Here is a 72,089-nt window from a genome sequence, read left to right as displayed (position 1 = left end):
CCAGCTTTAAAGTCTTTATTGAATTTGTTGCAATATTGCTTCTGTTTTATGTTTTAGTTTTTTGGCTGCGAGGCACGTGGGATCTTAGCTCCCTGACCAGGGATCAAACCCACACCCGCTGCATTGGAAGGCGAAGTCAACCACTGGACCGCCATGGAAGTCCCTAAAGTTCATGTTCTCAACCACCATGCCATAGCTACCTCAAATAACACACCTAAGCAGACAATTTCCAAATCTAGTATCTAGTGCTTTGGATCAAAATTTTAAAACAAGGCTGAAGCCAGGAGGGTGTCAGAACCAGCCAATGGAATTTCTGTCCCTGTGGGTTGGGTCCTATGGGTTGGGTCCCTATGGTCAAATTTGTAAAGACAATTTACAAAATACCGTTTTTATAAAATCAGTTGAGAAATTGAGTTATTTGTAGTGAGGTGGATGGACCTAGAGTCTCTCATACAGAGTGAAGTAAGTCAGAAAGAGAAAAACAAATACCATATGCTAACACATATATATGGAGTCTAAAAAAAAAGGTTCTGAAGAACCTAGTGGCAGGACAGGAATAAAGATGCAGACATAGAGGATGGACTTGAGGACACGGGGAGGGGGAAGGGTAAGCTGGGACGAAGTGAGAGAGTGGCATGGACATATATACGCTACCATAGGTAAAATAGCTAGTAGGAGGCAGCCACATAGCACAGGGAGATCAGCTCGGGGCTTTGTGACCACCTAGAGGGGTGGGATAGGGAGAGTGGGAGGGAGACGCAAGAGGGAGGGGATATGGGGATATACGTATGCATATAGCTGATTCACTTTGTTAAACAGTAGAAACTAACACACCATTGTAAAGCAATTATACTCCAATAAAGATGTTAAAAAAATCAGTCGATAGTAAAATAAATAAATAAATAAATCAGTTGATAGTGATATAGTAAGGATCCAGCTAAGCAGCACTCAAAGGAGAATCCTACAACACGCTGATGGCACAGCTCAAACGCCAATGCCGTACATCCTTCCCATGGCAGAAGATGTCTTCTATAACTGCTTAGCCTTGTTCCCATTCTCTGATGGATAGCTAACATTTATTGAATCGTTACCACTGTTTGAAATTGAGTCTAGGAAAAGATAATTACCGCACCAAGGTAACAAAGTATTCAGAATATAGGGCACGGGTCTAATGTTTTCAAAGTCTGCTTTTTACTGAGTACTTTGTACCTGGTATCAGAATATATGCTTTATAAATATTATTTCATTCACTCCCCATCTCAGTAATTGGCACACCATTCAACCCATTCAACCAAAAAGCCATGGAATCATCTTTGACTTCCTTTTTGCTTTCATAACAAACACGAGATCCATTACCATACCCTGTCATCTCTACCTTCAAAATGTATATCAAATGCAATCATTTCTCATTACTTTCATCACAACCACTCTCATCCAAGCTACTATAACCTCTTTCCTGAATGAATGCAGTAGTCTCTTAGTAGGGTTTTCTTCTATCTTGCCACCTCTACAGTCTATTCTTCACAGAGCAACCAGAAGTGATTGATCCTCTATGGTCTCACTCACAGTAAAATCCTGACGTCCTTGCCCCAGCCTGCAAGGTCCTCCATGCTCTGGTATCTGCCTACTTCATCTGCTAAACGTCCCCACCCTTGCTTGTCCACTCCAGCCACAGTGGCCTGACCTTTACTGTTCCTCAAAAGCACCAATCATTCTCCATCTCCAGGTAATTTATATTTATTATTCCTTCTGACTTAAATGCTCTTCTTCTTTATTGCATTCAGGACTCTACTAAGAGAGGACTCGCCCTTATCTCCATAAATATCAGACTCCATTCCTCTCTATCCCCTTAGGCTGTTTTATTTTTCTTCATAAAAGAAGATAATCAGAAATAACTGTTGCTCCTGTCTTGTAAAAATCTAAGTGAGACCATGCTCAGAGCTTTTAACGAGAACAAGAGAAACTGAGCAACTTCTCAAAACAGAAAAAAAGGTCAGTAGAGAGAGGAAAAAGACAAAAGTCTAGTTAAGAGAACTGAATACTACATTCACATGCAGCATCTCTAAGAAAGAATTAGGCCTCAGAAATGATGGTTCTATGGTACACCAAAAGGAGTACCAGGATTCTCAGCCTCCACAGATTCCTGAACCCCAATGTGGCACACAAGCAGAAAACTGTCATCTTTTAAGGAAACACTGTGGATGTCAACAAACATCCATATACTATCAGCAATGACCAGGACAAAGTCAAAGCTGGAAGGCTTCCTTCTATTTTCTGTGGACCTTGTTAGGCTGCTACACTCTGATGGGAACTTTGCAAAGAACAGAACTCCCATAGTGACTGACAGTAAATTTCTCACCAGCACAGGAAAGAGGCTGTAAATCATATTTAATTTGAATTAATGAAAATTTTCAGCATATGCTATTTCTTGCTTACCAGGCTTTAGATTCAGACTTACTACACATAATTTGGATCAAGTTTCTTCTCTTGTTCAAATATTTAAATATTTTGGATAAAATACAAATTCCTGATCATAGTCTTCAAGATTCTATATGAGCTTGCTCTTTTTTAGCACTCTAACCTCATCTGCCCCCACAGTCTTCTGGCTCCCTATGTACCAGCCCTCTTTTTCAGTTATTCAAAACGTCAAGCTCTCTTACAACTCAGAATCTGTTCCCTTTACCTACAATGCTATTTCCCTTCCTTTCTTTACACTCTGATTCCTTCTAATCTTTAGGTCTAGTTTATATATCACCTTCACAAAGAGGTCTTCCCTGAACATCCTATCTGAAATCCTCCTGCCTGAAGATTCTCCATCACTTTTGATTTCCCTTAGCAAAAGACAGAGTTTTCCAGTTTGAGTAAATAAAACAAGCTCTAAATACATACTACATACAAAAACACACTTTAAATTAAAATAATCTAAGAAAATTGGAAAGTAAAGGGAGGTAAAAGATATACCATGCAAACAGCAACGATATTGATAGAACAATTACACAAAAAATCAGGAGGAATACAGAAGACTTGAATAATATTATTGGAGTGGCAGAATATGGCACCCTAATATGGCACCCTTATGTTATTTTGGCATAAGAATTATTTTGAGCTAAAGACACTAGAAAAACAGCAAGTGCAAGTAGGGCACTCTGACCTCCTCTTTTCTCCTGGAAAGCAGGAGATAAAACTTAATGTGAAAGATGTCCTCTGAATACCAGGATGAAAGCAACATTCTAATCCCCAGAGATTGGGAGTAGAGGCCAAGAGAAATCTGTACAAACAGACCTTGTTAAAATAACGCAACTTCTTTTAGTATCCCCATGTATTTTAGTCAGTTTTCCACATTTGCTACTCTTTGTTCAACCTAGTATATAAGCACTTCGGCCTATCCATTTTAGGAATTTTCATTTTCCTATGGGGACTCTCATGTACATTTTAAATTCTACATGTTTTTCTCCTGTTAATCTGTCATATCAATTTTGTTCTCAGGCCCAGACCTAGGCCCTAAGAGAGTAGATATAAAGTTTTGCTTCCCCTGCAATATCAACCAACTTGACCTGACATCTATAGAATACTCCACCAAATAACATCAGATACACATAACTTTTAAGTTCACACAAAACATTCTCCAGGACAGATCATATGCTAGGTCATAAAATAAGTTTCAATGAATTTTTAAAGATTTAAATCATACATTCTCCAATCACATGGAATAAAATCAAAAATAAAAAACTGCAAGAAATCCTAGACATCCTCAAATATTTGGAAATTGAACAACATACTTCTCAATAACCCATAGGTCAAAGAAAAATTTGCAGTGGAAATTAGAAAACATTTTGAACTGAGTAAAAACAAAACTACAATATGTAAAAATCTATGGGCGCAGCTTAAAGCAATATTTAGAAGGAAATGTATAGCTTTAAATGCCTATATCAGAAAACAAAGGTCTCAAATCAATAACCTAAGTTTCCACCTTAAGAAACTTGCTTTGATTAAACTAATCAAAGCAAGTAGAGGAATTAAATAATAAGGATAAGAACAGAAATGAATGAAATAAAAAACATAAAAACAATAGAGAAAATAAAGGAAGCCAAATACTGTTTATTTGAAAAGATGAACAAAATTAACAAACTTTTAGTTCAAGTGACAAGGAAAAAAGAGAAAATAAACAAATAAATAAAGGAATAAAGTAATGAAACAGAGAACAGCAGTATCAACCCTACAGAAACTTAAGAAATTATAAGGGAATATTATAAACATCTTTATGCTAACAAAGCAAACAACTTAGATGAAAGAGAAAAATTCCCAGAAAGGTACAAGTACCAAGACAAACTCAAGAAGGTACAGAAAATCTAAATAGATCTATAGCAACTAAAGATATTGAATTAGTAATTTAAAATATTACCATAGAGAAATATCCAGGCCCAGATGGTGAATGCTGGTGAATTCTATCAAACACTTAACTAAAAAATAATACTAATCCTTCACAAGCCCTCTCAGAAAACAGAGAGCACTTCCCAGCTAAATATATAATGTCAATATTATCTAGATACCAAAGCCAGACAAAGACATCATATGAAAAGAAAACTACAGAAGCCTCATGGAAATCCTAAACTATTAGCAAACCAAATCCAGCAATATGTAGAAAGGATTTAAACACCATGATTAAGTGAGATTTATCTTATTTAATATAAGAATATAATATATAAGAATATAAGGTTGGTTTAACATTCAACTAATGTACGATACTATCTAAAATAAAGGACAAAAAACACGATCACCTCAACAGATGCAGAAAGAGCATTTGACATAATTTAACACTCATTCATGACTTAGAAAAAAAAACCCTCACCAAAACATAAATAGAAAAGAACTTCCTTAACCTGATAAAGACATGTGTGAAACTCTCATAGCTAACATCATATTTAATGGTGAAAGACCAAATGCTTTCCTGCTAAGAACGGGGACAAAGTAAGGTTGTCTACTCTTGCCACTTCTGTTCGACACTGTACTAGAAGTTCTAGCCAGAGCAATAAGATAATTTTTTAAAATTAGAAAAGAAGACATGAAACCATCATTTACAGACTACAGGTAGAAAATCCAAGGAATTCACAAGAAAACTACTAGAACTAATGGAAAAATTCAGCAAGATGACAGGGTATAAAATCAACATATCAAAATCAATTACATTTATATATCTTAACAAGGAACATAAAAAAATGGAATTAAGAAAATTCCATTAACAACAGCTTCAAGAATAATATACTATATAGAATCAAATTTAACAAAAAGTATAAGACTTATACATTGCAAACTACAAAACACTGCTGAGAGAAATTTTTAAAACTTTAAATATATGAAAAAAATTCCATGCTTGTGGACTGGAAGACTTAACATTAAGTTGGCAAAATGCTCCCCAAATTGATTCAAAGATTCAATACAATTCCTACTGAAATCTCAGCTGGCATTTTTGCAGAAATTGCCAAGGTGATTCTAAAATTCATATGGAAATGCAAGGCACCCAGTGTCAACCCAAACAAACCTAGGAGGCAATAATCAAGCAAAAAGCATTTATTTGGGATCAAAGAATTGAAATATGGGGCACACAGATTTGGGTAGCAACCCAGTGCCCCACTAGGGAGTAAAAGTCAGGGGCTTTTAAAGGCAGAGAAAGAAGGTTTGCATTACAAACAAATGTAATTGGAGTTGGAGGCAGAAGTTAGTCTTGGCTAAATATGATTGAGTGCTAAGGCTATCACTAGAAGCAAGTAAAAGTTCGTTACTGTGACAAGCTGCAGGTGTTCTTGCAGAGTCCTTGGAATATTTGTGGTTTGGCCCAGTTCAAAAGTTCGGTTCCACCTGGTTTACCTCCTTAATGACCTCCTTTCTCCATTAAAAATTTCTTTGACATAAGTGACTCCAGTTTATTTCACACTTCACACCAGAATAACCAAAAATTAGAAAAATTTTGAGAAATCTTGAAAAAGAATGAAGTTGAAAGGCTTATATCACCTGAAAGACAAGGGACGTCTCCCCTAAAGGACATTTATGCTTAGCCCCCTGAAATAAATGGGAAGACCACTCATTTCCCTATTAGTAACTTGAGGTCAGGCTCATGACTGCATCCTCACCTGCCCCCATCCCCGAGAAATACTTCAGGAAGAACATCTAACCAGGGGGTAAGTGGCTGTCTCTTTGAGGTATGCTATAATTTCATCTAGAACTCTATAATCCTTATAACTCTCCCCCTTAAGCTGACCAATTAGGAAAACTAAATCATCTGTTTAGTCCTTTTGTTCATAAATTCTCTCAATTGTTCTACCTAAACAATAGACTACTTGCTGTAACAACAAAGTTATGGAATTGATATGTTATCCAACTTTCATAGCTAAGGAAATTAATGCACAGCATCATTAAGTTAACTTGCCTTAGGTCACAGAGTTAAGGGGTGGACTCAGGTATCTTACTGTCTAACCAGGATATGAAGAGCTTAAAAAGTGAATAATCATGTTCTAAGTATTAGTTAGTACTGATATAGCATCCCACAAACTCTATAAAGTAGATAAGACAAGATCTTTCCCACTGTTTGGAAGAACCCAATGCTCTAAACATTTAAGTGGTATGTCCATGTATTGACAATTGTTGACGATTTACTGGTGGCTATCTCCAAACTTGGAACACAATATAAGAGAACAGAGAAGGTTTAACTAATTTTTACACTGACCATGATTTATAGAAATATTTTTCTTTTTAGATTATATTAAAGTGATTATAAACTGTAGAACTGAGGAACTAAACTCACTTAAACTGAAAGCAGTTTCTCATTGTCATTTTACTGTTGCTGAATGATTTTAGGAAGAAACATTGGTATTTCTCTTCCAAAAAAACAAAAAGGTCACCATTGAGAGAGAGAGAAAAAGCAAGCCACTAAAGCCAAAGAATATTTTTGCAACATAGACTACCAATAAAAACCTTGTATCCAGAATATATAAAGTATTCCTACAAATGAGTAAGAAAAACTACTCAATGTTAAGTTGGGCTAGAGACTCAAAAAGAACTCATAAAAGGAGATATCCATATGGCCAATAAAAATATGAAAAGTGTTCAGTACCATTCATAATCAGAGAAATGCAAAATAAAACTACACAATACAACTACACACCACTAGAAGGTCTGAAATTTAAGAGTCTTACAAATACAAAATATTGGTAAGGATTGCCGTGCAATCACATGGCTGGTGAAGTGAAAATACAACTGTTCTGAGAAAGTGGCATAATCTAACAAATTTCAATGACCCAGTAATTCCATTTCCATGAAATAAATAGTAATTTCATTCCCATGAACTGAATAGGAATATGTGTACAAGAAACAAGTACAAGAATATTCACCAGAGTCAAAGCAATCCTGAGAAAGAAAAATGGAGCTGGAGGAATCAGGCTCCCTGACTTCAGACTACACTACAAAGCTACAGTCATCAAAACAGTATGGTACTGGCACAGAGACAGAAATACAGATCAATGGAACAGGATAGAAAGCCCAGAAATAAACCCACACACATACGGTCACCTAATTTATGACAAAGGAGGCAAGACTATACAATGGAGAAAAGACAGTCTCTTCAATAAGTGGTGCTTGGAAAACCAAACAGCTACATGTAAAAGAATGAAATTAGAACATTCTCTAACACCATACACAAAAATAAACTCAAAATGGATCAAGGACCTAAATGTAAGGCCGGATACTATAAAACTCTTAGAGGAAAACATAGGCAGAACACTCTCTGACCTAAATCGCAGCAATATCTTTTTTGATCCACCTCCTAGAGTAATGAAAACAAAAATAAACAAATGGGACCTAATTAAACTTAAAAGCTTTTACACAGCAAAGGAAACCATAAACAAAAGGAAAGACAACCCACAGAATGGGACAAAATATTTGCAAATGAAGTGACTGACAAGGGAGTAATCTCCAAAATATAGAGACAGCTCATAAAGCTCAATATCAAAAAAACAAAAAACCCAATCAAAAAAAGGGCAGAAGACCTAAAGAGACATTTCTCCAAAGAAGACATACAGGTGGCCAAAAAGCACATGAGAAGATGCTCAATATCGCTAATTATTAGAGAAATGCAAATCAAAACTACAATGAGGTATCACCTCACACTGGTTAGAATGGCCACCATCAAAAAGTCTATAAACAGCTACCAAATGTAAAATGGATGGCTAGTGGGAACCTACTGCATAGCACAAGGAGATCAATTTGATGCTTTGTGATGACCTAGAGGGATGGAACAGGGAGGTTGGGAGGGAGGCTCAACAGGGAGGGGATGTGGGGATATATGTATATATATAACTGATTTCACTTTGTTGTACACCAGAAACTAACACAACATTATAAAGCATTTATACTCCAATAAAGATGTGAAAAAAAAACCCTACAATCAATAAATGCTGGACAGGGTGTGGAGAAAAGGGAACCCTCCTACACTGTTGGTGGGAATGTAAATTGGTACAGCCACTATGGAGAACAGCATGGAGGTTCCTTAAAAAACTAAAAATAGAGGGACTTCCCTGCAGTCCAGTGGTTAATACTCCACACTTCCACTGCAGGGGGCACTGGTCCAATCCCTGGTCAGGGAACTAGGATTCTGCATGCCGTGCAGTGCAGCCATAAATAAATAAATAATAAATAAATAAATAAAGTGTTCCCATATGATCCAGCAATCCCACTCCTGGGCATCTACCCAGGAAAAAATATATAATTCAAAAAGATACATGCAGGACTTCCCAGGTGTCCCAGTGGATAAGACTCCACGCTCCCAATGCAGGGGGCCCAGGTTCAATCCCTGGTCAGGAAACTAGATCCCACATACATGCCGCAACTAACAGTTTGCATGCCACAACTAAGGAGCCCACGTGCCACAACTAAGGAGGCCGCCTGCCTCAACTAAGACCTGGTGCAACCAAATAAATAAATAAATAAATTTAAGACAAAACAAAAAAAACATACACACACCCCAATGTTCATTGCAGCACTATGTACAACAGCCAAGAAATGGAAGCAACCTAAATGTCCATTGACAGAGAAATGGATAAAGATGTGGCATATATATATGTAGAGAGAGACAGAGAGAGAATGGAATGTTGCTCATCCATAAAAATAAACAATAAAATAATGCTATTTGCAACAACATGGACAGACCTAGAGACTATCATACTAAGTGAAGTCAGACAATGACAAATAACATATGATATCACTTATATGTGGAATCTGAAAAATGATATAAATGAACTTCTTTACAAAATAGAAACAGACTCACAGACGTCGAAAACAAACTTATGGTTACCAAAGGGGAAAGGTGGGGGGGAGGGATAAATTAGGAGTTTGGGATTAACATATATGCACTACTATATATAAAAGAGATAATCAACAAGGACATACTGTTTAGCAAAGGAAACTCTACTCAATATTCTGTAATAACCTATATGTGAAATGAATCTGAGAAAGAATGGGTATATGTATATGTATAACAGAATCACTTTGCTGTACACCTGAAACTAACACAACACTGTAAATCAACTATACTCCAATATAAAGTAAAAATTAAATTAAAAATAAAAAAGAACTTCATTTAAAAAAAAAAGAACATTCATACCAGAGTTCATCATATCCCTAAAGTAGAAGAAACTCAAATGTCCATCAATAGTAGCACAGATAAAGAAAGTATGGTATACCATAGTTTCTATCCAATTGAATACCACAGAGTACTTAAAAGGAATGAACTACACATATTACACAAGATACACAAAAATAACATGGATATATCTTAAAAATGTAACACTGAATAAAATAAACTAAACCTAATAGAACAGTGTATGAGTTCATGAACGTAAACTTTTAAAAAGGTAAAATTATATTGCTAAATTATAAAATTGAATTATCTCACAAGACCATTACATTTAAATATTTAGTTGTATATACAAAGAACAGAAAAATCTTGGATTTCCCTGGTGGTGCAGTGGTTAAGAATCCACCTGCCAATGCAGGGGACACGGGTTGGAGCCCTGGTCCGGGAAGATCCCACAAGCCGTGGAGCAACTAAGCCTGTGTGCCACAACTACTGAGCCTGTGTTCTAGAGCCCACGAGCCACAACTACTGAGCCCACGGGCCACAACTACTGAAGCACACATGCCTAGAGCCTATGCTCCGCAACAAGAGAAGCCACCGCAATGAGAAGCCCACACACCACAATGAAAAGTAACCCCCACTCGCTGCAACTAGAGGAAGCCCATGCGCAGCAACAAATACCCAACGCAGCCATAAATAAATAGATAAATAAAAATCTTCAAGACATATTACTAACAAAAGTAAACTGCAGAACAATATGTTTAATATGATTCTATTTATATAAAACATAATTTATTTGCATGATATATACCTGAGGCATTGTTCAATAAAACTTACTGCAATAATGGAAATGTTCTATAATCTACTGTTCAATTCAGTAGCCACATGTGGCTGTTGAACACTTAAAATGTAGCTAATACAACTGAGGAACTGAAGTTTTAATTTAATTTGAACTACTTTCAATTTAAACAGCCTCATGTGGCTAGTGTCTACAGTTTGGACAGTGTAGTTATAGATATATATATAATGATTACCTCTAGAACAGTGTCTCTCAACCTCGGCACCATTGACATTTGGGACCCAATAATTCTTTACTGTTAGAGTTACACAATGCAGATATTTAGAAGCATCCCTAGCTTTTATCCTCTAGATGCCGACAGTATCCTCTCAGTAATGATAATCAAAATTATCTTCAGACCTTGCCAAATGTTCCCTGTGGGGCAAATAGTGTCCAACTGAAAGAGAACCCTTTTGCATTGTTAGTGGGAATGTAAATTGATACAGCCACTATGGAGAACAGTATGGAGGTTCCTTAAAAAACTAAAAACAGAACTACCATATGACCCAGCAATCCCACTACTGGGCAAATACCCTGAGAAAACCATAATTCAAAATGACACATGTACCCCAATGTTCATTGCAGCACTATTTACAATAGCCAGGACATGGAAACAACCTAAATGTCCAACAGATGAATGGATAAAAAAGATGTGGTATATATATACAATGGAATATTACTCAACCATAAAAAGGAATGAAATTGGGTCATTTGTAGAGATGTGGATGGACCTAGAGTCTACCATACAGAGTGAAGTAAGCCAGAAAGAGAAAAACAAATATCGTATATTAATGCATATACGTGGAATCTAGAAAAATGGTACAGATGAACCTATTTGCAGGACAGGAATAGAGACGTAGATGTAGAGAAAGGATATGCGGACACAGGGGGGAAGGGGAGGGTAGGATGAATTGGGAGATTAGATTTGACATAAATACACTACCATGTGTAAAATAGAAAGCTACTGAGAACCTGCTTTATAGCACAGGGAGCTCAGCTCGGTGCTCTGTGCTGACCAAGATGCGTGGGATGGGGGTGGAGGTGGGAGGGAGGTCCAAGAGGGAGGGGATATAGGTATACATATAGCTGATTCACTTCATTGTACAGCAGAAACTAACACAACATTGTAAGGCAATTATACTCCAATAAAATAAAAAAATAAAATAACTGTAAAAAAAAAAAAGAAAAAGAAAAACAAGTTACTGTGGACCACACTGTAAGAACCCTGGGAGAGACTTCAGAGTGATCAATAGAATAAGCCAATAAATACTAAAAAAAAAACCCACTGCATTAAAGATAGGAGGAAAATGGGGGGAGGAAACACTGTAACATTTTGCTCTATTTCTGTTTTGCCTAAATTGTTTAGCAGTAATATATACATACATGTTCTTTATGTAATTAATAATCTAAAAACTAAGGCTATTTTCCCATGGGTAAAAATGGAAAGTACATACCTAAACTCCAAGGTTACTGTAAATACTAAATACAAAATGGAAACAAATCATCAATTTCCTGGTGCAGTAAAAAAAAAAAAAAAAGTAAGTTAGAAAGTTCACATGATTAGTTATGAAGAGCAGTGGAGAAAGAACATGGAATCTGGGATCTCACAGGAGTTTGTAGCTAGAGAAGCGATCAGTTATTTTTGCCATTCACAGAGACAGGCAAAACAGAAATAGGAACCACTTAAGGGAAGTATAATGAATCTGGTTTGGGATATATTAACATGGAAGAACTTGTGGGCCCTTTAAGCAGAGCTATAGCTGCTAGCTGGAAAGCAATAAAAGCTACAATTAAAGATTCAAGAGTTGTCAATACATAGGCAGTATTTGGATATCATGAGCCTTCAGGGGAAAGCAAAAGGGGCATAAAGAAACTCTGGGCCATAACTAAGGATTGACAAGGAAGGGCCAGGGGAGAGTCGAGTAGTTGTAGTCAAAGAGATAGAAGAAAAAGCAGAAGACAACTGGTTTGGCTTCCCATGGAAGCCAAGAGAACGTTTTTGTTTTTGTTTTAAAGTGGCTAATGTTTCCTTAGATCTCATCTCTATTAAAAAAAAAACATATTCCGTAGACTATTGGCACAAGAGCAAAAGAGATGAAATAGATTTAATTCAGGAGAGAGTGGGGTCAGTATCAAAGTAGCACTCACTGACCATCAAGGGAATAACTCTGGAACTGAGAAACCACTTATCACTAGCCCTATGAATCATCAAAGGAAGGTTCTGCTAAAACAACAACAAACCTGAACTCTCATGCACCTCTATCATTCTTGCCTCCTTACTCAAGGGCTTTTGCCAAGCACCAGGCCTCAGACCTGTACTCAGAGGAGAGGAGCAGGCTACACTCTCACTAGCAAGCACTTTCTGAAAGGTCTGCAGCAGACCCTGATCTCTGACCAGGCTAAGGTAGATCCCATTTGGACTGTGATACACAAAATCTACATAATTAATCAGAAATACTCTTCTTTGGGCTCCTGGCTTTTCATTCTTGATTCTACTTCTAAAGACCAAGTTTCTATAAATAAGTCTGATGGATTAATTTGAGTTATTGGTCAATGGAGAATGGAATACAATGTATTCTCATGGAAAAGCTCTAAATCCGATGTATATCTATGAAAACACACTTTCTCATTTTATCATCACTTGAGGAAACCCTAACTCAAAATCTGAGTTCTGGAACTGTAGCAGGTCTGGCAAGTTCTGAAGCCACAGGCAAAAATTAGTGTGCACCTTTTTAGGGAGAAAGTCCTCAATTTCATAATATTCGCAAGAGGGTCTGTCACCCCAAAAGTTAATAGTCACTATAACTGTATTTTTTTTCCACCTTAGGCCCTATTTATGATGATTCACTGCATAATTTGTGACATCCATTCCAGACTTATGTGCGAGGTCCAGGTAGATATGTCCACTAGGAAGCTGGACATAAGGGTCTAGAACAGAATTCAAGAGAAAGATTTGAGAGCAGTTTAATATGTCATAAGCACATAAACGACTGTTACAGCACTGAGAGTAAATAAGATCCCTCCTCCTACAGAATAGTATTGCGAAAGGAAACATGGACTGTGGAACATACACAGGAGAAATGTGGCCCAATGAAGAGAAGCGAGCAAGGGAGGCTGGGAGAGAAAGAAAAATCAAGAATCATGAAGCTATTTTTCCTTCACTTAAAAAAAGTCCAAAGTGTCTACTGAGTTTGGCCACTAGGAGGACCCTGAATACTTCAACAGACAATTTCAGGGAATTAGTTGTGGTAGATTTACTATGCCAAAAAATAAAGAATGGGAGGTGAAAAGACAGTATACTATATAGTTTTAAGTAGCTTGCCAATGAATCAAGAAGACAGACAAGAGGACATCTGTGATCCCATCAGAGGTTTTGGTTATGATTTCAGCGAGGCTCAGTGGCTGCAAATTCATGAAACAAGGGAAAGAAAGAGGCTGACTTTTCAGAGAAGAGAGTATTGTCAGGGACAAGAGACCACCTGGGGGTTTGCTGATCCCCTATATTATAAAAGCACTTTCAGAAACACACCGAAAAGTTACTTTAAAACACGAAGCTTCGGGTTTGCCAAATACCCGTGGCCTTTTCCTTCCACTTATTCTCTTAATTCCCAAACACTTCACACACAAAAAAATTTCCCCGAGTTTAGAGGAATAAAAAAATCTTCACAAAAGTTTAAAAAACCTCTTCAAAGTGGCCTCAGCCTCGTAAATGATGTCTCATAGAGCGCTGGGCACTCCCCAGCCCTCCCTCAGGGCGCGCACTCCACGCCACCTGCACTGTGAGCGCCCCCTCACAGGGACACAGCCCCACAGGCCCACTCAGGACCAACCTGGCCCTAAGAGCCTGCTCCGACAGGACTGGCCTGAACAGACGGGCGGGCCAGAAGCCCTAAAACAGAGTGGCTACACAGGCTGCCTTACCCTCGAGGCCCGCAGAACCAGCTCGCACCGCCTCACCTCTGGGATCACGCGCCACACGCCCAAATCCTTTCGGGAAACCCCTAGCCCCGCCCTTCCTGCAGACTGCCACAACAAGCCCCACCCCTTCCCAAGGCTGCTCACAGGCCCCTCCCCATCCAGGTACTTAGCCTCATCCGGGTACTTATTTCCCTCCGGATGGCCGCGCTTTATCGACTCTTGAGGGAGGGCTGCAGGTAGTCAAGCGCCGTTTGGGGCGCTGGCGATAGAGAAGTGGGAAGACAAAGCTCCTTCCCTTAGGGGGTTCCTATTCGAGTTGGGTTAAAACCTAATGCACAAATAAGTTTGTCATTTAACGGTGGCGGTGTGTGCTATGAAGAAAGCAGAGCGGGATAGGGAAATGACGCAGATCTTCACGGAAGTCTTGAAAGGCCTGTCTGATGAGATGCCTGAGAAGGTGGAACTTGGTCAGTCGGAAGGGAATGAGGACAGAAACTCTCTGACTACCTGCGGGAAGAACATTCCAGGCAGAGGGACCAGCAAGCACAAAGGCCTGAGGAGGCCAGTGTGCTGGAGCGCAGGCATAGGGGAGGGAGGGTGGTGGGAACGGAAGGTGCTCTCCGCCTTCGCCAGCCGCTCGCCCTCCGTGAGGGTGAGGGCGCGGGGGTCCCCCTACCTGGAAGGATTGGACGTGCCTATAGGCCGCTCAGCGTGACTCGAAGCCAGGCAACTGCCCCTACGAGCCCCAGTCACCTCTGCATAACCAGCGGTCAGGGTGACGAGGCGGCCATGGTGGACCCAGAAACAGGCAGGCAGCTTTCTCGCCCATGTAGAATAATGATGTTTAGGGTGGGAAGATAATATACAGGATGCCCAATTAAATTTGAAGTTCGGATACGCAACGAATAATTTTTTAATACCTCTCATGCAAAATTATTCGTTGTTTATCTGAAATTAAAGTTTAACTGGGTGCCCTGTATTTTTGTTTGTTAAACCTGGCAATCCTAATGTTGAAGTTCAGATGCTAGGTTTGGAAACTTAAGCACGGTGCTATGCCAAGCCATATTAGAACCTGAGACAGAAGAAATCGCGTGCCCCTCATATACATGTTTTTGTGTAGTTTTGTTAGTGTTCCCAACGTAGGAAATTAGTTGAAAATATTGAAAAATTGGTATATTAAAATTCACATTATTTTTAAGTATTTTATTTATACCAAAAATAAAAATTACTATGTTCTATTTTCCTGGTTTTAGTGGAGGCAGACTCGTCAGTAAAAATTACAAAATTTACCTCTCTTGACCAAATGCAATCTTAAGTCATCTTAAATTAGCTTCAGTTTACTGAAACTTTTTTTTTAGATACATATATTTTTTAATGCTTTTCTCTTTTTTTCAATTTATTTATTTTATTATTATTATTTTTTTTTTGGCTGCATTGGGTCTTTGAAGCTGTGTGCGTGCTTTCTCCAGTTGGGGAGAGCGGGGGACCACTCCTCCCTGTGGTGCGTGGGCCTCCCACCGCGGTGGCCTCTCTTTTTGAGGAGCACGGGCTCCAGAGCGCAGGCTCAGCAGCTGTGGCGCACAGGCTCAGTCGCTCCGCGGCATGTGGGATCCTCCCGGAACAGGGCTCGAACCCACGTCCCCTGCACTGGCAGGCGGACTCCCAACCACTGCGGCTCCAGGGAAGCCCTGAAACTTTTTGTAGGATGCCACTGTGACTGGTATTTAGAATAAAATTCCCTAGACCACTTCCAAGTTTATATAAGATTGCGCTAAGAAAAATTTGTGAATCAGTTTTAGAGGATCCAAACACAATGCTGATTTGATATTACAAATCATTAAAACTACTTCAGGTGAAATGTCCATAGTATTTAAATTATCAGACTATTTAACAGGCTGCTTTTTGTAAATCAGATGTATTCATAGAAAGTAACTTTTCTCCAGGTAAAAATTCAGAATATCTGAAGACACTTCACTTGGTAAGTCCACATCTAGGATATCTATAATCTAATTTCTATTTGATAACCACTTTTTTATAATAATTGATAGACTCATTCAATAATTTTTACATTCCTAATTTCTTTTCATTTTCAAATTCAGGAAGTATATTCATACCTCTTGCTAAAGTTTAACATTAATCAAACATACTTTCAGTTACTTGCTCTCATTTGTTATAAGCAAAGGGATAGAACTTCTATTAAGCATGCAGCTTTGTATATAGTCGTGATTTTTTAAAAACTTTTTTTAGTTCAAAATATCATCCCAAACATATAAGTTGCATAAAAATTTGTAATCTATTTGCACAATGATGCTTTATGTTTCAGCATGTTGTATTTTGTCGTTTGATGTTATATCTTTTAACATTTGACAAACATCTTTAATTTGTGTGAAGTGCCTTGATTACATTTGATCTTGATGCCCCTCAGGATTAGCATTTGTATTTTAATGTAGTTTTTAGAACAGTCATAATATTCTAACTGGTCAATGAATTTTATATATATATCTATCTATATCTATCAGTATATCTGTATCTTCTGTACAGTACTGAAAAGGTTATATTTGAAGTCACTGAAAGCAGTCTTTTTGCACATTAAATTATGAGCTGAGCAAGGCACAAATTTGGCATAATCATTTTTGGGGGAAATAGTGGCTTGTATACCCTATATACACACCTGCAATATATGTTCCATTAACATAACTCTGGCCTCAAAGATATTTTATTAAAAGTTTCATTTCATAAGATAGCTCATATCCCTTAATCTCTTAATCTCTTCAGTAAAATCAAAATTTCTTCTGTTATATTCTTTCTTATTAATATTTATTTGGCTGCGTCGGGTCTTACTTGTGGCACACAGGATCATCGTTGTGGCATGTGGCATCTTTCGTTGCGATACACGGGCTTCTATTTGTGGCACACGGGCTCCAGAGCACGTGCGGGCTTAGTAGTTGCAGCGCACAGGCTCTCTAGTTGTGGTGCATGGGCTCTAGAGTGTGCGGGCTTGGTTGCCCTGGGGCATGTGGGATCTTAGTTCCCCGACCAGGGATCGAACCTGCATCCCCTGCATTGGAAGTCAGATTCCTAACCACTGGACCACCAGGGAAGTCCCTGCTATGATATTCTTAATGCAGACATACTGAAAAATCTGACACACTTGTTCATGATGGGCTACATCTGATATACAAAAAGTAAGGGAAAGTATTTTGCCTCTTTTATTCCCAATAATGTTGCAGATCTAATATGATTTCCTAGCAGCATTATGTACCTCCCCGAAATTCATACGTTCAAGTCCTGACACCTAGTACCTTGAAATGCAACTGTATATGGAATTAGGGCCTTAAAGAGGTAATTAAGGTAAGATGAGGTCATATGGGTGGGCCCTAATCCAATATAACTGGTGTCCTTATAAGAGGAGATTTGGACACAGACACATCGAGGGGTGACCATGTGAAGATACAGTGAGAAAGTGACTATCTGCAAGCCAAGGAGAAAGGCCTCAGAAGAAACCAAACTTCCTGACACCTTCATCTTGGACTTCTAGCCTCCAGAACTGTGAGAAAATAAATTTGTTTTAAACAACCCAGTCTGTGATATTTTGTTTTGACAGCCCTAGCAAACTCACACACATTGTAAATTTGTTTTGAATTTTATTAGACAAATAAGGCACAGATTCCTTTTTACGATAGCTACATCAACATCATAATGACTTAAACTAAGATACATACGTAGTTTTTGTTTTCCAACTTTTAAACTCAACTTATCCTGGATATTAAAAGTGTCCAAAGTATAACTGACACAAGTTGGGAGGTAAAAAGGCATGTGAAAGCTAATTTTATATGTTAACTTGGCTAGACTATGGTGACCAGTTGTTTGGTCAAACACTAGATCTTCAGCTCACATACTAAAATGTCAGAGATGTTACCTTAGGCTTACAGAACAAAAAAGACGTTTGTGTTACCAGGCAAAGAAGAAAGGACTGTAGCTATCAAAAAGTGACAAAGGGAGGGGGAAAGATGTAATGTAGGATAGTGAATAAAGCTAGATGATCATCTCTCAAATTTCTAAAGTGGAAAAATCAAGAGACAGCACTTTGTAAATCTATGCTTTAGAGTCAGAACAATTAAAGACAATTGAAAAAGTTCCTCTAAGAAGGGGGACCACAGGAGGAGAGAGTAGGGTGGGAAAGCATTATTCATGGTAAGCTCTTCTGTTCCTTATTTTTTACGCCATGTGCATGTATTTCAAACTGGGATAGCAGAGGAAAAAAATTTCTATTTATACTTCAAGACCCAGATCTAATGTGGTGCCAACTCCCTCGTTAAATGAGACCTCACTCTCCTATGCTACTTAAGCACTAGGTTCTCTGTTATCAAACCTCTCAAACTTTACACATCTATTTATGCATCTGTTCCATTACCCAAAATTATTTAAAGATAAAGGCAGTATTTATCTTTGCTATCACATCAAATCTTTAATAACTGTTGAATGAATAAAAATATAAATTACTTTTTTTAGGTCAAAGGCTTTGGGAAGCTGCCAGATCAGGGTCTGATTTCCAAGCCTTTCACTAACCAGCAATGAGACCTCATGTGACCTCAGATACATTATCTAACCTTTCTGACCTTCAGCTTCTTCTGTATCTGTTCTAAGGAGTTGTGAGTTTGAAATAACAGACTGCAACATTCCTAGCACACTACCTCATGCACACTGAAATGTTCAACTCTTTGGTGCCATAGTGAACATGTTAATACTTAGCTAAGTAGGTTAATAAAGATTACTGAAAACGATGCCATATCTCTAAGGTTATCTTCTGTTTGTTTCCAGGACCATACAGGGGTTGACAGGAAGGCAACAACACATAACAGATTCCTTAATAGCTGATTCCATGCTTAATGCAGGAAATGTTTAAGATGAATGTGGAACATCTTATTATACCAGGTAACAAAGGAAGATATCAAAGGCAAATGATATCTGTATTTCATTTCACATGAATATTAATGTCAAAAACTCAAATGAATAAGAGAATTCTACTCCTAGCTAAGATGGAATAGCTTGTGGTAGATCAACTTTCATGTCAAAAACAGCCATGAAAGCTGGATAAATCTCTTAAAAATCTGAAGACATCAACAGACTGCTGAAGCAAAAAAGGGCTTAAGCATCAAGATCCAGGGGAAGGATGAATCTCAGGTGGGTGAGCCAAAAGTCTGGCCTCTTTTATCCTTTGATCATTTACTGATTCTAGGCATAGCATAAGAGACTGAGGATCCGGACAAAGGACCCAAGCAATGGGCAACTGCTAAGAGACAGAGAAACCGGCAGAGGTCTTGGTGGTCTCAAAGGGCACTGTAAGACAAAAATAAGACTAATTTTTTTAGCATATTGAATATGAGGGAGGGGTGTGGAACTTAGTAAACCACTCAGACTGTTTACCCATTAGGACATTTTCTGAAATCTGAAGCCATGCACAATGGAAGATTAAGAAGCTAAGCAGAAAACATCTGGGAAAAAAATGGATTTGGGGGGCAGTGTCTAGATACTGAGAATACAAGGATTAGAAGTGTAGAACTGCCAGTGAGACAGATCCAGGGAACACTCTAGGCTGTCAACTAAAAAATCCCTGATGGACTATATCCTGTAAGGGGGTATTGGGGCCCAGGGTAGGCCACCCCAAAATGTACCTCAATGGCATATTATTTTGAATCAAAGTTACTTAAGAAATAGACATCATAAGGGGGACACTCTGACCCTCCTTTCTGTCTCCCTGAAAGCAGGAAATAAATCTCTCGTGTGAAAGGTGCCCTCCTTGCATCTGGAGGTAGAAGGACACCCTTATCACCAGAGTTAAGTGATATCATTATCATTCAGACTGAGGAGCCTGCATAAATGTTGTTACTTATTTAATTTACCACCCTAAGTCCAAATTCTGTTTTGATTTTTTATTAATTGAGCACCCAAAACCTAAGTTTCTTTGTCCTGCCAATGCTTCACAACTTTATTGTCTCTTTGTCTAAAAGGTATAAAAGCTGCCTGCTTTGGCCACTTCTTAGATCCCATTTCTATGAGACCTCTGTATGCATGATTTAAAATATTTTTTTCTCCTGTTAATCTGTCTTATATCAATTTTATTATTATACCAGCCACAAGAACTCAAGAGGAGAAGAAGGGGAAATTTTCCCCTCCCTGACAGGGGATAACAAGGGTAACCCAGAGGTAGTGTCTGAAGAAAACTGCAACCCAGCCTTAATTAAGTCAGCCCAGGCCCTGACTGGATTAAGGTGATCAGTCCTCACTCTGCCTAGTAGGAGAGTGGTGTAGGAGGTTATCACCATCCAGAGCCTCTATAATTTGTCATACACTGTGTCCAGCATTCAATCAAAAATTATCGGGCATACCAACAGAATGGACCAAATGACCAGAAACCACAGGAAAAAAAGACAATAGAAAGAGATACATAGAAAATCTAAATCATGGAGTTATCAGACAAGAACTTTAAAATAACTGATTCATTAGTTAAAGAAAAACATGGAGAAAACAAAAGGTAAATTCCCCAGAGAACTAGAATCTATTTAAAAAAACTGAAAAGACATTCTAGAACTGAAAAATAGATGAATGAATTAGAAGACAGATTAATAGAAAATATCTAGTCTGAAGCACAAGGGGGAAAAAGAATGGAAGATACAGAAAAGGAGACATAATGAAACACAATGAAAATCCAGATTACTGGGACCCCAGAAAGAGAGGAGAGACAGAAAATGAGACAGAAACAATATTTGAATAATGCCTGAGAAACTTTCAAAACTGATCAAAGAGATCAACCCACAAATTCCAGAAGCTCTGTAAATGCCAGGCCAGAAAATAAAAAGAGAAACTCACACTAGGTACATCATAGTAAAACTAGTGAAAACCAAAACAAAGAAAATTTTTAAAATTCAGATAGTAGGGAGGGGGTGGGGGGGAAATTACGTTCAAAAAAGCAACAAAATGACAAGATTGCTGAATTTTCAACAGAAATAGTATAGACAGAAAAGAATGGAATTACATCTTTAAAGTGGTTAAAAAAAAAACTCCTAGATATATTTAATAGAAATGAATTAGTATATAAGAAGACAGTTGTAAAAATTACCCCAAAACATAGCATAGATATTAAAAATATGAAAGACAGCTTAAGAGATAAGAATAGTACAATATACTCTAATTTACATTTAACCAGAGTTCCAGAAGGAATGCAGAAAACATTGAAAGAGAAAAGGATTGAATAATTATCCCAAACTGATTAAAGATACTACTGCACAGATCGGGTTCGTGCCCCAGTCTGGGAAGATCCCACATGCCGCGGAGCGGCTAGGTCTGTGAGCCATGGCCGCTGAGCCTGCGCGTCTGGAGCCTGTGCTCTGCAACGGGAGAGGCCACAACAGTGAGAGGCCCGCATACCGCGAAAAAAAAAATATAAGAAATATCTTCATAATCTTGGGATACAGAAGAATTTCTTAAACAAGACATAAAAACCATAAATCAAAAAAAAAGCTTGATAAATTTGACATAGAAATTAAGAACTTTTGTTCATCAAAAGACAGAACTAGGAGTGAAAAGACTAACTAGAAAAAAGATATTTGCAAAACATGTAACCAACAAAGAGCCTGTGTCCCTAATATATTAAAAATTCCTGTGAATTAGTAAGAAAAAGACTTTAATAGACAAAGATGAAACCTAAAGACTAATAAACATACAAAAAAGGTGTTCAATGTCAATAATCTTGTTAAAATAGATAACACTATACACATAACAAGCTAGCTAAAATGCAAAAGTATGACAATACCAGATATTGGAGAAGGCTGGGATAACAAGGACTCTTATTTACTCCTGGTGACAATGTGCATAACCACTCTGGAATACATTATATGGTAAAGTTGAAGACACACCTACTTAGACTCAGAATTTTCACTTCTAGAAATACATTCTACAGAAATGTGTTTATTTGCACCAGAAATCACATATAAAAATGCAATGGCAGCCTTATTCATAATATAAAAGACTGAAACCAACTCAAATGTCTATCAACAGTATATCAGCTATAATATGGTGCTGTCCTACCAAATACACTAACAGAACTGAACTACACGAGTTATCATGAACTACAGCTGCACAGTAACATGAAACAACTGTAAAATAAACGAAGCCAAACACCCCCCAAAATATACTGATTCCATTACAGAAAGTTCAAAATAAGGGAAAACAAATTTTTTATTTATTTTTATTACTATTTATTTAGTAATAAAATTTTTATTTTAAAATAAATTTTATCTAAAATAAAATTTTTATTTATTATTTTTTATTACTATTTATTTAGGGATATAGACACATATAGTAAAACTACAAAGAAAAGCAAAAGCATGACTACCACAAATCACTAGACAATGGTTACCACTGAGGTATGGGGGGAAGGTCAGAAATGTGATCATGGAGGGACTCACAGCAGGTCCTGAGGTGTAAATTTGAAAATAATCTCTTCTCTAACCCAGGTGATGGTGACATGGGTGCTCGTGCTCACCTGCATATTCTTTAAACTGTACGTCTATGTATCACAAACAATTGTGTGTATATCTCAAATTCTTAAAAGTTAGAAATTTCAAATTATAACAGCATCACAATCATGGACATACATGATCTCTATGTTCTCTGAGATGCAAGGAGGGACTGTCTCCCTTACTTTGCAGAAAAGGACACTGAAGCTTAGAGAAAAAATAAGTGTTGAAACCTGGTCTAGAACCTAACTTCAGGTTTGCCACTCAAGTATTCATTACCTAGATTCTGCCTGTACAGAGAAGATGCATAGGAAATGGTGAACTTGGTAAAAGCTCCCCGTCTTAAAAAAATACTCCAAATAAGGCTCTTTAAGGCTTCTGGCAGGGACATTTTATTTTTTGGTTAAAGCCACATTAATAGAAATTCCATAAAAACAAGCATGTAAACAAGGTATCAGAACTTTGGTTCACTGAAACATCTCACACCTAAAGCACCTGAGGTACAAAAGCATCTTGCTAGGTACTAGACCACCTGACTCTGCTCCAACCCTACCCTTGTGGCCAGAGATAGCTGACAGGTGAGGCTGGGACCCAGGTCACCCAAGTCACCCAGGACCTTCCCCAGGACCATCTCTGCTCCAGACAAATATTCACGCCTCCAAAGACCCGCCTGACAAAGGCTGGAAAGTAGAGGGGGTCTGTCACGTTGAACTTGAAGACAACATGGGCTGTGGGGCCAGGGAGGTGAAGGGCAGAAAAGGATGTCAGTCAACTTCTGTTGATCCACATGGCCTCAAGAACTCCTGTCCTCGTTCATGGAACCACTTATTGGAGACTGTGAACAGATAGAAAGTATGTTACAATCCTGTTGGTTCAGCAGCCAAAATTAATGATTCCTTCTTGATGACTCCTACATTGGGCCTGGGAATCAGACATGAGTAAGACTTGGTTTCAGGCATCAAGTTGCTTATGAGCTGGTGAGAAAGAGAGATAATCATACAAAACTCTGTCAGTGACACACGATACATGTGTGTAGGTTGCTATGGAAACAGAACCAAAGGGCATCTAACCACGTGGGGGAAGAGGAAACCCCAGGGCTGGGACTCCCTGAATAGGAGTTATCCAGGGAAGAAGATGGACAGAACAGGTGGTTCCTATACCAAGGGGGTCTAGGAAGTGGGAACAGGATGAGAAAGACATCAAGGCATGATCCACGCTGGTATGTGTCAAAGACCCCAACAAGTTTGATATTACTGGGATGTGGTGGGTAGGAACTCAGAGGTAAGAGACGAGGAAGCCTGTCAGGATTGTGGAGGGCCTGGATGTCAACCTCAGGAGCTCTGGGCCGGCAGATCAATCTTGTGTTCTGTGGGTAGCAGAGAAGCAGAGCTGATGCTAGCACTATCACCTAAAGTTGTGTCTTACATGTTCACAAACCACAATTTCACTTCTCAATATAGACTCTTTCATAATGAATGAAAAAACAAATTGCTTTTAATGTACTAATGAAGTCATAGTACTTTTAAAATACAATTAATAATAACTAATTTTTGTAAGTAATACACGAACTTAGCTGAAAAAATCAAATTGTTCTACAAGGCTTATAATGATAAATAGCAATCTCCTACCTACTCCTTTCCACCACCAATCCCCACTTCCTCTAACATTCAACTCTTGTTTCTTCTGATATTTATCCTCATTTTTCTAAAACATAATGTTATTTCTTGACTTCCAACTTTAGATCTTATATGTTGACAGTCTACCATAGAATATGGAGATTTGGAATTTTTTACACCACTCTTAAAATACATAGATCCCCCTCCCATCCCCCAATATAGTTAAATCACAAGTTCTAGTTAACTTAATATTCAGTATTTACATTATTATGTCATGTAAATATTACTCACACTTGAGCTACCGAATAGATGATACAGCTCACCCTTGAGCAACACGTTTGAACTGAGCGAGTCCACTTACATGCGGATTTTTTTCATTAGTAAATACTACAGTACTACATGATCCGCAATTGGCTGAATTTGAAAATGCAGAACCTTGGATATGGAGGAACCGTGCATATGGAGGGCCAACTATAAATGAGACACGCGGCCTTCCCTGGTGGCGCAGTGGTTGAGAGTCCGCCTGCCGATGCAGGGGACACGGGTTCCTGCCCCGGTCTGGGAAGATCCCACATGCCGTGGAGCGGCTGGGCCCGTGAACCGTGGCCGCTGAGCCTTTGCGTCCGGAGCCTGTGCTCCGCAACGGGAGAGGCCACAGCAGTGAGAGTACCGCGTACCGCAAAAAAAAAAAAAAAAAAGAGACACGGATTTTCAGCTGTGCAGAGGGTCAGCACCCCTAACCCCTGCTTTGTTTTTTGGGGTTTTTTTTCAACATCTTTATTGGAGTATAACTGCTTTACAATGGTGTGTTAGTTTCTGCTTTATACCAAAGTGAATCAGCTATACATATATGTATATCCCCATATCTCTTCCCTCTTGTGTCTCCCTCCCTATCCCACCCCCTAGGTGGTCACAAAGCACCGAGCTGATCTCCCTGTGCAACGTGGCTGCTTCCTACCAGCTATCAGTTTTACATTTGGTAGTGTATATATATCCATGCCACTCTCTCACTTTGTCCCAGCTTACCATTCCCCCTTCCTGTAGTCTCAAGTCCATTCTGCAGTAGGTCTGCGTCTTTATTCCCATCCTGCCCCTAGGTTCCTCATGACCTTTTTTTTTTTAAATTCCATATATATGTGTTAGAATACATTACTTGTTTTTCTCTTTCTGATTTACTTCACTCTGTATGACAGACTCTAGGCCCATCCACCTCACTACAAATAACTCAATTTCGTTTCTTTTTCTGGCAGACTAATATTCCATTGTATATATGTGCCACATTTTCTTTATCCATCCATCAATGGACAATAGGTTGCTTCCATGTCCTGGCTATTGTAAATAAAGCTGCAATGAACATTGTGATACATGACTCTTTTTGAATTATGGTTTTCTCAGGGTATATGCCCAGTAGTGGGATTGCTGGGTCGTATGGTAATTCTATTTTTCGTTTTTTAAGGAACCTCCATACTGTTCTCCACAGTGGCTGTATCAATTTACATTCCCACCAACAGTGCAAGAGGGTTCCCTTTTCTCCAGCATTTATTGTTTGTAGATTTTCTGATGGCCATTCTGACTGGTATGACATGATATCTCATTGTAGCTTGGATTTCCATTTCTCTAATGATTAATGATGTTGAGCATTCTTTCATCTGTTTGTTGGCAATCTGTATGTCTTCTCTGGAGAAATGTCTATTTAGGGCTTCTGCCCATTTTTGGATTGGGTTGTTCGTTTCTTTTGATATTGAGCTGCATGCACTGCTTGTAAATTTTGGAGATTAATCCTTTGTCAGTTGCTTCATTTGCAAATATTTTCTCCCATGCTGAAGGCTGTGTTTTCATCTTGTTTATGGTTTCCTTTGCTGTGCAAAAGCTTTTAAGTTTCATTAGGTCTCATTTATTTTTGTTTTTATTTCCATTTCTCTAGGAGGTGGGTCAAAAAGGATCTTGCTATGATTTATGTCATAGAGTGTTCTGCCTATGTTTTCCTCTAAGAGTTTGATAGTTTCTGGCCTTATATTTAGGTCTTTAATCCATTTTGAGCTTATTTTTGTGTATGGTGTTAGCGAGTGTTCTAATCTCATACATTTACATGTACCTGTCCAGATTTCCCAGCACCACTTATTGAAGAGGCTGTCTTTTATCTGTTGTATATTCTTGCCTCCTTTATCAAAAATAAGGTGACCATATGTGCGTGGGTTTATTTCAGGGCTTTCTATCCTGTTCCATTGATCTATATTTCTGTTTTTGTGCCAGTACCATAGTGTCTTGATTACTGTAGCTTGGTAGTATAGTCTGAAGTCCAACAGCCTGATTCCTCCAGCTCCGTTTTTCTTTCCCAAGATTGCTTGGGCTATTTGGGGTCTTTTGTGTTTCCATACAAATTGTGAAATTTTTTTTCTAGTTCTGTGAAAAATGCCAGCGGCAGTTTGACAGGATTGCACTGAATTTGTAGATTGATTTGGGTAGTATAGTCAGTTTCACAATGTTGATTCTTCCATTCCAAGCACATGGCATATATCTCCATCTATTTGTATCATCTTTAATTTCTTTCATCAGTGTCTTATAGTTTTCTGCATACAGGTCTTTTGTCTCCTTAGGTAGGTTTATTCCTAGGTAATTTATTCTTTTTGTTGCAATGGTAAATGGTAGTGTTTCCTTAATTTCACTTTCAAATTTTTCATCATTAGTGTATAGGAATGCAAGAGATTCTGTGCATTAATTTTGTATCCTGCTACTTTAACAAATTCATTGATTACCTCTAGTAGTTTTCTGGTAGCATCTTTAGGATTCTCTATGTATAGTATCAAGTCATCTGCAAACAGTGACAGCTTTACTTCTTCTTTTCCGATTTGGATTCCTTTTACTTCTTTTTTTTTCTCTGATTGCTGTGGCTAAAACTCCACAACAATGTTGAATAATAGTGGTGAGTGTGGGCAGCCTTGTATTGCTCCTGATCTTAGTGGAAATGCTTTCAGTTTTTCACCACTGAGGACAATGTTGGCTGTGGGTTTGTCATATATGGCCTCTGTTATTTGAGGTAAGCTCCCTCTATGCCTACTTTCTGGAGGGTTTTTATCATAAATTTGTGTTGAATTTTGTCAAAAGCTTTTTCTGCATCTATTGAGATGTTCATATGGTTTTTATTCTTCAATTTGTTAATATGGTGTATCCCTTTGATTGATTCATGTATACTGAAGAATCCTTACATTCTTGGGATAAACCCCACTTGATCATGGTGTATGATCCATTTAATGTGCTGTTGGATTCTGTTTGCTAGTATTTTGTTAAGGATTTCTGCATCTATGTTCATCAGTGATATTGGCCTGTAGTTTTCTTTGTGACATCTTTGGTTTTGGTATCAGGGTGATGGTGGCCTCGCAGAATGAGTTTGGGAGTGTTCCTCCCTCTGCTATATTTTGGAAGAGTTTGAGAAGGATAGGTGTTAGTTCTTCTCTAAATGTTTGAGAGAATTCGCCTTTGAAGCCATCTGGTCCTGGGCTTTTGTTTGCTGGAAGATTTTTAATCACAGTCTCAATTTCAGTGCTTGTGATCAGTCTGTTTATATTTCTTCCTGGTTCAGTCTCGGAAGGTTGTGCATTTCTAAGAATTTGTCCATTTCTTCAAGGCAGTCCATTTTATTGCCATAGAGTTGCTTGTAGTAATCTCTCATGATACTTTGTATTTCTGCAGTATCAGTTGTTACTTCTCCTTTTTAATTTCCATTGATTTGAATCTTCTCCCTTTTTTTCTGGATGAGTCTGGCTAATGGTTTATCAATTTTGTTTATCTTCTCAAAGAACCAGCTTTTAGTTTTATTGATCTTTGCTATTGTTTCCTTCGTTTCTTTTTCATTTACTTCTGATCTGATTTCTTTCCTTATGCTAAATTTGGGGGGTTTTTGTCCTTCTTTCTCTACTTGCTTTAGGTGTAAGGTTAGGTTGTTTATTTGAGATGTTTCCTGTTTCTTAAGGTAGGATTGTATTGCTATAAACTTCCCTCTTAGAACTGCTTTTGCTGCATCCCACAGGTTTTGGGTCGTCATGTTTTCATTGTCATTTGTTTCTAGGTAATTTTTGATTTCCCCTTTGATCTCTTCAGTGATCTCTTGGTTATTAAGTAGTGTACTGTTCAGCCTCCATGTGTTTGTAATTTTGACAGATATTTTCCTGTAAATGATATCTAGTCTCAGAGTGTGGTGGTCGGAAAAGATACTTGATACGATTTCAATTTTCTTAAATTTACCAAAGCTTGATTTGTGACCCAAGATATGATGTATACTGTAGAATGTTCCATGAGCACTTGAGAAGAAAGTGTATTCTGTTGTTTTTGGATGGAAGGTCCTATAAATATCAATTAAGTCCATCTCGTTTAATGTATCATTTAAAGCTTGTGTTTCCTTATTTATTTTCATTTTGGATGATCTGTTCATTGGTGAAAGTGGGTTGTTAAAGTCCCCTACTATGATTGTGTTACTGTCAATTTCCCCTTTTATGGCTGTTAGTATTTGCCTTATGTATTGAGGTGCTCCTAGGTTGGGTGCATAAATATTTACAATTGTTATATCTTCTTCTTGGATTGATCCCTTGATCATTATGTAGTGTCCTTCTTTGTCTCCTTGTTTTAAAGTCTATTTTGTCTGATATGAGAATTGCTACTCCAGCTTTCTTTTGATTTCCATTTGCACGGAATATCTTTTTCTATCCCCTCACTTTCAGTCTGTATGTGTCCCTAGGTCTGAAGTGGGTCTCTTGTAGACAGCAGATATATGGGTCTTGTCTTTGTATCTATTCAGCCAGTCTATGTCTCTTGGTTGGGGCATTTAACCCATTTACACTTAAGGTAATTACCAATATGTATGTTCCTATTCCCATTTTCTTAATTGTTTTGGGTTTGTTATTTTAGGTCTTTTCCTTCTCTTGTGTTTCTTGCCTAGAGAAGTTCCTTTAGCATTTGTTGTAGAGCTGATTTGGTGGTGCTGAATTCTCTTAGCTTTTGCTTGTCTGTAAATGTTTTAATTTCTCCATCAAATATGATGAGATCCTTGCTGGGTAATCTTGGTTGTAGGTTTTTCCCTTTCATCACTTTAAATATGTCCTGCCACTCCCTTCTGGCTTGCAGAGTTTCTGCTGAAATATCAGCTGTTAACCTTATGGGGATTCCCTTGTATGTTATTTGTTGTTTTTCCCTTGCTGCTTTTAATGTTTTCTTTGCCTTTTTTTTTTTTTTTTTTTGCGGTATGCGGGCCTCTCACTGTTGTGGCCTCTCCAGCTGCGGAGCACAGGTTCCGGATGCGCAGGCTCAGCGGCCATGGCTCACGGGCCCAGCCGCCCCGCAGCATGTGGGATCTTCCTGGACCGGGGCACGAACCCGTGTCCCCTGCATCAGCAGGCGGACTCTCAACCACTGCGCCACCAGGGAAGCCCTGTATTTAATTTTTGACAGTTTGATTAATATGTGTCTTAATGTGTTTCTCCTTGGATTTATCCTGTATGGGACTCTCTGTGCTTCCTGGACTTGATTAACTATTTCCTTTCCCATATTAGGGAAGTTTTTCAACTATAATCTCTTCAGATATTTTCTCAGTCCCTTTCTTTTTCTCTTGTTCTTCTGGGACCCCTATAATTTGAATGTCGGTGCATTTAATGTTGTCCCAGATGTATCAGAGGTCTCTGAGACTGTCCTCAATTGTTTTCATTCTTTTTTTTAATTCTGCTCTGCAGTAGTTATTTCCACTATTTTATCTTCCAGGTCACTTATCCATTCTTCTGCCTCAGTTATTCTGCTATTGGTTCCTTCTAGAGAGTTTTTAATTTCATTTATTGTGTCGTTCATCATTTGTTTACTCTTTAGTTCTTCTAGATCCTTGTTAAACGTTTCTTGTATTTTCTCCATTCTACTTCCAAGATTTTGGGTCATCTTTACTATCATTAGTCTGAATTCTTTTTCAGGTAGACTGCCAATTTCCTCCTCATTTGTTTGGTCTGGTGGGTTTTTACCTTGCTCCTTCATCTGCTGTGTGTTTCTCTGTCTTCTCATTTTGCTTAACTTACTGTGTTTAGGGTCTCCTTTTTGCAGGCTGCAGGTTTGTAGTTCCCGTTGTTTTTGGTGTCTTCCCCCAGTGGCTAAGGTTGGTTCAGTGGGCTGTGTAGGCTTCCTGGTGGAGGGGACTAGTGCCTGTGTTCTGGTGGATGAGGCTGGATCTTGTCTTTCTGGTGGGCAGGTCCACGTCTGGTGGTGTGTTTTGCGGTGTCTGTGACCTTATTATGATCTTAGGCAGCGTCTCTGCTAATGGGTGGGGTTGTGTTCCTGTCTTGCTGGCTGTTTGGCATAGGGTGTCCAGCACTGTAGCTTGCTGGTCGTTGAGTGGAGCTGGGTCTTGGCGTTGAGATGGAGATTTCTGGGAGATTTTCACCATTTGATATTACATGGAGCTGGGAGGTCTCTGATGGACCAATGTCCTGAACTCGGCTCTCACACCTCAGAGGCACAGGCCTGACACAGCCGGAGCCGGAGCACGAAGACCCTGTCATCCACACGGCTCAGAATAAAGGGGAGAAAAAAAGAAAGAAAGGAAATAATAATAATAATAAAATAGAATAAAGTTATTAAAATAAAAAATAGGTATTAAATTTTTTAAAAAAGTTAAAAAAGTAATAAAAAAGAAAGAGAGCAACCAAACCAAAAAACGAAGCCACCAATGATAACAAGCGCTAAAATCTATACTAAAAAGAAAAAAAAAAAACAGACAGAACCCTAGGACAAATGGTAAAAGCAAAGCTATACAGACAAAATCACACACAGAAGCATACACGTACACACTCAGAAAAAGAGAAAAAGGAAAAATATATATATATCGTTGCTCCCAAAGTCCACCGCCTCAATTTGGGATGATTTGTTGTCTATTCAGGTATTCCATAGATGCAGGGTACATCAAGTTGATTGTGGAGATTTAATCCACTGCTCCTGAGACTGCTGGGAGAGATTTCCCTTTCTCTTCATTGTTCACACAGCTCCTGGGGTTCAGCTTTGGATTGGGCGCTGTCTTTGCGTGTAGGTGGCCTGAGGGCATCTGTTCCCCACTCAGACAGGATGGGATTAAAGTATCAGCTGATTAGGGCGCTCTGGCTCACCCAGGCCGGGGGGGAGGGAGGGGTACAGAATACTGGGCAAGCCTGTGGTGGCAGATGCCAGCATGACGTTGCACCAGCATGAGGCACGCTGTGTGTTCTCCCAGGGATGCTGTCCCTGGATCACGGGACCCTGGCAGTGGTGTGCTGCACAGGCTCCCAGGAAGGGAGGTGTGGATAGTGACCTGTGCTTGCACACAGGCTTCTTGGTGGCTGCAGCAGCAGGCTTAGTGTCTCATGCCCGTCTCTGGGGTCCGCACTGATAGCCACTGCTCACGCCCGTCTCTGGAGCTCCTTTAAGCAGTGCTCTTAATCCCCTCTCCTTGCGCACCGCAAAACAAAGAGGCAAGAAAAAGTCTCTTGCCTCTTTGGCACCTCCAGACCTTTTCCCGGACTCCCTCCCAGCTAGCTGTGGCACACTAACCCCCTTCAGGCTGTGTTCACGCAGCCAACCCCAGTCCTCTCCCTGGGGTCTGACCCCCAAAGCCCGAGCCTCAGCTCCCAGCTCCCACACCCCCACCCCCTGGCGGGTGAGCAGACACGTCTCTCGGGCTGGTGAGTGCTGGCAGGCATCCATCCTCCGTGCAGGAATCTCTCTGCTTTACCCTCCGCACCCCTGTTGCTGCGCTCTCCTCCGTGGCTCTGAAGCTTCCCCCCTCCACCACCCATAAAGGGGCTTCCTACTGTGTAGAATCCTTTCCTCCTTCACAGCTCCCTCCCACTAGTGCAGGTCCCATCTCTCTTCTTTTGTCTCTGTTTTTTCTTTCTTCTTTTGCCCTACCCAGATATGTGGGGAGTTTCTTGCCTTTTGGGAGGTCTGAGTTCTTCTGCCAGCGTTCAGTGGGTGTTCTATAGGGGTTGTTCCACATGTAGATGTATTTCTGATGTATTTGTGGGGAGGAAGGTGATCTCCACATCTTACTCTTCCGCCATCTTTTTTTTTTTCTGGCTGCGTTGGGTCTTCATTGATCCGCACGGGCTTTTCTCTACTTGCGGCGAGCAGGGGCTCCTCTTCGTTGCAGTGTGCGGGTTTCTCATTGCAGTGGCTTCTCTTGTTGCAGAGCACAGGCTCTAAGCGCATGGGCTTCTGTAGTTGTGGCTCACGGGCTCTAGAGCGCAAGCTCAGTAGTCGTGGCGCACGGGCTTAGGTGCTCCGCAGCATGTGGGATCTTCCCGGACCAGGGCCCGAACCCGTGTTCCCTGCATTGGCAGGCGGAATCTTAACCACTGCGTCACCATGGAAGCCCTCTTCTGCCATTTTGAAGCTCCTCCCCTGCTTTGTTCAAGGGTCAACTGTACTTATATTTGCTTTCTTGTACAACTTTTTCTTTTCTCATTTTCTTTTTCATTTGCTTAATTTTCTCTGAACCTATCACTCTTTATCCCCATAACTCTCCAAGAGGGCTATAAACTTATCTCTTTGTGATCATTTCCTGTCACATCCTGCTTCAAGCCTCTCTATGACTCACCACAGCTGCTTCCAGAATAAAGCTCAACTTCAGCCTCCACAGTTTGGTCCCAGGCTTGAGCCTCATCTCTTGGCCCCTGTGCCATGGGCCTCCCCTTGCACAAGAGACAAAGGCAGCCAGCCCCCACACCTATGATGCTGGTTTTAGTCTGTGCCTTGTTCCACGTGGGTTTTGCTTGCCTGGGACACCCTCTCCTCTCTGTTTCCAGTTCTCCCCCACTGCAACCTCAGAACCCTTGCCAGAGTCCACTTTTCTGGGGAGCCATCCTGGACCTACAATGCTTATGTAGCTATTCTTCCTTGGGGCTTCCTTAGCTCTCTAGGCATCTCTGGGAGTGTTCCCAACCAGCTGTCTTGGCACATAACTAGCTGAGTGGACAGCAACATGGCTGGGTGGGACTACCTGTTAGCAAGAAAAAACAAAAACAAAAAACCAAATCTCAAAAAGGGAGACAGTCTTGGCTTTGTGAAAATTTAGCAGCAACTGTCTCCCAGCTCAGAGTCTCAGGCTGACCACTAGAGCCCAGAGGCCAACACCACAGCTTAAGCCACTCACCCCACTTGCAGCCCACAAGCACGGGGCAGGCAGCATGTCTCGTTCGGTAGTCACCTTCCCCGCTCCGCAGGAGGTTGTACCAGAATACAGCCGTACCCTGGAAAGAGAAGCCCTGTCATACAACACCCTTAGATATTGGGCTCAACGATCTGACCCCGAGTACCAAAGAGCCCTCCCTGAGTAGAAACACCCTCACTTTCCCATGTCCAGGGGCACAGGGCTTTGGGACTCCAGTACAGAGAAGCTCCCCAGAAAGCACCTACCCTTCATGGTAGCGTGGATGTTTGGAATCCCACCTGGCCCTGAAGGGACTTCCCTCTCCATCCCATCTCGCCAGATGGAAGCTGAGACCACAGGTCAGGGTTCAGGCAGGAAGGGGCTAAGGCCCCTCAAAGTGATATTCAAGCAGGCCAGAGAATGGGACTATGAGACATGGATGAGGTCTGAGTTCTGCACTTCAACTTTTGACCCACAAGAACCAGAACTTACCTTCTTAGGCCAAAGTGCAGCCCCCAGATCAGGAAAGACAGTGGCACCACCAGCTTCCACATCGCTCATCTGGGAATACAAGGCATAGAGCTTGGCCCTTCTACTCAATGCTCTCAGAGCAACTGAGCCACCAAGGACATGACAAAGTATGCGGATCACCCTCCTGTGAGCATGAACAACTCCACCACCAGCCCTTTGGCCAAAAAAGGCTCTTTCCACACCCTGCCCCTCCCTAAACCCTGTTTAATCTGTGCGGTTCATCAGGACAGTCTCCATGCCATGGAGAGATGTAGGCCTGCAGGATACCCATATCTTGGCTGTCCTCAAGTGGGAAAAATCTGAGTCTGTACTGGGAAAATGCCTGACTGACCCCACCCCCTTTATCCTCATCCAGGCTGGCCTGCCTAAGCCACTGTGCTCTGTGAGCTTCCCTGACAAGGAGCTCCCTGCAGCTTCTAACACCATCTGTGGTCCCAACTATGGATTCTGTTTCTCTGGCTTGAGTAACGTGCAGGTCTAGTCAGACCCTCACCTTCCCAGAACAGCTACCGTCCCCAGGGCCAGCTAGGGCACTGTGTCTCCAGAAGGCCTGCTTTCTCCCACAGTAAAACCTCAAACTAAATGGAACACAATATTCACAGTAGCAAGGCTGCACTCATGCCCACAGAGCGTGCCTCAGCTCATGCCCAAAGCACCACTTCTTTCTCATCTGTCTCTTACTTCAAGTTTTTTGCCTGTAATGTAATCAAACGTGGAGCTAAAATATTTCCACAGGACACATACCAGACAGACTGAAAGGCACCCAACAGACATATGGTAAATGAATAAGATGAAAACCCCTGATGGCTTCCCATCAGAGTGGGGATCAAATCCAGGCTCTTTCCTAGAACCTGAAGGTCCTGGCAGTCTCACCAGCCTCTCCCTCTAGCCACCCCAAATTAATGCACTATCTCTGAGACCCACAACCCTTTTTCTCTTTTTCCAACATCCCAATCTCCTTCCCTCTTCCAGGTCTCCACACATTCTCTTCTCTACCAGAAATCATGTTCCACCAACTAATTTCCACTCAATCTTCAAGTCTCAACCGACATGTTACTTCCCAAGGTAGGCCTTCTCTGAACCCCAACTCTGCACTACTTCTTCAAAGCACTTATCACTATGGTAACTAAACAATTACCTCTCCTATGTTTAAAAGCAAGTCTTTCATATTAGGACCGTAAGCCTAAGAGAGACCACAAATGTCCTGCTCACCAGCATGTTCACGGCAGTCCCCAGCACATAATAACCACATGATAAAAACTTAAACGAGACACCAAAGGGAAAAGTGGACACAGGCTTCTGTCTCTAAGTTACTTGACAGCTTCTATGCCTCTCTAGACCTGGCTGTCTCAGCAGAGGGGAGAGGAAACTGTTCCTTGTGTGAGAGGTAAACCCAACAACCTGTGGCTGGAGTACAGGCAGCAGGTGGCAGGCAGGCAGGCAGGCCACTGAGCTCTGGGGAAACGAAGGCAGCTTCATCTAAGAGCACTTCCAAGCTACCTCCTCACTCTGCTGCCAAGCAGGGAACCCTCCAGGACACCCATCCCAAAAGTCCAGACTAGCTCTGGGCCATCTAATAGGAGCCAGGGATGTAAAAGTCACGGGGGTTGGGGGAAGCACACAAATGGGAACAAAGGGCAACTCTCTACTCCAGCCAAGACGGGCGCTGAGGGCCAGAAGGGCCCAGCCATCAAGCAACAGCTGGTGGTATCAGCTCTGACAGGAGTGGATATAAGAGAGCACTCTGGACCCAGGCTCCCCTTAAGGCCCATACACTGCACGCGTCATACTCACGTAGTTTAAGAACGTGGCCACACGATTCCCCGTCCCTAAACGCTTGAAAGCATCTTGCTCATCCTTCTATAAAATTAAGTGAGAGTAAACAGTGGGCCTGTACCCAATACTTACATAGTTAAGAAACGTCGCTAACCTATTTCCCTCCGTTTTGAGGCCGCTGTCAAAAGGTCGCTGCAATAGATAACAACTTTCACCCGAGTTTGCAACTGACTTCACCCGCCACCCACAGGACTGGGGCCAAAAAGGTCAAGGGAAGGTACTAAGTATGTGTTCCATATATTGGCCTGGACCAGGGGCCAAGGCTGCAAAGGAAACCCTGGCCAGGCATGGGGGAGAGGGGGCAGGAACAGCTTTCACAGAGACCTAGTGAGGTCCTCTGCTTTAGAGTCAGGGCAAAGAATGGCAGGCTTGGGCCAGGGGGACTACTCCTGACCTCACAGGGGAAACAGCTGGGCTGCACTTGGCTCTGGACTTGGGCTTCTCCAGCAACAAAGAGGGGGCCCTGCTGAGGCAGGGGGGCCTGATGTGAAGGCCACAGTGCTCCTAAAAGCTCCAGCCTTCTCAAACCAGCTACAGCAGAGCCCGTGAAAGCACCTGTGATTTGGGCCTTACCCTAGAGAAGTCAAAGTGTGGCTCGTACTGTCCTCCCATTCCATAATTAGCAACCTGGTGGGAAAAAACAGCATTGGACTGTTAGCAGCATGAACCACCCTGAAGCAGCCCATCTCCCTAGGTAACAACCAGATCCCCAAGAGCAACCTCTCTAAGGAGGGTAACTATCCCCTGCCAGTATGGGCAGAACAAATGCTGCAAACAGGTCTACAGCTGTGTCCAAGAGGAAGGGTGCAGCACAAATGCGGTTTCCCAAAAAGGAAAAGATGGGCAAGCTGCAGATGACCACTGTGGAGAAGCTCCAGCCCTTCAGGGCAGCAGCAGAGGGAGCCCTCCTTGAGGCAGGCCCTGGCCTGGGCCCTGATTATTTGGAAGATAATGAGATGGTAATCCAGAAGAATGCCAACAACAAACTCAGGATTGGGTTTTTTTTTTAATGCTAGTTTGGAAGCTACTCAGTACCTGGCAGTGCTCCTGTCACCTCTGTCACCATGCCCCAGAAGCTCTTCTTGGTCAGTCTGAATAGGACAAACAAATCCCACTCCATCTCACAGTGGTACACTGCACAGAGTAATTCTGCATCCAAGTGAAGCAGCAGGGAATGGGCGGCTGGCTGCAGGGGGACCAAAACTGCTGCTCTACCTCAGTGCCCCCAGTGGAAGCCTGGACCTGGAATAGGGCCTGAGCCACCTCAGGTGCCACTAATTGGATTAGAAATCATAAATGCCTTTATGAACAGTTTATCAGCACAATATAAGTCCTAAATCACAATGGTTATTTTAGCTTCAGTAGCTAGATGAGAGATGAAGTTCAAGACAAAATACAGAATCTGACATGAAAGCTGATGTACCAAATGGTACCACCAATGTCCATCTGGGAACACTTGGTTACTGTATCTTAATGAAACCATACACACCTTTGGAGTTCAAATATTAGTCCTCAGAAAATTGATTTTGTATACCCGTTTTGGCAATTCTAACAGGTGAAAGATGCTGCAAAACTGGCAATAATGGCGACCCATGGACATGAGGGAGAGAGAGGAAGGGTGAGCTTTACAAGAGAGAAAATCCTCCTCTTGGAGTAAAAAACAGTATTTATCAAATGTGATGAAATGTGGATTTTCGGCAGCATGATTTTTCCATGTCGAAAAAAATTAAAATGTTGATATGAAGAATCAGAATCAGTGAGAAAATATGCTGTCATATACTGCTTTAGCCTTCAATATTCCCACACCAGGGGCTTCCCTGGTGGCGCAGTAGTTAAGAATCCGCCTGCCAATGCAGGGGCCACAGGTTTGAGCCCTGGTCAGGGAAGATCCCACATGCCGTGGAGCAACTAATCCCATGCGCCACAACTACTGAGCCCGCGCGCCTAGACCCCTGCTCTGCAACAAGAGAAGCCACCGCAATGAGAAGCCCGTGCACCGCAACGAAGAGTAGCCCCTGCTCGCAGCAACTAGAGAAAAAGCCCGCACCCAGCAACGAAGACCCAATGAGGCCAAAAATACATACATTTATTTTTTAAACAATTAAAAAAAAAAAAAGAGTCCCACACCAAAAATAGCTAGAAATCCTATCAACAGTGCAAGGAGGCCTAGTGCAAGGAGGTCAGCAGGTGACCCTAAGCCTGGAGGTTCATCTAAGCAGGGAAGTTCTAGAGCAGTTGATGAAGTGACATTACAAATGCTTTTTCTTTGGATCCACTATAGTCGAGAACTTGAAGAAAATTTTAAACATGACTGTGATCAATTTGCCAGTGCACTCAGGAAAATTCAGTTGCTGCTTGTTGTTGGAGCAGCAGGGTATGACTGCATTTTCCAACACTCCCACTTGTTGGATGGAGTGCTTAAACCTTCACTACCTGGGGATAATGAAAGCAGCTGTATTGTTAACAGCTGGCTCATCTTTTAACAGTTTTGGGAATCACATTTGATCATGGTGCTAAAGCTATTATACCTATACTATTTTAATACTGTCCCCAAATAGTACAAGGGTCACGGGAACTTCCGGATGTGCAGCCATCAGAATCACCATCTGGGAAAACTCCGGGCCACAGACCCATACCTTTAATAACAATCAAAACTGATTCCTGGGAGGAGGTATTCATTTGTTACAAAAGTAGAAGAATCAGTCCTTTGAAAAATGTGGGTATTTATGATACTGAGGTCAGAATGAAGGGGAAAAAATGGTTAGAAATCACTTATTTGGTGAGGCTGACACATCTAGTCGGAAGTGTCTTCAATCTTCAAGAATTCTGGCAATGTAGCATCTCTTCCACTCTTAGGCCCTCATCCAATTCAAAAGAAAGCCTCTTTTGCCCTTTCTTCCAAATAATCTATAGCAAACACATCAACTACAGATGAAAGAGTGTCAATAGATAGCATAAAAACCAGTTCATTTCCAGAAGCCTGTAGGGACCCTGGTGAGAAGGCTGTTGCTGGTGCCTAGGCATGTATCACACTGCATGGAATGTGGAATGAGCACAGACAGGTACTGAAACCCAGGTTCCTATCCTCAGACCATGTAGGATCAAAGGTTTCAACAATGCTGGCTGGCCAAGAAAATGCCAAGACAGTTCCTAGAGAATGAAAGCAAACAAAAATGGTGTCTCAACCTCCTGGCAGCTGTGGTCTTCTTCCAGAAGAGCCCTGACCATAAAAGCCCCTCCACTGGAGTTGCGGCATTCAGATCCCATTCATCAATTGAGCTACAACATGACAAGATATCAGTTAAGATGAAACCAGGGTTGTGGCAGAGAAGGCAGTCCAAGCACGAAGCTGCTGTCTTCTGAGGTTGCATGTGAGATAGGGTTCAGAGGGTGCAGCCAGCAGAGCAACAGGGGCACAGGTCCTGTACACTCTTTTCAGCCTCTTGGTCCAGGGTACAGAATCAGCAACCAAGAAGAACATCATCCTCAGTAAGGGCCACAGCAGTCCTAACACTGGCTCTGACATGCAGTGGTAGATGTCTTAACAACAACAACAAGGCTGCTACAGGAAGATATGAATCACAACTACGCCAACAGGGATGCACCCAGGGCATGGAGAGCCCCTATCGCTCTTGAAATGATGGTGTTCTCACACGTAAGAGGAAAGTGGGAGATGTGGCAGAAGTCCTCTCTTGATGTGCTTGTCTGCAGAACTTACCCAAAAATTAGGCTTACAAACTCAACACTAAGTTGAGTTGAAATGAAAAAATTGTATTAAAATTTCACAGGACTGTAAGATAATCAGCATGTTTTTAAAAACTCTGGTGGACTTCACATAAATTCATAAGGATGACCTTCAAAATTGGTTTTGATTGCTGACACAGCTATGGGGGGGAAAATGAGTGCTGATTTGCTTGTATGTGTCCAGGCAAAAGTTCAGAGAATCTTTTCCAAGTGATCTCAGTTCAGTATTCTACTGAAGAGCCATGGTTGATCAGGTAAAGTGTGATATTCTTAAATACACGGGAACTCTGGCCAAACAGACAGATCCAGGGGGCTCAAGAAAAATGCCATTGAAACTTCTCTGGCAGTGTCTCAGATCGTCATTTTACAGCAGAACCCAGAAGTTGGGATGTTCAGAAGGGAGTGTGGCCAGTACTGATTTGAACTCAACAGAACAGACAACACATCAGTAGGAGCTTTACCCAAAATTTTCAGCATGGTGCTACCATGTTTCTTCACAATCACCTCTGAAATGAAAAACAGGAGGCCAGGGTCCCAAGGGGGTACTTAGAAAGGAGCATTCCACCTTCACCAGCCAACCAGTCCAGGCCTCTCAATGCTACCAATGTATTACAGAACACTTTACCTCCAAGTGCATTTGACTATGACTCAGAACCATGACCCATGAAGATATTTATAGCTCTTAGAGGTGTCCCTGAAACAACTTAGGATTTCAGCTTCTGTAGTCAAGAAGACATAAATGGGCCTGCCATGCCCACCAATGATCCCTAGCTCCGAGTATGATACTTGGGCACACAAGAGACATTCAGTTGACATTTGTTCAATGCTAATTGTTGAATGCCAGTGGGCATACTTAATTCTGGCTTCCCAACACGACGCCACTCCACACTCGTAGCATCCTGCAGTCCTACCGTTTACTGGGCAAGCCTCCCTATGTCTGGCCCTGAGCACCCTGGAAGAACATCTAGCTAGAAATACTCCCTTCCCAACTCCAGGGTTCCCAGAAACAAGCCATACCTGCAACAATTCTGCAGTCTTTACTGTTAGGCCTGTGATGTGCTGCATCCGAAGGTTCACCCGAGCCACAACTGGGTCATCCTCCTCCTCCAGCCAGGAGCTAAGCCAAAACAAGAGGGAGAGAAAGGAAGGTGGGGAAGGCAGGTTTCGATGCGGTTCTGCACTCTCTCCCCAGCATCAGGGCCAGCACTAACAGGCAGCACAGGGTGAGTGCTCCATGTAGGGGAGGTGCCAGCAGGGAGGACAAGCCAAGCCACCCTCCCTTCAATAGCAACTGGGAGGCCCAGGAGTTGGGGCTTGAGCAGCCACCCCGCCACCACCATCACCTTTGCTAACCTTTTGGAAACTCTGTAGCTGGCAACAGTGAGAACACCTGTCTTGGGATCACGAACAGTGGCTCGTGCAAGCTGGAAGGCAGGAAGAAAGGGCAGACGTATCATTCTTTGCCTTGAGTATTTTTTTCTTGGAGAGACTGGGTCCTGATCTGTCAATCAGGCCAGTGCGGGAAGGAGCTCTGCAGTCAGTGGCTCTAGCCAAGGCCCCATGATCCTGCAAGCCAGGCCAGGGCAGTGGTCTGGGGCCTCCAAATTCCTGCTCTATCAGACCCTGGCCACTACCCTGCTTGGCTGCTGCCTGCCCCTGGTCCCTCCCAGGTCCATGCTGTCTGCAGAATTATGCCTATGGAGTCTGCTTTGTCCATCTGCCCATCTGCCTGAACAGCCCCTTTCTCACCAGGCCCACCCACCACACCTTCCTGCACCTGGCTGCTCCTACCACATTCAGACTGTGCTGCCATCCCTGAGCCTCAATCTTGCATGCTCCTCTCAACGTGGTCAACTACACTGTCCTGAACCTCAGCGGCCTTCTCTGCCCAGAAACCTACCCAAACACTCTCCTACTGCACCAGCCCACGCTGGCCTCCCACTGCTGCAAGGAACAAAAAAAGAAGGCACAGTTTTCACTACCTTGGGAGGCCTGCGACGTCAGATGATAGAATAGGAAAGGAATCTACAAGGTGCAATAAGTAAACTGCTGCCTGGAAGCCACCTCCACATACTCACTCATACACACACACACACACACACACGCACGCACACACACGCACGTACGCACACCCCACCTCACCTACCTCATATCCCCCCAGTCTCCACAGACTGGTGCAGTGATACTCCCAGGAAGGACCTGCTGCCTGGAGCCAGCCCCCAGTGCTTCGGCTGTGGACTGTCCTAATGAGTGCTTACTATGTGCCTGGCACTGCTGGGTGACTAAGACATGGCCCCTGCCCTCATACAACTCAGTCAAGTGGGGAAGGCAGAAAACTAGCTGGGTAATCACAGCACAGCATGGCAGGTGCTGGGAGAGGGGAAGCTCAATGTCTGTGGGAGCTCAGTCTACAGGGTCAAGAATGGTTTCCTACAGGGGGGACCACCTAGCTGAGATCTGAAGGATAAGTTGGAGTTAGCCAGGTGGGAGAACATTACAGGAACAGGGAAAGAACAGTGATGCAGACGCCCAGAGGTGAAAATGGATGTGGCACTATGACTGTGGGTTAGAACTCAGAGCAAAGAGATGAGAATAGGCTGAGGAGGCAAGTGGGGGTTGGGCTGGATGCAACCTATGACCAATGAGAAGCAGGGAAGGCTTTATGCAGGGGAGGGACACCACAATCTGAATGTAAGAAGGATCACTGTGGAGACATCATGGAGGGCTGGTTAAGGAGGCGTCAAAGCAGGAAGGAGGAGGCCAGTGAGGATGTAAGGGAGAGGTCAGGGCAAGAGGTGGGAGAAGGGATGGAGGGGGTGGATGGACTAGAAGACTGGCCAGGAGGTGAGATCAACCAACCTGGACACGAGCTGCTGCAGCACATTCTGGTAGGATGGCACTGCACCCAGAGCAGAGAGCTTCCCTGAGATCGTATCTACGGTTCTTTCCTGATGACAACTGCAGCTGCAGCTAGACCCCATCCAAACATGTGAGCTGCAGCACTGGCCTGACACCCACAGGGAGGCTCTGGGCAGCTGGGGCTCTGCTCCCAGGGATAGACAGGGCTATTCTGAAAGCAGACCAGAGACCCACAGGCAGCTGCCAGGCATTCTCCACAGGACAAGTTAAGCTCATGGGCCCTACTTCAAAGCCAGCATAGCATCTGTCCCTCACAGGCTCCGGAAAGGAGAGGTCAGCTTGTAATAGCCAACGTGTTTGGCTCTTCACATGGCTTCTGTTCAAAGACAAATTTTCCCAACACGCTCCTCCCTGCCCACACTGCCCAGCCACACCCATGTGCACACATGCACCCAACATCAACACACACACACATAGCGATGTTTTAGTGCTTTGGTCGGAGAGACAAGGGAGAACTCTCTCAGGAGGCTATGGCACAACAGTGCCTCTCCCACCTGACAGCCAAGAAAGCAGTTTTCTTTCCTGGAGGAATCTGGAGCTGGTCCAGGGAATGGAAGCTGGGGGGCAGGGGGCGAGGTGTTTCTGGTCCCCATTCTCCACACACACTGGCTAGACCCTCCCTCAGCGACATCAATGACACTAAGAACTGACTCTGAGCCATAGATGTCCTAGTATCTCAAGCCAAGGCTGTTCCAAGATACAGTCCAGGGCCTAGGATAGGAACCTATTTTAGATCTCTCCAGGAGTGCTGGGCCTCCTGGCCTCTACAATTCTATTAGGAGCAGAGCAATAGAGGATCTCCAGCTAAATCCTCCCTTCTAATCACCAGTGATAGGAGAAGGATGGGGATATGGCAGAAAGTAGTTCTCTTTGAAAGATGTCAAAAAGGAGAAAATCTTTTATGAACTAGAAATAGAAGAATAATTTTATAACATGATGAATATATACAAAACCAACAGCCAACTGCATACTTAGCAATGAAATACCAAAAGAATTTCCATGAAATTCAGGAACAAGACTAAGATTCCTATTGTAAAAATGCTCTAGAAGCTCTGGGCAGTTCAAGAAGACAACAAAAACAAAAGAACTATAACTATTAGGATGGAGAAAACAAAATTTTTCTTATTTGCAGATGCTAATACTATCTGGACAACCCAAGATGATTAGCTAAAATCCAAATGAAGAATAAGTGAGTTCAACAAGTAGCTGTGATCTGCACCATGTCTGTTTCCTTGCAGGTAAAATGAAGATGATGACAGAGCCTGCTAAATAGACATAGCAGTTAACATATGTTAAGGACTTAGAAGAGGGCCTGCCAGGACTTCCCTGGTGGTGCAGTGGTTAAGAATCCGCCTGCCAATGCAGGGGACACGGGTTTGAGCCCTGGTCCGGGAAGATCCCACATGCCGCGGAGCAACTAAGCCCGTGTGCCACAACTACTGAGCCTGTGCCCCAGAGCCCGTGAGCCACAGCTACTGAGCCCGCGTGCCACAACTACTGAGCCCATGTGCCTAGAGCCCGTGCTCCACAGCAAGAGAAGCCACTGCAATGAGAAGACCGTGCACCTCAAAAGAGTAACCCCCACTCACCACAACTAGAAAAAGCCCGCACACAGCAACGAAGACCCAACGCAGCCAAAAATAAAATAAAATAAATAAATTTACCGAAAAAAAAACCCCAAAAAAAACAGGGCCTGCCACACTTCTCAACTCAGTAAACATTAGCTATTACTATGAAATATAGTTTTACAATCAATAGTTTAGTATATAATAGTAAACTAATTTAATAATGTAACCAGTAAAAACATAATGACGAAAGAAACAGTTTTTTGTGAAGTTACAGTAACAACAACAAAAAAAACACTGCCTAGGAATAAATTTAACAAGAAAAGTGCAGGGCTTAGGTGAAGAACAATTTTAAAGATATGAATAAATAGAGAGACCCAGAGTGCTCTTGGATGAGAAGACTCAATACTGTAGAGATGTTCGTGCTCCTCCAAGTCAATCACTTCTTTGCAATCCTAATCAGGAGACCCACAGGACCCAGCTTGGCAGTGCCCCAAGGCATAACTTCCTAAAAACTAGCCCACACAGCAGCCCCCAACACGGTGAGGTGACACTTCTCACTGTGGGCTTGCCCTGCTTCCAGTGTGCCCTTCTATCACAGCCCTTGTCTGTTCATACTGGTTCCCTCAATTTTCTCCCCCCACTGGACTATGAACCCTCAAGGTCAAATTGAGTCTGTAGTACCTTAGTACCCGACAGTGGACTCATGCAAGACATAAGCAAAGGCCAGCCGGGTACGCAACTAAACTGCCCCATGGTACCAGGAGTGAGTGGCCCAAGAAGGAACTGCAGAGACACCTACTTTGGGTTTTGCAACTTCCTTGATCCTCTCGATTTCCTCGTCAGACATGACATCGTAGTACCTGACGATGTGTGGACTGTCCCACTCATCCTCCTCTTTGAAAGGGGCGATGAGCAGCTGTGGCGTCCCGTTGCCATGGTGGTACCTACAGAAAAGCCTCTTCTGCCTTCGGGGTGTCTGGGGAGCACAGAGCAACAAGCCCTGAACTGAGTGAGTCCTAACCCTCAGTCCCAGGCTAGCCGGCTGCAGACACTGGCCTCACACCCCATGTCCAGCAGCCACTCCCTCCCGCCTCACCAGAGAAGAAAACAAAAGCCCCTCAGTTTGACTGGCATGAAATGATACCCCACAAATCATGCAATGTTTCTTCCCTCCCAAGAATACCTCATGTTGACAAGTCCTGTAGCAGGGTGTAATCCCTGGCCCCTCTCACAGAGATGTGAGTAGGTCAGGAGGGCTAGGGCCAGGGAGAAGTCTTTCTAGACAGAGGAGCCAGTGGGAGCCAAGCAGACATGGGCATGGAGAAGACCGAGAGATTGTCTCACACCTGAGTCTCCTTGAGGAAGCACTGGGGTCCAAGGGCTCTCAAAGGCCAGTGATACCCCACACCAAATTCTAGCAACTGCCTGGTCTTTGCTAGAGATCATGACTTCAGTGGAGGCCCAAGGCACATCCACACTCATGGCTTTCTTCAGAATAGTGAGTCAAGTAGAAGCTGCCCTGTTGGGGTGGGGAGGGGAGCTCAGTAATAACTTAGGGGATTGAAACTCTGCCTAGGACATCAGGGAAGACAAGTCTCCTGTCCTATACCTCAGAGCACACCCACGTGTCAGCCTCAGCAGATGCTACCAAGAATTGAGAAAACTACCTACAGACAGAGGAACATCTTCCTCAGATCTGCCTGTCCAGAGCCAAAGTCTAGGTCCACAGCCTGGGTCCTGACCCATCCACGTGTCTCACCAGTTTGACACCCTCCCCACGACAGAGGCTCTCATAGATATCCCTCTCGGGCAGGTAGTCCACAGGCCTCTCATATATGCCTTCCTGGGGTGCTAGCTCAGCTTCTGTGTGATTCAGTAACATTTTTTCTCTTTCTTCCTCCAACAACCGTTCAAAGTAGCGCAGATTCCCTCCAGCTCGTTCATGGCTTGGGTCTAGAAAAAGCAAAGAAGAAGAAGCAAAAGGAAACCACAAACATCTGTTAGATCATTTAGAGAAATTATTCTGTAAGTGGTTTTCTCTCCCAGCAGCTCACTCGCACGCAGCATTCTGCCTTCTACAGCACCTAAGCACAGTTTGCTGGTCGTAGAGGAAAGGCCAACAGAGGTTCTCCCTACTCTGGTCAGAGATGAGAAATGAGCAACAAGAGCGGGGCGCAGGGGACGCTTAGCCACCAACGCGGCTCTCCTCCGGAATTCCCTGGAAGTCCCAAGGACACAGGTCCAGAGAAACAGGCCAGAGTTCAGCCTCCTCCTCCCCACTTGGCTGTGTGCTAGTTACAGCCGTCCCCTAGAGTACATCCACTACTGGTGACATCACATGCTGGCCACAGCTAGAAGGCAGGCTGAAACACCGGCGGCAAGAAGGGCCACATGACACTCCCACAGCTTTGTCCTGTGGGCCTCACAACAAGAAGGAGCAAGCTTGGCAGGATTACTGTGCTACCCCTCAGATGAGGAAACTGCGGCCCAAAGATGTTACAGATTAAGGTTAGGTTATTCAGAAGAGGAATCCAGGTGTCCTGACTCCCTGTACAAGGCTCTTACTAACACGACAGAGTCCAAAAAAGCTCTCTTCCTACATCCATCTTACAGACATTCACACTAGCTGGTCTCAGACCCAAAGCCCATGAAAAGGAGCAGTGAAAGGAAGTCTTTGCTGGTCTGTGAAATCTCAGACTATGATATCCCATATATGAGTAACAGGTGGAACAAATGGGTTCTTAAGACACAGTGCTTTTGATCCCCTTCAGTCTAACCCCACAGGACAACTGAAATCACCAAAGCCATGGCAAGTCCACCAGTTAGACCTCAGGGCTCTAACAGGTCAGGTCACTGTCACTGCAGCAACCCTGAAATACAGCTTGCCTCTCAAGCTATTCCTGACGCAGTATAGGCTCCACCCTACATAGCAGCAGATGCACTGAAGCACTGGATTCGTATTTAGAAATGGACTAGGAATCCATGTGTAGGGCCACGGGTGCCATAGGCCTGAGTGTATCCATCAGTGATTGGGCAAGGGCTAAGCCAGAACTACAGTGGGTAAAGAGCTAGCTGGCAGCTGGACTGCGCCTGAAAGCAGCAAAGCATTAGTCAGTGGCTAGGCGGCAGGTCAGACTGGCTCAGTTCCTGGAGAGCAGTCAGGTAGTGGCCAGCAGGGTGACCAGTTCCCCTGCTACCTCCCCCTCTGCATCTGACCTTCCCCTAGAACCTCCTTACCAAGGGAGAGCAGTCGGCGGGTGAGCTCCAGGGCACGGTGCAGGTCACCCAACTGGAAGACGGCATAGCTCAGATAGTCCAGCACCTGGGCCTTGGATGTGGTGGCCTCCTCCCCTGCATCGAGCTGCTTCAGCACCTGTTCCATCCACAGCACTGTGTGGTAATAGTCTCCTTCATTGTAGGCCGAGCGGCCCATCCCAAAGCAGTCGTCCACGCTCAGCACTGCCTGGTACTTGGTTCCTGCAGCAGGAGAGGCAAATAGTCAGGCTCAAAGAGCCTCTGGGTTAGGGAGAAAGATTCCCCCATTGAGGGAGCCCGGGTCCCTGGGTCGGGGGCATCAGCCCAGCAGAGCCCCACCAGAATTTCAGACCACACACCTCCAAGGGCCATTAGTACGGAAAGCACAGCCAGGCTGGCCCTGCCTCGGGCTGGGGTGCACAGCCTACCTCCTAACTTCAGACTCCCCAAATGGGAAGGGTCCTTTGTTACGGAAGAGCCAAGGAAGCCCAAGGAATAGTGTTCAGGAAAGTATAAAGGTCCTGTGAGCCACATGGCAGATGTCTATGAGGCAGCTGGCCATTTGAGACTGGAAGTCAGAAAAATAAGTTAAATATAAAAAAACAGAACTTAGGTGGCAGGTAAAGCCATGGATGAAGATAATCGCTTCCAGAAATAGTGTCAGGAAAGAGTAGAGAAGGTGGCTGAGGCCAGGGCCCCAGAGACCACCTATACAGAAAGGACAGAGTGAATAACACTGAGAAAGAAACAGAAGGAGCAGGAGTGATGTGACAGATGCCAAGGGAGAGCAAGAGATAAGACTGCAGTGCCAGCTTTGACCACTAGGTGGTGGGGCCCTTGGTGAAGATCAATTCAGCAGGTCCTGTGACTACAGGTCATCTGCTGTTGGCTCAGCGCTGGAACGTGACCATGAAGAGAGTTTCAAGTCAAAAAGGAGATGTGGTGTGTAAGCTATGGGGAGATACAGGGTTTAGGCTGTGACACTCCCTGGAAAGCAAGGGAGTTTCCCTACAACCCCATCAAGAGCAGCCTAGGCATGGCTGACATGGAAGAGTTGCCTCAAAGCAGCCTCTTGCTGCCTGATGTCCAGGATGAAACCCCTGATGCAATGTGTTGGCTGCTTCAGAGACCAAGCGTTGCTCGCCATGATGGCTCAGGAACAGACAATGTGGGACAGGAAAATGGGGAGAGTAAACACAAGACAGAGCTAGTAGGCAGACCACAGATTGGGGTGGGGAGGTCCTTGAGTCCCTGTTCACTCTCCACGTACCTCCACAGATCTCTGGCTCTGTAGGCCGAGGGACTGAACACTGATGGAGGCAGTATAACACAGCTGAGCGAGCTGGACAAAACAGGGTCTGTGTGGGCCTAACTATGGCACCCCACAACTGTGTGACTATGGACAAGTTACGTAGTCCCTCTGATTCTTAGTCCCTTATCTCTAAATAGAGATAATACCATCAGTTTTAGAGGACTTGCGCCAAGAATTCAACAAGACGACATATGAAAGTGTCTCCTATGATTCCCCAGAGTGGTAATAATCAGTAGCTATTATCAACATGTCTCACAGATACCAAGAATGTCAAGAATGGCTCCCAGACACTCAGCATCCTTCCCAGAAGCCAACTTGAAAGTCTGCTCCCTAGAGAGTGTTCCCTGGAGAATGCCAGCAGAGCTGAGGGCTGAAGGGCAATCACACGTGATGAAACCCAGCTGAAGCGGGTAATGGTATTCCTGCAGAGGTTGTGGGATGAACAAAGAAGCTGAGCAGTGGCAAAGCTTTAGTACAACAGACAAGGAAGCCAGGGAGATGGTGCCACACAGGACCACAAAAACCACACATTAAGAGGAATTTGGTTTAGCCCTAAAAGTTAAGCATTGTGATCAGGAACTCATGTAAAAAGATATGTGCTTAAGACCACATGGAGGATGATTTTAAGGACTGAGCTGGAGGTATACAATAAATTAGAATAATATTTCAATAATCCAGTTGAGAAAGAAGTGACCATGAGGCTGGAGTTAGGGCCTCCAAGTACAAAAGACATTGTAGGGAGGTAGAATCCAGAGCAGCCAGTGGATGGAGTGCTTTTTGCTGATGTAAGGAGGAAAGACAGTAGACAGTTCAAAAAGGGATGAGGATTTCAGTTTGGGACACGTGAATTTTAAGGAGTCCAAGGAACATCCAAGTAGAGATGTCCCACAGCCATTTGCCTGCACTGGTTGAAAGCTCAGAAGACAAGCCCTGACCGGGAACACAGATCTGGATGTCATCCATGTACAGGTGATACCTCAAGTGATGGAAATGGCTGGGCTCACTTGGAGAAGGTGCTTAGGGAGACACCAGGTAGGGGTGGCATCCTGGGGAACAACTCCCAGCCACCCCTCATTTCCCCTCCAGGATATGCACGGGTCTGTTAACTGAATGTAAAAGGTCAATGCCTGGCTCTCTCTTCCCACCAACCATTCTCACAGCTACAGGGTGAAAATATCCTGCAGGTGCCCCAAGTCACCTTCTCTCTCTGGCCTCATTGCCTGGCTTGGTCCAAAATCTGACTGAGTGAGGATTAAGGAGAAGTCTACACTCCTTCCTGTTGGCTCACTGGACTCCTCAGTACCAAGGCTCCAGGCCCTGACCAGCCGGCAACACAGTGCATCCCTCCCCCTCACCGTGATTCCCTCCACTGTGCCTCCTACAGGGTCCCCACGGGTGAGGTGGCATCCAAGGTCTAATGGAGTCTAACTGAATCCCTGGGTTTATTGGCCTTTAATAGCCCCCAAACCCCAACACGTCTTCTTATAAACATACTGAGGCAGACAACCGAATTGAAAAGGGGCCTATAAAAAAATGAGAGAGAGAGGAGCCAAAAGAGAAACAGCCAAGATCAGTGCCCCAGCATTCAAAGGAGGGGAGACTATCAGGAAGAATGGGGCAATCAGTGTGCCAAATGCTGCTGAAGAGCTAAAGAACATTCTGCCTGAAACCTGTCTACTGGCTTTACCAGCCAAGTGGCCACTGGTGACCTTGCAGGGGCAGGATTGGCCAATGGGGGGGAAAGATGCCAGACTTTGCGTGTTCAAGAGGACATAGGAACCAAGGAAGTAGAGAAAGAGTGTGGATGACTCTCCAGCTGCCTAGCCAGGAGGGAGAAGAAATCAGTCAGCAGCAGAGACTCAAAAGGACCTTGGATCCTGAGGGAGTGGTTTGTTAGATAAGCAAGAACAGAGCATGTGGAGAAGAGTCCAGAGAGGTGGACACAGAATGAACAGGGGCAGAGACTGTAACTGAGGGCACACAGGACATGGGGCAATGAATCCAGAGATCAGTCTTAGGCAAGATGAAATCGGAGGGTGGGGAATAGAAGTGGGTGCGGATGCAGACCTGAGTGGTGCCCTGGGGACAGAGACCAAGGAGGTCCTGAGCAGCAACCTCGGCATTCTCTGAGCTGAGAGAGGACAGGCCTGGGCTAATACCGGAGGGAGGTGGTGGGGCAGGGGCTGAGGGGAGACAGTTGTCATGGGAATAGAGGACTGACAGCAACTGGAAACCTAAGAAAGAACTACAGCCAGAGGTCGTGGTGAGCCTGAGCGTAGAGACCATGAGTCAGCAGTGGCTCCATCCTTGTCCATACACCACAGCAGACACACAGGCTGGACAGGCTTTGCATGGAGTGGTGAGTTACCTGGAAGCTCGCCTTTGGAAATTGTGTCTGGGTCCAGTTTGTATGTGTCCTGAAGTCTCATCAAGGCCTTGGCGGCTCCTGTTTCATCTTCATCAGTGGGAAAGAACTGTCGCTGCACTGACAGGTTGGCAATAAAGCCTTCCAAAGGAGAGAGTGAGAACAAAAGGTTACCCTGGTCCAGGGATAGAATTCCACCTGGAACCAGACAGGCACCCAGCGGAGGGTCTCTGGCTAGTGCAATCTCCCTGCCCCTTCCCTCAAAGGCTGTTTCCCCTTCCTCCAGGAAGTCCTCCTTGATGGCTCCAGTCCAGGGAGACCTCCCCTTTCTCACTCCTCACTGTACCAAGTGCCTGTGCTGCTCATTTGGAACTGAAGAGAAAGGCCCCCTAACACTAATTAACACATGGCAATCTGAGAGTCTTGGCGTGGAGATAGAAGGAAAAGAGGACAGTGAGGGTAACTGACAGGGACACAGGAAAGGACTCAGGGAGGACTTGCTGACCACTCAGTGGAAAACAAATCACATGGAAAACCTTGATCCAGGATTATTAGCCTGGCCAGGTAATCACAGATTCCTAGCCTACATCTCAGGTTGAACAGCCCAAGGGACAGAAGTGGTCAACTCAGAGAGCCCAGCTGGCCACTCATTACTGACCACTGGCCCTTATCATCCAGAAGGGTGATGATGACAGTCCTGGAGGTGTTTGGTGCTGTCCCCACGCCAAGATTAGGGACTGGAGAATCATCTGACCAAGGTCAGTATTAGGTGGGGCTGCATAAGCCCGGCGTGGTTCCCCTGAGAGACCACACTGGGCCTTGCTCTGCTTACTAGGGCACTCCTACCACTCAGACCCACAATGAGCTCAGGGCATGAGTTCCCCAACTGTGGTGCTCAAGACCACAGCCTGGAGCCTGGGAGAGGCCCTGAGCACAGAAGCACCCAAGGAAGCTGTTTGGGGACTCCAAGCCCTAGTTGTAAAGCAAGATATACACCTCCTGCAATCTCAGGACTCCAGGTGGAGGCCAGGCCCTCCCATGCTGATTCAGAGGCTTCAGTTGTGCTCATAAGCTGAGAATTAGTAGGGGAAGTCCAAGGCCATTTCTTCTCTGGCCTCTTCCCCAGAGCAGCAGGACCCATAGCCACCTACTCTCACGACCTCAGGCTCAAACACCCACTTCTAGCCCTGCCTGGGGACCCAGGGACCAAGATGCTGCAACCCTGTCTTCCTCACGGCTGCATGGTCAGGGACTCTATGAGTTTACAATCCAGGGGAAAAAAATGCTTCCAGAAAAAGCCACATTGTTAGCATGTCTCCCTGCCTCCCCCTCTCCCCATTTCAGGGGAAAGAACTCTGAAAGAAAGAGGTGAAAACAACGTATTGCTGTCTGGGGCTGTCCTGTCTCCCTCCGGGTAATTATAAGGTTTTCCAGAGGAACCAGATGTTGACGGTGGGGGATGGGTATGAAGAACAAGACTTGAGAACAGAAGATCATATGGGCAGGCTTATTCTCCCACACTGCAGGCAGGACAGCCAGTTCTGAGCTACAGGCTCAGGCTGGGAGGCAGGGTCTGGGAAAGGCAGCTGTGGCTTCTGGAGGCAGTGAGCTCACTGGGCACAGCTCCGCCCGGCTAAGCTCACCAATCCCTGCCCGGAGGCCACCCTGCTCCCAGCCAAGTCCAGCCCAGTCTGGCCATAAGGGCTAAAACGCCTCAGCCCCCAAGAGACAACGATGAGTCTGAAGTTAATCAGCACTTCCAACTCAGGGAGAAGAGACAGTGAGTCCAGGGGGGCTGGGCTCAAGGCTGGAATTAGAAGGGCCCACCTCCAGGCCTGCCCCACCATCTCCTGCTAAGAGGAAAATATCAGAGCATAGAAAGTACTACCATAGTAAAAGACTAAGCACAGTTAAAGCTTTAAATAAGTTCATACTCTAACCTGCAAATCCCACTTATAGGAATTTATCATGAGAAAATAATCAGAGATGGGCATAAAGATATGTGTAAGATTGCTGATAATCTGGAAACAATTCCACATCCACTGACTTGACCAGTTTTACACTACACCAGTATGACATATTACTGTCCAGCCGTTAAAACCATGTTGCAGAAGGACATTTAAAGGACATATAGAGAAGCTGAAAAATTCAGGAAAACAGTATATGCTTATGTCACAAATCTGCCAACAGATAATGTTTTCTTTCTAAAAGATATGAATGGTGGGCTTCCCTGGTGGCGCAGTGGTTGAGAGTCTGCCTGTCGATGCAGGGGACACGGGTTCGTGCCCTGGTCCGGGAAGATCCCACATGCTGCGGAGCGGCTGGGCCCGTGAGCCATGGCCACTGAGCCTGCGCGTCCAGAGCCTGTGCTCCGCAGTGGGAGAGGCCACAACAGTGAGAGGCTCGTGTACCGCAAAAAAAAAAAAAAAAGAAAAGAAAAGAAATAAAAGATATGAATGGGAATGAATTTAGGTGAGGCCCATGCTCCCCAGCTTGCATTGGTCCCACCACTTAGCCCACTTACCTTACTTTTGTTAATTCATTTGGTCCCTCGAAGCAAATAAGTTTGCATTCCACGATATATACGTATGATTCCATTTTTTTAAATGTATATACATGTGTAAAAAGACTAGAATTTTAACAGTGATTATCACTAGGCAATTGGATTAAGAACTGTAATTTTCTTATATGATTGTTTTTGTTTTCCAACGTTTCTATAAATATGTATTACTAAAGCGTAATTAGAAAAAAGTCACTACCAAAAAAAAAAGGGACCCAAAAACACTAGGAAAAGGCAAGAACTGATTTTTTTTTTTTTTTTTTTTTTTTGACCACGTAGCACAGCATGAAAGATCTTAGCTCCCGACCAGGGATCAAACCCATGCCCCCTGCAGTGGAAGCTCGGAGTCCTAACCACTGGACCACTAGGGAATCCCGAAGAACTGATTATTATAACATATTAAAAGCAAGGACAGACAACTGCCAGGTCCCCACAGAGATGACAGCCACTGGACTGGCAGGCTGCATGTTCACACACTGCACGTGCACACCCCGACCCAGGACAGTTTCAGACCCACACCCCCCAGGTGTCAGCACACAGACATACTGGCTCACCCAACCACCTGCTCACTGTCCCTCACCTGCAGCTGAGTTCTGCAGGACAAGGTCCTCCAGCGCAGGCCAGTCTGTGTTTAGTCGCTTCACCAGTTTATAGGCATTCACAGGGTGGGACAGGTAGCCTTCAGGGTCAGCAGCTGACTTGCTGGTCAGGGCTTCCATTTTGTTGGCCCAGCTGTGGAACCAGAGAAAAAGGAAGGTTAACACACGGATCTTGACCTATGGTAATTTTCCTGGTAAGATTCAGGGGGTCTCTATTTAAAAAGGAAAAAGCAGTGAGTCCTTAGCCCACATACTTAGCTACTCTGGGAGACTGGCATGAAGTAACCTCCAGGCCAGCCCCACATTGCCTCCTCAAGGGCTTCCTCTTATGGGCACCCAGGATGGGTTCTGGGGGTGGGGGGTGGGGCAGGGGAGGAGGGCTGGCTCAGGGTGGGTGTGGGGATTTAGGACATTAGACACCTCTTAATCTTAGAGAGCTTGGCTTCCTCCACCAAGATGTACTCCTTCAGGGACAGCACCAGGTCCTTCTCTGCATAAATCAGGTCTGTCATGTGCCCTGCAAGGGAGAGAAAAAAGGGCCAGTAAGAAATGGATGAGGGACATCCAGCTCCCAAACTTGAGGCACAAAACGTCAGCACAGAGGCCAGCCCCCTGGGCCAAGGGCATATCAACTCTCTTGGGATCATGGGGACCTAGAGTTAAAGGAGGCCTAGACATTCGTATGGTCCTGGACCCCCACTTCAGGAAGAGAGAGGCAGAGGCTCCAAGGGAATGTTAAGTGCACTGAGGACACCTTAAGGAAGAAACCCCAAATCTCATTCTCCCACTGCCACCCAGTTGGGTCATGTTATGGGACACAGACATCCTGGGGGCTTCTCTGCTCAGAACTACTCTCTAGTCCAGGAGAAAGTTGGTCAGAAATGCCAGGCAGCCCAGGAGCAGCCTGCACTACCCAGGGTGGAGGCTCAGCTGAGACAGCTGGCTCCCAGGAAGGACATCCAGGTCATCAGGGCTCAGAGGGGGAAACAGCAGCTCTCCCCAGATCTGGTCAAAACCAGTGGATGAGGCCATCCCACCCTGAATGAGAACAGGCCTCAGGCAGTGACATCCCCTGGCACATGAGCCAAGGATTGCTCAGGTAGACAACAGTCCTGTTGGCACATACCAATAGAAGTAAAGAATTCAGCCTGCACACAGCCCAGGACACCAAACCAGGCCACCAGCAACATGGATACCCAGAGTTTCATGGTCACAGAGGGCAGTGTCTGCAAGGCATTCAGTGATAGTAGTCATTAGATCAACAATGGTAAAAAGCAACTTAAGTAAGGATACACATACACATGTGCACATATATACACACATTCAAACATGCCAAAATCCTGACCTAACACACAGAAGCCAGGGAAAATATTCAGGACCACCAGTGGAAAGATGCCAGGGTATAGAACCAGAGATGTATGCTTAATTCTGTCCCCTGCTCTGGGAGGCCAAGTGCCCTTGGGAGAGACTCTGCCTTTCGACTTCTGGTAACCACTGACAACACGGGAAGGCTGAATGGAGGTGGAGGCCATGGACGACAGTCACCTCTGGGTCTAATAGTCTGTCAGTTCAAGATTCTGGCCCAGACTTCTTCTCTGTTTCTGTCTTTCCTTCCAACACAGGTGTGAGGACAGTGCCAGGTGCTGAGGACCCAGATGTAACACACAGTCCCTGCCCACAAGAAGACAAAGTACAGGAGAGACAATGACAGAAAGAGAACTTGACACAATATGCCTCAGGGGACCCACACCCAAAATAAGGTGCACAGCAGATGGTGAGCCCGAAGAGAAATCAGACTGCTCCCTGCTGGTCTGCACCTGGCCACAGTTAGAGCAGACACTGCTCTTCCTGCAGTGAGCTCCTTGGAAGACACTGTCCTCATGGAGAATCACCATTCGCAAATATTTACTAAAGACCCACTTATGCCAGGCACTGAGCTACGCACTCGGGATACAAAAATGAATCGGCCACACAGGGCCAAAACCTTAGGCCAGGCTGGGTTGCTGACATGAGTAAGAGGCCAGCTGCTGTCTTCTCATCAGCCTAGAAATAGCGAGACCCAGCTCTGAAGGCAGCAGGCACACCATGGGGCAAGCCCCACTGGCCGTGGACCCAAGTACACAATGGAGACTTTGGACATTATCTCCAAGCTCAGCCATGCAGCCTGGAGCACGCTGAAGGAACAGCACCCACGTAAGCCCCAGTTCTGTCAGTCCCTCCTCTTCCTGCTTTACTTCAGCCAAGCCCCACTGGAAATTTACTGAGAGAAAACAAGGACTATAAAGGAAATACAAATGCTTTCTCTCCAAAATGTAAGCCTTATCTCACAGAATTCTAAGTCTGAGCTAACGCCAGCTCAGCAGTTTTATGCCTGCGATGATTAGATGCACAGTCACGCCCACCATTCCTCACCTCACCCTTTCAGAAGAAATTCCAATCCACTGTGGTTCCAGATTAGGCTCAGAGAAGCCCAACCACGACCCCCACCCTCAAACGGGTTCCTATATGAGGAAGAGGAGAGAATAAGTGAGTGTCCCCATTTGTTCATCCCTTGCCAAATGTCTGCAGAGCTGACATCATGCCCATCAATACCCTAGGTGTCAGGGGCCCAGAGCTACACAGAACAAGATCCTTCAGCCCACAACCTACTGCAGGGTAGGGAGTATGGGCTAAGGGATCCATTATAAAGTTAGGGCAGCAGATGAAAGCAAGTCACCGAGAAGAGGTGAGACGGCCCAGCCTAGCCCCAAGGTAAAGCCCAGATCCCCCTTTTGCCAGCCACAGATCTGCTCCCAGGTCTCAGCATACCACATCTCCACCCTGGGATTCCAGAAGGCCTCTCTTCTTGCTTACATAAGACCCATTCACAGGGTTAGGGTCTGCTCCTTGTACTTCAAGAGGCTTCATCAGCTCAGAAAGAACACCTTCTGTATGTGTGTAGGGAGGGAACAGTAAAAACCCAGAGCCAGGAGGCTGTATCTGTGGACAATGAGGCATCAGCCAACTACCCATCAGGCTGGGGTGATGGGAGAGCAGTGCCCAGGCAGGAGACCAGACCAAACACGGTTGGAAGTTGGGGGGCACCAGCGTTTGTCCCCTGTTCCGTCACCAGTTGCAGCGGCATGCCCATTCAGAGATCAGGTAACAAATTTAAGGGAGGGAGAAGACTCTCTGTTCCTTTCAAGTCACCCTGGTGATACTGCCCATGGTTCATGCCTTACAGCACTCAGGAAAAAGCAGCCAAGTTCCTTCATTACATGAATACCAGCTGTCATTTCTCTGGAATGTGCTATCTGGCTTAGACTGAGCCTATCGACGAATCCCAGCCTGGAGGCAGAGCCCAAAGAATCACAGATGGGATTCTGGGCTGACCAAGAGCCTACGAAGTCCTGCTCTGATGGAGGAGGGGGATGACAACCCTGCTGGTCCAGAGAGCTAGGTGCTCCCACGCAGCCCCCAGACCACCACAATCAACACTGCCACCCCAGGCAAAGGTACACTAGAGTCCCAGCCTATCTCTCCTGATCCTGAGCCCCCGACCACTAATTTGTATTAGGTGTACAAAAGGCCATCTAATCAGGGTCAGGCTGGGAGGAGGCAGTCTCCAAGAAAGACTGTGTGCCACAGAATGGGAAAAGCCAACCACCTACATGCCCCCCATCCCATCTCATACCTATACCCAGAGCTTGCTTATGACAGAATAAGTGGGAGCATGTATGCCTGCCCAGTGCCCCCACCAGTGTCCAGTGCTGTCAAAAGCCCTCCAGGAACCCTCAGAAATCCATGCTGAATAGGCCTAGAAATGGACAACATTGAGGCCCCTTTTATGAAAATAAAGTATCACCAAGTCTGAACAGAAAACCAATACTGAGTTTTTTCTGAGCTGCATCCCAAGTTCAGAACAAAGTCTGGCCCAACAACAACAGCAAAAAAAAAAAAACCCTCACCACAGACTTGTTCATTCCAGGAAACTGTAACAACAGAAGATGTTACATTTCTTCCAAACAGTGGATTGTTATGGATTGTGTAAAAATGGACACTGTGGGCACATTAACATTGAGAGAAGATCAAAGCATCCCGTTAAGTGAGAAAAGCAGGCTCCCAAACAAGATATACTCTGTGATTTCATTTTTATAAGGAAAAATGTTTATATATGGAAATTTACATACCTGCATATATATGCAAGCGGAGAGTCAGAAATCTAGTTGTATATTGGTGAAATCATTTTATTTTTCTCTTTATGTTTACTTTATTTCCTAATCTTTCCACAAGGAGTTCTATGGGAAATTTAAAATATATTTCATATTTAAAATGAAAAGAAAACAAAGCAGGCCCTCTCAAACGGACTCCAAAGCGGCCCAGCAGCCTGAGTTTGGACCCCCACAGGGAGGTCCTCCAAAGCCTGCCAACACCCCAGTGACAATAAATCACCCACCAGGCGACCGACACTATTTCTAAGCACAGGACAATTCCAAGACATACAATCACAGGCCTTAGCACGCCCGCTCTTTGGAAAGGACGTTTACAACCTGGCCAAATAACCATGAAAAGATGTTTCCAACTGCAAACCAGCAGTGTCCTTAGCTTCTCCCCTTACCTCATCAGGCAGGAACTTCTGCCAAGCTCCCAGCTGCAACCCAAATGCAACAGCTTGAGTTTTAACAATGTATTTGTCTGGCTTAGCTCTGAACAAGAGGCTGCCTGCCTTCTGTGAAGGGGCAAAATGAGCCTGAACAGGGCTCCCCGCAGCGGTCTTACCTCCCAGTAGTGTGGCCAACTCTGAATGGCAGAGCCAAGAGGACCTGCGTGCTCAACCTAGGAAGAGTTCAACAGAGGCTCCAGGAGGCCCTACCTACCTATGCACATGGCTGTCCATTTGGGCCCATAAGCTGCTCTCACTGGCACCTCAGGGAAGCATGGGCGGCACCCTACTCTCCCTACCTGATGTCATGCCTCAATCATCACCCTGATTTGAGCCACCCCTACGTCCCTCTTGCAGCTACACTGGCCCCTACCTGCACTGGTCTCTCATCTAACGTGGCCTCCCTCCCACCTCTGCTCTACAAAATAGCCATCACAGGTTACTACAGCTCCTCATTTGGTCTCTTTCTCCCTAAGAACCCTCCAAAGGCTCTCCACTACTCTCAGGACAAAGTCCAAATTACTTAGCCCTAAGGGACTTTTTGACTCTGCGTGACCTGGCCCTACTGCCCTCTCCAGCCCCATCTCATGACTCCAGGTTTCATACCTTCAACTACCACATCACATGAAAAACATTCTCCTTCACTGAGAACCTAACAAAGCCTAGATGTGCATGCATACCTATCCTTATGCAGTTGTCCCTCAGTATCCACAAGGGATTGGTTCCAGGAGGCCCCGCAGATACCAACATCCACAGATGCTCAAGTCCCTTATATAATAGGTGTAGTACAGCCAGCCTTCCGTATCCACAGGTTTTGCATCTGCGGATATGGAGGGCTGACCGTAATTTCTCTATCCAGTACCTGGACATGTTGACTTGTACTTCCCACGTGGGTACCATCAAAACTCCAAAGTCTCCTGCTTCAGTAACTAGACAATTAAGTAGCAGAAAAGGCTGTATAAACCAACATGCAAAAGCCAGTTGGGTTTTCAATCAGTCTTGGCAAAGACTTGGCAGTCCAGGTAAGACTACCTTATAAGGAACTACAGGAAAGAATAAAATCCACACACCACTATACTGGATGCATCTGATATACCACCTTGTACTCTCCTGGCCTCACCTGCCTTCTGGGCCCTGGGCCACTTGCTCTGCCTCAGACCCAGTGAAGGAGACTGTGCAGTCCCCAAATCTCTGACTCTCCCTGCTACTTCCAGACTCCAGCGAAGCACCACGCTGACCTCCCCAGGGGCCCTGGGAGTGCAACTGAGGAGTGAGCATGGGGGAATTAACTCCTCCTGGGGCAACTGTGACTAATAAAGGACAGAAACAAGAGGACGTCAGCAGATAAATTCCCTCTCCAGGCCTTCACTGAGAAACTGTTCTGCAGCACGGGGCTTCTGAAGAGTTCACCCAGAGATGTCCTTCATGGCTGAGCAACTAGTGTATCTCTGTGCAGACTGGCCAGCTTGCTAATGCACCACCTTGTATATGCTTCGCCTCCTTCTCGACCTCACTTTTATTTTCCCTTACCCTTGCTACTCCACAACCGTACCTTCTAACAAAGCGTTAAGTACTTAAGCTCTGCCTTGGGCTCTGTTTTCTAGGCTAAGATAACCACTATTCATGTTTCCAAAAATCTTTCACTTCTACCATCTAATCCTCACCAACACCTTGTAAACTAGATAATCATCTCCATTTCAGATATAGATATATAAGATACATAACTGAGACTGAGAGTTTCCTGCACACCTCACATGCTACAGGAAATTAATGGCAGAGCCCAGGCTCAAATCCAAAACATACTTTCTACTATATATTGCTGCCTTCAATCCTACTCAGTAACATCTGTTGTCTTATAGCACAAGGACTTCCCAAAAGGAGGAGCCACACTTTGGCCTAGCAGAACAGGCCTGCCCAGGTCAAGGACTTTATTGTGGTTCACAAAGCAGCCTCATGACGTCCGTGGCTGGATCCCACCAGACGGCAGACAGCAACATGGACCCAGAAGACAAAAACATGGTGCTTCAAGTCCAAGTGAGCAGTCACTCCTGCCCAGACACCACAGCACTCACAAATGACCGAATGGCCCAGATCAGGGCAAGACAGTACAGTCTAGTAGGGAGGCACACCCACCCTGGGGTCAGAGACCCCCAGAATTAAAGCTTAGCTCCATAATCACTTCCAGGCTTTGGGGACTTAGACAAGTTACAGGGTCTCTTTGAGCCTCAGTTTTCCCATCTATTTAACAGTTAAAATAATAGAATCTGCATATCATAGGGCTGTTTTCAAGATTGAATAAGATGACAGATGTCAGTGGGCAGCCTAGCACCAGGCACAACTTATACCAGTCAAGAGCACCAAGGGTACTAGAGGAACGGCAATAGACCTGAAGCAGCCAGCTTCCTAGCTGATCCCTGGAGAGAAAGGAGGTCCAGTCTAGGGGACAATGAAGATGAAAACAAGACAGAAATTGAATCTCTTAACACTCCATGTCCCAGGAGTGTTAAGAGATTCAGCAGAGGGTGGAGTCAGGCGTAATGCAACATATTGACCATCAGGGAATAACTCTGAAAACTGGTCTATCACTGGCTCTAACTCTCAGCAAGGAAGGAAAGTTCTCTGGCAAAAACAGGTGACTGGACCAATACTCTAGAATCTCACGTATTTCTACGTCTCTGACCTGCTCACTCCGAGTTCCTACAAGTACCAGGCCTCAGGATCGCGGCCACACCCTGGGCCCTCAGGAATGCCGGGTACAGAGCAGGCTATGTTTTAGCAAGCACTTCATGAAAGGTCTAGAGCAGATGCTGGTCTGTGATCAGGCTCACATCCTATTTGAGCTGGGGAACTCACTACCCAAACATTTAATCCTCTGCCCTGCAATGACACCACTTGAACAAACACTCTCTCCTAGGTCTCCAAGACCTAGGTCTCCTCGGTCTCTAATCCAGACTTTTCATGCTCCTCTGCTCCTTCTGAGAATAAAAACTATATCCCTCATTCCACATTTCCAGCTCTAACCCCAGAGACCACAGGAGCCACCAGCCCTCTCTGCTCAAGAACAGACTGATGTCCCATCCTGGTGCCCTTCAAAAGTTCAAACTGCTAGATTTGAGCAACGTTTTCAAAGCTTAACTCTCACTCCAGCACCCTGTCTGGGCTTGCACGTGCCTGCATCACAGCATCTCCTGCCAACTTCCATCTGCATAGAATTAAACTCTTGAGAGATCCCAGGAGCCAGGGACACACCGGCCAGCCCAATGCACACTACAGCCAGCGTGGCCACACACTGGCCAAGGTCTTCCATCCAGTCTCAGACCCTCCCAAGGATGTGGGAGGGCAGAGTCAAAAAGGGAGGTTCTCTCAGGAAATGAGCAGACCCCCGATTCTCTCACTCCACTCATTCCTCAGGGCTGTACCCATGCGGTCTCCCCTTCTCACGAGCACTCACACTCTGAGCTCCTCCCTGGCACATGACCACCTGCCAGCGTGAAACAGCAATCTCAGAGAGACTGTGAGCCACCCATGGGCAAGGACAGTGCCACCGCCACTGCTTCCTTTCCCTCCTCCCTCATTCCAGCCCCAGGTACACTTTAAGCAGAAGCCCAGCACACAGGAGGTACTCCAGGAATGAACAGAGATTGGCTGTGGCCAGGCTAAACCAGTGACAAAGTAGGCACTCTCCTGGGCACACCCATTTCAGAGCATTGGACAGGGTAGAAGGGCCTATCACAAGCCACAGACAATACTCAGTCGCCACCATGTCTGCCTGCTGACCTCTCAGAGCACTAGGGTGGCCCACTATGACAGCATCTCTGGGATGAGGCCCCCAGCCAACACACTCCAACTCTGCTACGTGGCTTCCTTGGCTGGGCCACACAGCGCGTGGGCTTGGCCGTCTACAAATGATACCCAAGGATAAAAGGATTCAAAGCCCAAACGTTTTATAAGTAGGGAGAACTGAACAGAGAGGCTGGCCCTTGAGGCCCAGAATAAAATGAGAGACTGCACCCTGGAAGCTTCAGGGGCTGTTTAAGCACAAGCCAAAGGAAACCATGGTTCATTTAACGGAGAACTAAATCATGGAACCTGCTATCCCAGATGTGATACGGGCAGCAGCTTGCAAAACCATTCTATAAATTCTTAGGTGGACAGTGGATCTCTGCAAAATCAGGGACATTTGAGAATGCCCTAAGCTACAACGCAATGTTCCCCAACTCCTGCTCTCAGGGCCAGGATCTCTTGCAAAAGCACTGAGGTTGCTAAGCTTCAGATGGTTTACATCAAGCAGCACAAGCCTTAGGTGTCACTCTACAGCAGAAGACACCAGTCTCAGCCTTGGGAGGGGCTCTGATGTTCTTCTACACCACCTTAAAGGTGTCAGATTAGAAAACAGAGGCCAGGGGCCTCTGCCCTGAAGAAGGAGGGTTTATGCTGATCCATGTTTATGGTGCAAGGGTTCACTGAGCATCCTCCACATACAGGGCACGATACCAGGCACTGTCCTCTCACTTGAAGCTCTTTGGACAGGGTCCATGGGCAGCTATTCCCTAAAGTGTCCCTTCCCCCATCACCTTGCTTCCACTAGAGTGCCCAGGTCTGCTTCCACTCACACACGCTGTTCCTCTGTCCGGCTTACCCTTTCTTCTGCCTTCATCTGACCACTCCAGCTCATGGGTCACCTCCTCCAGGAAGCCCTCTGGCTTGAAGCATCCTGTCCTCTACCAAGTACCCACAGTCCGGTGCTCCTTCCCAGCACAGCACTCACCACACTGCCCGGGGCCTGGCCTTTCCTGGTCTTCCAGTCTGCCTGCCCCACTGGGCTAGCAACTCCTCGCAGTTTCTGATACGCAGAAGGGTCCGTTTGTTGAATTAATTAACTAGTTACAAGTCTCCGCGCCTGCTGAGGCAAAACCATGCAGGTTAGAAAAGGATGTCTGGAGGGGGGGAAAAGGAAAACAAAAACAAAACTTTCTCATCCAACAGCCTGTCTCAATGGGCAGCAAGCGGGGCCATGGCCGCAGACTCCCAGCCCTTTGGAGGCAGGATGGTGGACCTCCCTAATACTAAGCGGCCCCTCAGGGCCTGCCCGGCGCCCCTGCCTCCGCCTCCAACCTCTGGCAGCCTTCGGGCCAGGCCGCCCCTTCCCGGGAGCCTGACAGGCGGGGCGGCCACGCTGCCCGCCAGGTCCGGCCGCCCCGAGGGGACTGGAAGGAAGGGTGCGGCTGACCTCACCACCCTGAGCTCGGCGAGGCGACGCGGCGGCGGGACAGGAACCCACACGGGTGTAGAAACAGAGCGGAGGTCGCGGGGCTGCGGCCCGGACGGCGCGACGCCCGGTCCCCAGCTCCCAGCCCCGCGCGGGCAGAAGGCTCGAACCGGCGACCCCGGCCCGCGCCCGAGCTCCGCTGCGGACCCAGGGGGCGGGCGCGCGGGACGCTCACCCGGACACGCGCTGCTCCCGGCTTTTCCAGAACCTCCCGCGGCGGCACCCAGCTCGCTCGGGCCCTCCTCCCTCGGCGGCTCCACCTCCCGCCGTCGCCGGGCTCCGCCCGCTTGACCGGCAGCCACGTCCCCACCTCCCGCCCCGCCCCCCGCTCCCCCGCCCCCGGCCCCTGGCTCCGCGCCCAGACAGCCTCGGCCAGGGGTCACCACCGCAGACAGCGACCCCCGGGAAGGCCGAGGCCGCCCGGCCGCGCGGAAGCCGGGAGCGGGCCTGGGGCCGCCGCTCGCGCCCTTCATGCCGCCCGCCGCTCGCCGCACGTACACGGCGCCCGCCTCTCCTTGGCGCTCGCACCTGTGGGACTCGGCCCGCCCTCCTCCCTGGCCCTTGGGCGGCTGGAGAGGGGCCCACGACCCGATCCTGAAGCCGGTGCTGTCGGGGGGGGGGAACCCTGATTGCTGGCCAGCTACCCTGGCCCCAGCTCATGCCCATTTCCTCGGTGGTCCTGCTGTATACACGACTCCTACTGCTGCCTCCCCATCATCACCACCATCAGGTTACAGGGGGTGGGGTCACCCGGGCCAGGAGCTGGATTCTCAGGGATGGGGACAGTGGAGAAGGACCTTAAGAAGACTGGAGACCTGGCATCCACCCCCAGGGCCAAGCTCCCAAAAGGATTCAGACTGTCCCCAGCTCCTGGATCCGACACTCCTCCTGGGGGCGTGGGGGGGGGAAGGGGGGGCACCCTGGATCTAACCTTCGTTTTCCCCAAGCCCTTACATACAACATGGGCCAAAAACAGTAGACACTTCTTTCAGCCAATCCAGGCTGGGAGGGAGTGAAGGCAGGGATGCTGCAAATCTCAACCTGGGCTAGAGGAATCCCTGGCCGCCAAGCAGGTTCCCACGCCTGCTCTGTGAACCTTCCTAGTCATGAATGAGGGGAAACAGTGTCTGAGAATCTCATCAGAGAGCTAGGCCAGAATGGGAGGTGCTCAGCCTCTGCCCAGTCCAGTGTGGGGATATTCCCTATGGCACACCATCCAGGCTGGCAGCCCAGACCTGGGGAAGGCATGAACACGCAGAAAAATACACACAAGACACATAAAACACAGAATGAGCCACTGTTCTGCCCTTCCTCAGCCACCAGCTGACCTCCCCAGAGCTCAACTAAAACCAGACAGAAATCTTCCTGCCTCTGCTACATCCTGTTGTGCCGCAGGAGTCTCTCTCAGTGTGCTCAGGTTCTCCCATCCTCTCCCCCTTCTCAGGAGCTTGCCCTGTGAATCATCCCTTCTCTCACTTGAATGTTCAACCTCCTCTCCTCAAATGGATACATCCCTTGACCTGTAAATATTTTCAGGTCTCTAGTATGGAAACAAAACCCTCATTAGACCCCACCAACTATTGCAGTGCCTCTCTCCTTCTCAACCACAGCAAAATTCCCCGAAAGAGCAGTCTGTCCTCACTTTGCTCCCACCCCTCAGAACCCTGCAGTGGGCCTTCTGGCCTCCCGACAAGACCAAACCAGATCTCAACAAACTCTCTATAACCTCCAAGTCTAAATTCAACAGCCACTCTTCAGTCCTCATCTGCCAAAGCCCCCAGCAGCACCTGACACCCCAGCAGTGTTTGGCCACTGTCTCCCTTGAACACTTTTTTCCCTCGGTTGCCACTAACCTCTCTGGCCACCTCTGCCCAGGCATCTTCGCCCCCAGCTCACCCGCCTTTCCCTCTCTCCCCATTAGTCGATAAAGGTTGGGGGTTCCTCAGAGTTCAGGCCTAGGCACTCTACTTTCCTCTCCTCTTTCTATAATTTCTTCCTATACAAAGATGACACAAATTTCTCTCTCTACCCTTGCCCTGACTCCTGAGCTCCAGACGCGTATGAATGGCTGCTGAGTCTACGCCTCCGCTGAGTGTCCACAGGCACCTCAATCACAACGTGCCCAGCACTGAGTTCATGCTCTCTCCCCTTCCCCCACCCCCATACCTCTCATATTCCCTGCTTCACTGAGGGAGCCACCCGGCCCCCTGCACCACCACCAGTTACCTAACTAGAAGCCTGGGAATCACCCTCAGCACTTCCCTCTGCCCCGCCCCCAAACCCTGTCCTTCCATATCCCACGTCCATTCAATTCTACCACCTAAATCCCTCTCTAATTCATTCATTTCTCTCCATCCTCTTTCACTTGAATGATTGCAACAGTTTCCCGGCTGACTGTCCCCCTCCATTCTTACTTCCTCCCGTCTCTCTTCCACACGGCAACCACAGTGACCTCCTCAGAATGCAGATCTGAACCCATCACTCTCAGCTTCGAAATTGCATTGTTCTTAGGAAAAGTCCTGAAAGTGGCCTATAAGGCCCGGCATGGTTTGGTCCCTGCTCACTCCTCTAGCCACACTGACATTCCTCTCCAGTCCCTCTAACTGGTCATTCTCCCTCCCCATTCCACTCCCAGGCCTTTTCACATGCTGTTCTTTCTGTCTAGGAAAATGTCCCTCCTCCCCAACTAAATCCTTCAGGTCCTCCCAGAGGGAATTTCCTCACTTCCCCGGCCAGGTCAAAATCTCCTATAACAGCCTCTCATGTCCTACATGCTTCCTAACACTTGCCACAGTTGAATGTTTGTTTGATTCATGTCTGCCCCCCTCCCCACACACACACCACTGGCCTGGGTATACGTAAACAATGTGTGTTTTGTCCATCATGACATCCTCAGCAACTACGACAGAACTGGACTCAATAAATATTTCATGATTATATGAAGGGATGGGTGTCTCCTTAATGCCTTGCTCCACAAAACCACAGCCAAAGTTCTGACTAAAGCCTCCACAGGGCCTCAGAGTCCTGGACCCCACTCATTCCTCAGTGTCTGCTTCTATTCCTCTTCTGTCTCTTATAAGGGTACTTATTGGACTTAGGACTCACCTGGGTAATCAGGATGATCTCACCTCATGATCCTTAAATTACATCTGCAAAATTCCTCTTTCTAAATAAGGTCACATCCACAGTGTCCAGGTATTAGGACATGGACATATCTTTTCAGGGCCACAATTCAACCTACTATACTTGACATGCCCTCATGCCCTCCAGGGGCTCCTGGGCCCCTTATAAATCCTTGGCTCTTAGTTCTCCAGCCCAGGCCCACTCCAGACCCACATAGCATTTTCTTTGAGGCCACTTGATGGGTGAACTCATTATCTCCCCACACTCTACCTCACACCGCCCACACTTCCTTCCACCCCAGCATTTCCCATATCTCAGGAAGCAGAATCAACATCTCCTGGTCATTTCCATTTTCTTCCCCATCACATTCCCCCATTGTAGATCTTACCTAGTAGATCACTCAATCCATTTACTGCTCTCCATTCCTGTAGCCACAGCTCAAATTCAGGACACCACCATCTCTTACCTGGACGGTCCATCCTGGCCCACAGCTTTCACTCAGCTCCTTCCATCCTTATTTCACACCACAAGCAGAGTGATATTTTAACAGTGTGATTCTGATCATGTCATTTCCATACATAGAACCTCTCAAAGGTGTCCCTGCCACAAGGATAGACACAGATCTCACCAAGGCTGCCAATCCCCTTTATACAGCCCTGATGGCCTCTCTTATCATGTGTAGCCTCAAACTTGATGCTCCAGCACCTGAGGCATTTTTCAGTTCCCTGACCTTTGACTGTGTCATTCTTCCTGTCTGGAACACTCCAAAAGGTTTTCCCTTTAGACCAAGCCTAAGCCAGGTCCCTGCATAGACCCCATAGCTCCTCGTGGATGAATTTCATGCAGGCTATCTGACTCTCATGTCTACTTCCTTCACCACTTTGCCTTCCTAGGAATGGGGGCTGCTTCTGTCCTGTTTACCACTATGTCTCCAGCTCAAGCATAGGGTCTGGAATCCAGGACCTAGAGAGGGAGTGGGGAAGAAACATACATGAATAAATGAATGAATGAATAAATGAATGAATGAACATCCTCCACTAATGTGGCCTCCAGCAGGCCTCACTAAGCACACCCATTTTGGGTCACTTAATAAATCAACAGCCATCTTGAGCAGCCATGTCACACTCCTTTCCCCCAAATCTACTGTGTAAATAAAGTCACACCTCCCTTCTGGTAATGGCTCTACCCTATTCATTCATGCATTCATTCCACAAACATTTGCTGGGCACCAGTTGAGGCCCTGGCTGGGGATTCAGGGACCATGAAGATCAAAGGGCTCTGTCTAGTGGGGAAAACTGGCAGGTGAACAGAGACCCACAAAGCAAACTTACCCAGGGAGGGAAATGCCCAGCCATTTCCAACTGGTGACAGAAGGTGCTACCTGCCTAGTCCCAGTCTTAGAGACCCTTCCCAGGCTCAAGATCAGGTATGCACTGCCACCACTGACCCCAGCCTGGCCAGAAGCATTGCCAAATGAAGCCCTAGCCCCACGCTGTCCCTAAGTGACAGCCGTGGCCAATGGCTCCTCAAAGCAGGCTAGACTTGTCTGCCCACCACCCTCATTCCAGGAGAAGAACCTGGTATCTCTGCAGAAAAGGATGGCAAAAATATCTGTGCTAGATGGACAGGTAACTGGATGAATGGGAGGGCAGGTGTGGTGCAGGCTTTCCCTCTAAACAGAGGCATCCTCAGCTTGCCCTGCTCCTGCCTTCGTCCACTCACCTGTGATCCCTGCCCTGGAGAAGAGGAAGGGACAGCTTCCACACTGCCTGACACTGAGGCCTCCTTGACTGCTGATGGCACTTTCAGGGCCTGGCAACTACCACAGCATGTGGAAACCTGGCCAGGGTTTATGAGCACCTGGTCCCTTCATGGGATTCCCCAGAGCAGGGCTCCCGGGATTAACGAATGCCACAGAGGGTATTATACATACACATCTGTACCTTTCAGCACCGTCAGCAAAGAACTGTCCACTGGACCTTGGGACCAACCCTCCCCTCCAGGTTCCTCCTTTAGGGACCAAGAAAAGACTGGATGTGTCCCAATTGACCAGCACTTTTGACTCAAGACCAGTGAGAGAGGGTGCAGCTTGAGTGGGGCCACCTAGTGGTGGCCTTACTGCTTCAGAAATAGGGCCTTGCCAGGTAGTCTGGTCTTACAGCCTGGTGTAGGACACTGGGGTAGAGACAGAGAATCTGGCAGAAACCCCAGGAGCCTGCAATGCCAGCCCTGGACAGGGCCAAGTGGGTCCCCACAGAGTGCCCACCCGGTACATGCAAAAGATGAGGCAGGCCTGAGAGAATGTCAACAAGTCCCCTCCCAGCTGCCTCCCCCATGGACCCCTGCAGCCCAAGCAAAGCCAGCACAAGCTGGGCTGTCATTACAGGGTAGAGAGAGGCATCCAGGGCCTCTGGGAACCATAATTATGCAGCAGGTCCAGGACAGGCCCTCAGGGTCGAGTCAGTGGGCTTTGACTTCAGCTTCCCTCCTCACCACACTCTCCCCACTTCCATCTTGAGCAAGGAACTTCCGGGCTGGTGCAAATACCCAGAAGGCCAGGAGTTAGCTAGGTATGGTGCTTACAAATCTTGATATTTTAATGCATACAGTGTAAATATGTTTTTAAAAATTATTATTATTACAACACAGAAGCTCATCCCACCCCCACTCCCATCCCTGTCCCTCCTCCCCCAGCCTTGGGCTGGGTAGAGATTAGGGATGGGTGAGGATGAGGTGAGAGTGGGGATAGTTATTGGACATCTGACTTAGCTACTGTTTAAAAGGCCGAACGTTCAGTGGTTTTACTATTTTTTTCAGGCCTTGTCAAAATATCAGGAAGCCAGTACAGCAGAGGGTAGAGGAGAAGCGAGAGGTGAGGCTGCAGAGGTCCCGGGACAGATCATCCTTCGTGGGCCCCCCAAAATGGATTGGGATGTCATGCTGAGGGCAGGGAGCAGCCACCCCAGAGTGAAAGCTAGGGAGGAGCAGGATCCCATTTGGGATCCAGGAAGAGCACCCCGCCTGCCTACTGTCGGGGAAGTGGGAGAAGGAAGAGCAGAGCCCGGAAACGACTGGGAACAGGGCTGGTGCAAAGTCTACATGACGGCTGAATGGTGATCTGAAGTAGGGAATGGCAATGCATAGAGAAAGAAGGGGGCAGATTTAAGAATTCATAAGGAGGTAAAACAGGAAGTCTATGTTCATTCATTTATTCAACAAACATTTATTGAATGCTCTGCTCCCCATTCTGTGCTCCCTCTTCGGGATGAGGCCCTACTTCACATCCAGAATGAGGTCTTTTCACCCTTGGCTCCCTCAGCCCTGCCGTTGCAAAGCAGGCCCTGCTAAAGGAAATCAGTGGCAGCCCTCAGAAAACACAAGAATGGGGAGCAAGTTGGTTACCCCCAGAGAACACACCAGCACCCTTTGGAGTTTTAGACTGACATGGAATCCTAATCACAGCGTCTGGTTTCCTCAGTCGTGAGGCTCCTTCTACAACAAGGTAACCACCCAGTTAATGATGGTCTTGGCACTAACTTACTAACGTCACCCTTCCTCTCCCTGTGCTTCATTTCCCCCTCCTATTTTTAATCAATTAATTATTTATTTTGGGGGGTAAATTTATTTATTTATTTTTGGCTGCATTGGGTCTTCGTTGCTGTGCGTGGGCTTTCTCTAGTTGCAGCGAGCGGGGGCCACTCTTCGCTGCGGTGCGTGGGCTTCTCATTGCAGTGGCTTCTCTTGTAGTGGAGCACAGGCTCTACATATGCCGGCTTCAGTAGTTGTGGCACGCAGGCTCAGTAGTTGTGGCTTGCGGGCTCTAGAGCGCAGGCTCAGTAGTTGTGGTGTACGGGCTCAGATGCTCTGCATCATGTGGAATCTTCCCGGACCAGGGCTCAAACCCGTGTCCCCTGCATTGGCAGGTGGATTCCCAACCACTGCGCCCCCAGGGAAGTCCCCCCCTCCTATTTTTAAATGAATGTACTTCTGCTCTAGTGCTACATGTTTCTAAGGAGACTTATATCCTTTTTGTAATGAGATGGATATCCATCCATGAGTGACCCTAGCCCAGTCAAGTTGTGCAACTTCTGTGCTGCACAAGCCTGGGGCTCCATCCACATCACAGACATTGTAGATTTGATTATTTATTACAACTTACCAGTAGATGGAAATAAAGTGAATTGCAAATGGGGTATTCTTTGCTGATTTGTAAAAAATCACCATATGATTTGGTACATCTACCTCCACATAATCATAGGATCCTGAGTCACCCTTTTCAATAAGGCCTTAAGGACCCCAACTCCTGTAGGCTCTCTCCTGTTCTCAACTATCCTGCCTGTATCAGCTCTGGTTGTGGCTCTGACTCTCCCCCAGCCCCTTGAGTAGACACAGTCACCTGAACTTACTGGTGAGCCCTGTCCTCTGCCCAAGGGACACTGTCCAGGACTCTGACCCACCACAGGGAGGCCAAGGCACTCATTCCTCTGGACGCCTTGACTACCCCACACCACATCAAACACACTGCAGTACACCCACATCTCATATAAGTACATTTTATGCTTCCCCAGTAAGAACATGGCTGAGTCACAGTTAACTAGTTTCCATGACATAATGTTATATTTGCTAGCATTTAGTACTTACATTTTCTTTTTTGTGGTTTTCTATATTTTTTCCTGTCTCCATCATTTGCAGGAACCTGTGA

The 72,089-nt window shown here is 45.4% G+C and overlaps 1 protein-coding gene across 14 annotated transcripts; it reads right to left on the bottom strand.

The window, feature by feature from the left end:
• Positions 1-23,268: 23,268 nt before the first annotated feature.
• On the bottom strand, positions 23,269-64,544 carry P4HA2 (prolyl 4-hydroxylase subunit alpha 2). 14 transcript variants are annotated; one of them, XM_027098156.1, is made up of 17 exons: positions 64,226-64,411; positions 63,635-63,895; positions 55,480-55,579; positions 54,774-54,870; positions 54,335-54,486; positions 51,198-51,335; positions 47,500-47,739; positions 46,022-46,215; positions 45,062-45,238; positions 41,129-41,199; positions 40,793-40,892; positions 36,605-36,658; positions 36,104-36,163; positions 35,990-36,055; positions 34,157-34,225; positions 33,668-33,764; positions 23,269-23,735 (listed from the first exon to the last, which is right to left on the bottom strand). In XM_027098156.1, the coding sequence occupies exons 2-17, from the start codon at positions 63,668-63,670 to the stop codon at positions 23,665-23,667; spliced, it is 1,722 nt and encodes a 573-aa protein (XP_026953957.1). In that variant the 5' UTR covers positions 63,671-63,895; positions 64,226-64,411; the 3' UTR covers positions 23,269-23,664. The 14 variants fall into 14 exon arrangements, with proteins under 14 accessions (XP_026953957.1, XP_026953896.1, XP_026953916.1 ...); XM_027098095.1 differs by lacking the exon at positions 36,104-36,163 and adding an exon at positions 56,766-56,854 and having other exon boundaries at positions 64,226-64,410; XM_027098115.1 differs by lacking the exon at positions 36,104-36,163 and adding an exon at positions 56,771-56,854 and having other exon boundaries at positions 64,226-64,410.
• Positions 64,545-72,089: the final 7,545 nt, after the last annotated feature.

This window comes from Aethalodelphis obliquidens, unplaced genomic scaffold (genome assembly GCF_003676395.1).
Source record: "Aethalodelphis obliquidens isolate GAN/ISIS:26980383/991018 unplaced genomic scaffold, ASM367639v1 scaffold4, whole genome shotgun sequence".
In the NCBI taxonomy this organism is placed as follows: Eukaryota; Metazoa; Chordata; class Mammalia; order Artiodactyla; family Delphinidae; genus Aethalodelphis; species Aethalodelphis obliquidens.
Note: the sequence above shows the minus strand (reverse complement) of the source record. Positions and strands in the feature narration are given on the sequence as shown.

Coding starts and splice junctions, on each gene's coding strand:
- P4HA2 (XM_027098156.1), bottom strand. CDS start 63,670: ATGAGCTGGAGTGGTCAGATGAAGGCAGAAGAAAGG. Junction 55,580..63,634: donor AGATGAAGGCAGAAGAAAGG/GTAAGCCGGACA, acceptor AATGCCTTGCAG/ACACTGCCCTCTGTGACCAT. Junction 23,736..33,667: donor GCTTGTGGGCTGCAAGTGGG/GTGAGTGGCTTA, acceptor ATCTGTTCACAG/TCTCCAATAAGTGGTTCCAT.